At 54.1% G+C, this 69,898-nt stretch overlaps 3 protein-coding genes across 4 annotated transcripts; 1 reads left to right on the top strand and 2 right to left on the bottom strand.

The window, feature by feature from the left end:
- Positions 1–38,229: 38,229 nt before the first annotated feature.
- On the bottom strand, positions 38,230–40,735 carry TMEM270 (transmembrane protein 270; the record flags this gene model as incomplete). The annotated part of the gene is given in 4 exon segments (XM_082644118.1): positions 38,230–38,573; positions 38,698–38,714; positions 38,716–39,086; positions 40,664–40,735. Coding segments are annotated over 4 exon segments (804 nt in total).
- Positions 40,736–59,106: 18,371 nt separating this feature from the next.
- On the top strand, positions 59,107–64,110 carry METTL27 (methyltransferase like 27). Of its 2 annotated transcripts, XM_082600656.1 has the most exons (6): positions 59,107–59,176; positions 59,489–59,615; positions 60,168–60,296; positions 60,510–60,645; positions 61,018–61,110; positions 62,884–64,110. In XM_082600656.1, the coding sequence occupies exons 2-6, from the start codon at positions 59,493–59,495 to the stop codon at positions 63,144–63,146; spliced, it is 744 nt and encodes a 247-aa protein (XP_082456782.1). In that variant the 5' UTR covers positions 59,107–59,176; positions 59,489–59,492; the 3' UTR covers positions 63,147–64,110. The 2 variants fall into 2 exon arrangements, with proteins under 2 accessions (XP_082456782.1, XP_082456781.1); XM_082600655.1 differs by lacking the exon at positions 59,107–59,176 and having other exon boundaries at positions 59,183–59,615.
- A 77-nt stretch (positions 64,111–64,187) lies between these two features.
- On the bottom strand, positions 64,188–66,002 carry CLDN4 (claudin 4). Its single transcript, XM_082600657.1, has one exon. It carries the CDS (start codon positions 65,649–65,651, stop codon positions 65,022–65,024), a length of 630 nt encoding a protein of 209 aa, XP_082456783.1. The 5' UTR covers positions 65,652–66,002; the 3' UTR covers positions 64,188–65,021.
- Between the last annotated feature and the right edge of the window lie 3,896 nt (positions 66,003–69,898).

Here is a 69,898-nt window from a genome sequence, read left to right as displayed (position 1 = left end):
GAACTGAAGATATTGGGAAAACAATGGATTAACAAGATAAGAACATAACAAAGAGATAGAAATTACTTTTAAAAAGGAACTAAATAGGAATTCTAGAGCTGACATGTATGATATACATATATTTAAAGTGCTAAAAGAAAAAAACTGCCAACCAAGAATTTTATACCCAGCAAAACTATCCTTCAAAAATTAAGGTAAAATTAAGACATTCCCAGATAAAAACTGAAGAATTTCATTGCTAGCAGCCCTGCTCTATGAGAAATGTTAAAAGGAGTCCTTCTGGTTGAAATGAAAGGACATTAGACAGTAATTTGTGGCCATATGAAGAAATAAAAAACTCCAGTAAAGGTAACTACATGGGTAATTATAAAAGTCAAGACATTTATAATTCAACATTTTTAGACTCAAGGACACAAGTAAAAGGAAGGAAAAGAAATGAAAAAGATTTTCCAGGCAAACTTTAACTAAAAGACCAGGGATGGTTATACTAATATGAAATAAAATAAATTTTAAGTCAAAAACTATTACAACAGAGAAATAAGGACATTATATATAAATGAAAGGGTCAATTCATCAAGAAGATATAACTATTATAAACATTTATTCACAAAACAGAAGAGCCTCAAAATATATAAATCAAATATTGATAGAATTGAAAGGAAAAATAGACAATTCTACAATAAAGTCGGAGGCTTTAATACTCCACTTTCAATAATGGATCTAGACAGAGGATCAATAAGGAAAAAAGAAGACATGAACATTATAACACAATCGGGCCTAACAGACCTACATAGAACACCCCAGTAAACAACAGCAGAATAGACATTCTTCTCTAGGGCACAGGGAACATTCTCCAAGATAGACCATATGTTGGGCCACAAAATGAGTTTCAGTAAATTTTAGAAGACTGAAATCCTGTCTTCTCTCACCACCATAGAATGAAGCTAGAAATCAACAACAGAAGAAAAACTGAAAAATTCAAATATGTGGAAATTAACACAATCTTAAATAACTTTTAGGTCAAAGAAGAAATCAAAAGGCCAATTAGAAAATACTTACAATCCATGTGGTGATGTCCCGCTCTCCCGGGCCAGGCCTAGGCCACTGGCGAATGGGGTCGCTCTTCTCATTCTGCCCGTGGGCCCTCGCCTCTCCTCCCCGACCGTTGGTGGTGTGTGGAGGGCAGGGGAGCGGCACTCCGCTCCACGCTCAGCCCCTGCCTCACGGCTTCGGCTGGCCAGAGTCCTCTGACGCCTCAGGCACTCTCACTTAGTCTTCTCAGCGAGTGTCTGGAGAGAGGCGCTCCCTGCGGAGGCTGAGGACACGTCCGGCTGTAGCGCTTTGGCTCCCATCAGCATGTGCGCGTGTCCTGCCTGGGCCTCGGTGGTGCCCCTGGAGTGGTCCAGGTCGTAGTGCCAGTGGCCCAGAGTTGGCGATGTTTCCCTTTCCCAACGAGCCCCTGGCGTCCCCACTGCGGTGGTGCATCCTGTGAGCAGCTCTCTTGCAGGGTGGAGACAGTAAGGGAGACACTCCTGTCTCGCTTATTGGAGCCAGGTGCCGCCTCCTCACACGGCCGTGTGTTCTCCCTTCGCCCAGATTGCACATGGGTGTGGGAGTGATCGTGGTGGTCTGGGTGATGAGAAGGGGGGCAGTCACACTTTTCAGATGAGACCTCTCCCTCGTGAGGCAAAGGGAAGAGCCTGAAGGCAGCACAGGCATTGCCACACCACAGACCCTCCCTCCTGCCAGGGTGAGAACCGGCGGCTCTGGGAGCACCTCTCGGTGCTACCACCCCGCAAAGTGCCCAGTAGCCACCATGGTGACTGCTGCAGCGTGTGGGCAGAACCCACCCTCCAACAAAAAAACAAAATGAAAAAGAAAGAAAGAAAATAGTTAGAGACAAACAAAATGGGAACATAGCATACCAAAACATAGGGGATGGGCTTCCCTGGTGGCGCGGTGGTTGAGAGTCCGCCTGCCGATGCAGGGGACATGGGTTCGTGCCCCGGTCCGGGAGGATCCCACATGCCGTGGAGCGGCTGGGCCCGTGAGCCATGGCCGCTGAGCCTGCGTGTCCGGAGTCTGTGCTCCGCAACAGGAGAGGCCACAACAGTGAGAGGCCCGCGTACCGCAAAAAAAAAAAAAAAAACATAGGGGATGTAGCAAAAGCAGTGTTCAGAGGGGAAGTTAGAGCAGTAAATGCCTGTGCTAAACAAGAAGAAAAATCTGAAGGACAATCTAGTTCCTTAAGGAACTAGAAAAAGAAGAGATAACTAAACCCAAAACTAGCAGAAAGAAGGAAATATAGGAATTAGAGATAAATGAAATAGAGATAGAAAAATAATAGAATCAACACACCCAAAAGTTGGTTCTTTGAAAACATCAATGAAATTAACAAATCTTTAGCTAGCTTGACTAAGAACAAAAGTAGGGGGCTTCTCTGGTGGCAATGGTTAGGAATCCGCCTGTCAGTGCAGGGGACACAGGTTCGAGCCCAGGTCCAGGAAGATCCCACATGCCACGGAGCAACTAAGCCCGAGCACCACAACTACTGAGCCTGCACTCTAGAAACCATAGACACTAGAAGAAAACTACAGACTAATATCCCTTATGGATATAGATGCAAAAAACCTCAATAAAATACTAGCAAACTGAATTCAGCAGCATATTAAAAAATTATACATCATGACCAAATGTGATTTCTCCCCAGAATGAAAGAATGGTTCAACATATGATAATCAAGCCAAGTAAAATACCACATTAATAGAATGAATTTCTAAAACATGATTATTTCAACTGATGCAGAAAGAGCATTTGACAAAATCCAACACCCTTTTATGATTTAAAAAAAAAACACTCAATAAACTAGAAATAGAAGTGAACTTCCTCAACAAGATAAAGGCCATGTATGTAAAACTCAGAACTCAAGGCTGAAAGGCTGAAAGTTTTTTCCCTAAGATTGGGAACAAGACAAGGATGCCCACTTTTGCCACTTCATAGCATAGTACTAGAAGTTCAAGCCAGAACAACTAGGCAGGAAAATGAAATAACAGGCATTCAAATTGGGAAGGAAGGGGAAAAACTATCTCTGGTCACAGATGATATGGTTTTATATGTTAAAAATCCTAAAGAATTCATACACACATGCACACACACAACTATAAAAGCTAATAAATTCGGCAAAGTTGCAGGATATAAAATCAACTCACGAAAATCAGTTGTCTTTATATACACTAGCAATGAACAATGCAAAAAGACATTTAAAGAACAATTCCATTTACAGTAACATAAAAAAAACCCCAAAGACCTATTAGGGATAAATTTAAACAAGGAGGTGCAATTCCTATACACAAAAAACTACAAAACATTGATGAAAGAAATCTTCAAAGACCAAAATAAGTGGAAAGATATTCCATGTTCATGAATTGGAAGACTTGATATTATTAAGATGACAATACTATCCAAAACAGACGACAATACTACCACAAACAAATTCAATGCAATCTCTTTCAAAGGCCCAATTACGTGGTTTGCAGAAATGGAAAAATGCATCCTAAAATTCATATGGAATTTCAAAGGACCACAAATAGCCAAAACAATTTTGAAAAAGGAAAACAAGGTTGGAGGCCACACACTTCCCAATTTCAATTTCAAAACATATTACAAAGCTACAATAATCCAAAAAAAAAAAAATGAATGATATACTTAAGATTGAATCACGTCACTGTAGGTAAATTATACCACATTTGGAGCTTTCATACATTGCAGATGAGTGTGTAAAATGGTACAGTTGCTTTGGAAAACAATTTGGCATTTTCTTATAAAGTCGAACATACCCTTACAATATGACCCAGTGATCCCAATTCTAAGTAGATTTCCAAGAGAAATGGAAACATATGTCCACACAAAGGATTTTACACCTATGTTCATGACAGCTTCATTCAGAACAGTCAAAAACTGGGAATTTCCCTAATGTCCATCAACAAGTGAGTGGATAAACAAATGATGTATCCAGTGAAATACTACTCGGCAAGGAAAAAGAATTAGTTACTGATATACTCAGCAACATGGATGAATCTCAAAGCATGCTGAGTGAAGAAAGCCATAGAGAAAGGAGTACATGCTATATGTAAAACTCTTACAAAGGCAAAAGCGGCCAATAGTGACAAAAAGTAGGTCAGTGTTTGTCTGGGGTCAGATCATAAAGGGGCAGGAGGGAACTTTCTAGGGTGGTAGAAGTGCTCTACAATCTTGATTGTAGTGGTGGTCACATGAGTCTATACAGTTTGTCGAAACTTATACAACTTGAAATGGATGCAGTTTATTGTGTGTCAATTAAACCTCAGTAAAGGTGAGGGGTTTTTTTTAATTAAAAAAATTTAAATAAATTAGTTTAAAAAGAGAGACAGAGAGAAAGTTGGCTGACAGGCTGGGGTACAGGTTGGAGTCCAGGCCACATGTGAAGTCTATGTGTGAAATCTACATGTGGAGTTTGGGCCACATGTGAAGACTTTCCTGACACACATCTCCTCAGATCCTCCTCTAAGGCTCCTACAGATGCCTGGGACCCTGGACCCCATCTCCCACCCCCAAATGCCCACTGGGTGTGAGGGCCTTGGCAGTAAAAAGTGACATTTCCCGTACATTCATTCATGTGTTCGTTCAACACACATTTGTTGTCTACTGGGTGCTAAGTGCCTCCTGACACTTAGGTTCTCTATTAAGTAAACAAAAACAGATCCTTCTTCCTGAAAAAGGATATTAATAAAATAATTTTAAAACGTGATTTGAAGGTGTTGAAACAGAATACTGTGAAAAAGGGGTGGGACAATTGGTTTTCAGAAGGTCCAAGGGCTCCTCTGAAGAGGTGACAATTTACACCAAAGCCCACAGAGGAGAAGTGCCAGCGGGGGGCCTCCCCACTGCTGGTTCTGCAGGGCCCATCGCTGGTTCTGGCCCAGAGCAGGTGCTTGATAAATGGTTAGGAATACAAAGATGCCTTGCTTAATAAATTAACTTTTAGGCAATGTACCAGTCAGATTTCTCCAGAGGCACAAAACCAGAGAGAGACAGAGAGAGGCAGAAACAGAGAGAGATCGATTTTAAGGAATTGGCTCACAGGACACATGGCTCCTGGGTCATCCTGAGAAGAATACAGCCATGGCAGGAGCAAAAAGCCACCTTACTAGACTCAGCCACAGCCTTGGGCCCTGGCAGCCCTGCTGAGGTCCCCTCAGATGGAGCAGATCCCAGAGGAAAAGGAACTACCCGCTCCCTCTGCCCGACAGACTACCCAGCCTGAGAGGAAGGGGGCAGGTCAGAGGCTGCAACAATTGCCCTCGCATCATGGGTTGTCAGCAATCAGCCAATGAGACGTGTCCGTGGATGCCCTACCTAGACCCCTCTGCCCACCTGAGTCCGTCTGCTGCTGGCGAGTTCCTGGCATGAGGATGTCTTCAAGCTCTTGCCTCTTTCTTCTTCTCTGCCTGCTGGCTCTCTGACACCAGAAAACTTGCTGGGTGCCACCCAGAAATGCAGGGGGCTTGATGCCCCCAAAGAGCAGATAAGTGCTCCAGCCTCCCTAGAAATGCTCTACAGTTAATTAAAAGTAAATAAAAGTAGAAATACATTTCTTCAGTCACACTAGCCACAGTTCTAGTACCCAGTAGCCTGCATGCGGTCACTGGCTATCGTACTGCTCAGGGTAGACTTAGAACATCCCCAACATGACAGAACGTTCTATTGGGCAGCAGTGTCTCAGAGGGTCCGCAGGGGGATGGAGCCCCAGCTGCCTGCTCATGTTGGCTTTTCTCTCTTCCCTGTCTCCCCTCCTGCAACCTTACCTGTGCTTCCTGGAAGCTTCTCCCAAATAAAAGACCTGCACCCAACACGTTGTCTCAAGGTCTGCTTTCTGGAGAACCTACATCAACGCACCTGTGACATCGGTATGAGGGTAGTGGGGGTGACTCAGCTGCCACCACCTGAGAGCCCTAGAAGGATCTGAGGGGCCGTGTTCCTAACCCCTGTCCTTCCCCCACCCCCATGTCTCCGAAGGCGACACGTGGAGGCACACACAGAAACCAACGTGCAGGGAGATCAGTAGCCCTGAGATGTGGGGGTGAGCATCCCAGCCCCTTGTGCTCTAAGTGGTGGCAGTGGAGGTCGGAGCCCCTGGTAGTCCCTTCACCCCAGTCCCACCCAAAGGTCCCCTGCGCTGCCTGCAGCTGGGAACTTAGGCACCGGCACTGCAAACCAGTGGCTCAGGGGTGAGCTTTCCCCTCTAGGGGAACCTGTACATTCCTAATGAGGACCCAGAGGCTCAGAGGGGGGAGGGATTCTGAGAAGGCCACACAGCTGCTGAAGAGCTGAGCTGGCTCCCAAAACCAGGTCTCCTGAGACCCTGGCCCTCACTGTACCCCAACGCCACCCCCGGGGCTCTGGGGCAGACACGGGGATCATAGTTTTGGTGATGCAGGCTCAAGGCAGAAGAGGCTGGCACTTCCCAGCTGGGGGTCTTTTTCAGAGCCCCAGGCCCTCCTCTGGAAGACACATGCAGTGAGCAGCGGGACTCCCCTTCCCTGGTGAGCCGCCTTCATTAGGCTTGAAGGCGCACAGCTCTCAAAGCCCTAAGCAGGCTGCTCCATGGAGGGCTGCACAGTGACCTGGAGCAGGGGGACATCCGGGGACAGGGAGACCCAAATACCTCACCCTTCACCCCCCACATTCCCTCCCTGGAGTCTCCGGAGCAAGGCTGGACAGGGTGGCAGTCGGAGAGCTCTGAGCCATGGATGTTGTCCCCAGGACACTGTCAAAATTAAAAACATTTTTTTCCATTTCCCCATTACTGCGAACATATTGAATGCTGTTGCACAAACTCCATTTCTCCACTGGCTCCTCCACCCACTGGCCTTCCAGCCTGGGCTTCCAGGGCAGGCCTGGAACAGGGTGGGGGACAGGTCTCATGCCCCCTCCCCAGCCAAATCCTCAAAGGCCCTGGTCCTCCAGAGTCAGAGCCAAGTGCCAGCCCAGGCATGAGCCCGTGATCCCCTGACCACCTACTCCTGCCTTCCGCTGCTGCCAGCCCTCCTGGTTCCCAGGCACTCACCCGGCTCTGCCCCTCTCCCATGGGGTTAGAAATCCCAGAGGAGAATACGTTTCCACACACCAGCCATCAGCCCATGGCAAAAATGCTCAGAACTCAGACCTACCAGGACACAGAGCCGCAAGTGCAGCTGGAGCCTGAGATCCCAACATCTCAGCAGGGTCCCCAAGGAGAATGCCCTCCTGGGCTCATTCGTTCATTTATTCAGTAAGTTCGTGGTGAGCACACCCTCTGGTCCAGGCCGTGGAGAGACCAGAAGGATGGGTAGAGCCCTGCTCTCAGAGTTCACCCTTGAGTGGGGAACGCAGCCAGGCAGGGATGGCATACGCAGTGTGGTAAGTACAGATGCTGCAGGAGCACGGAAACCACCAGGAGGGGACTTTCAACTTGGACAGAGAGTTTGTCGAGAAAGGGAAGGAATGGGAGGTGAAGGATTAGAAGCAAGAATCAGTAGGGCCTGGTCGGGGGTGATGGGTGCTTGAAGGCGGACGGAATACAGAGCGGGGGTGTTGGGTCAGGCTGGAGGGATGGTCACGGACCTGGCCACAGAGGGTCCCACGGGGCCTGTGGGCAGTGGGGAGCCAGTGAAGGGCGGTGCACTGGGGAGTGGCAGGGTCAAGCTTGCTTGTGCAGAAGGTCCCTCTGGCTCCCTGTGGAGGGCCAGCTGGAGGGGCGGGGACCAGTGATGCAGGTCTTGCAATAGTCGGGGCCAGATCAGATGAGCTCAGAATGAAGACGATGGCAGCGGGGAGAGAACAAAGTCATGGGACTGTGTGGACTGACCTTGGTCGATAAATGGGACCAGGGGTGGGGGTTAGGGAGAGGGATGAGTCTCGGGGGATGCCCGCATCTCTGCCTGAGAATCAGGTAGGTGGTGGTAGGGGTAGCTTCACTGAAAGGGGGAGCCCAGCCAGCTGAGTGCGAGGGGCCTGTGGGTCATCCTGGTGGGTGCATCAGCTTGGTTCTGGACATCCTGGTCTGGAGCCCTGGGGAGAGCCGAGCTGGCCATCCGATCCGGTCATCAGCCCTTTCTCTTTGATAATCAGGCTGCTGGCCCCAGGGAAGAGGACGGTGAGGTGAGAAGGGGGTCTGCGCTGACCGCCGGCGCGAGAAGGAGCTCAGAGGGAGGGTCTGGGGAGGCAAGAAGGGACCGGGGTTGGCGGGGGTTCATGACAGGCGGGGCTGGGGTGCAGCGGGGTTGGGGAGCAGTGGCACTTAATCACAAGAGCCCCAGCATCCATCCCTCCATCCGTGCAGGACTGGGGACAGAAACCAGACTGGAGAGGGTTCTGGAGAGGGTGGACAGTGAGGAAGTGGGGGATGGGACGTGTAGACAACCCTTTGAAGAAACTTGACTGTGGATGGATTGATGGAGAAAGCTCGGGGGCGAAGGTGAGGGAGGGTGGTACCCAGAGGGACTTTTTTCATTTGAAGATGAGAGTGAACTGAGAGTGGTGATGTGTAGGGCTAGGAAGCATTTGCAGACACGGGAGAGCAGGGAGATTTCTGGGGTGGGGAGGGCTCTGTGGCCGGTGGACACCCGGCACTCAGTGGGCAGTTTGGGGACAAGTGCGTGAGCAGGTACAGAAGGCAGGAGCAGGCTTGGGCATCAGGCAGGCTCCCTTCGTGTTGGGAACAAAAGGGAAGGGAAGGCTGGGCAGGGGGATTTTGCAGACAGGGAAGCAGGAGTCACCATGCGGTGGTTTCTGTGCTTGGAGTAAGGCCAGAGCAGGAGGAGAAGGAGGTCCTCCAGCACCCGTGCCCCCAACGCTCCCCCCTCTCCGTTGGCCGGGAGCACACAGACATGTTGGGAGGGGGGCTGGAACGGACACTGCCTGCCGTCGCCACGTGGGACTGGAAGGGGCTCAGACCGGAGGCAGGGGGCCAGGGTTCAGCCCAGACCAGCTCTGACTCCACACGTGACCTGGAGCAGGGCCCTCTGCCCCCTTGGAGCCTCCACTTCCCCACCTGCAGAATGGGGCCTTGGCATCAACATGCTGTCGGAGGAGGGCAATGTGACATTCCTTGAATCTCGCATTTCAGACGTGTGGAATTCCAAGAAGTCAATACTGCATAATTCCAGGCTTCTAAAATTCTATAACATAATTTCTGTGTTGCCACCAGGGATGGGTCCAGCAGACATTTCTCCCCTCAAAATTTCTCTGTCTGCCCATCCCAGCTGCCAGCTCTCCTTCCCTCCCTTTTCCCCATCAACTCTGGGCACGGCCAGCCTCGAACACGTCCCATGTGAGCACTTGGCAGGCGGGGGCCGTGATTCATGCCCCTCCAGCAGGCTTCGTGGCTAGCCCGCCCGCCAGAGTATGCAAGACATTCTTGGCCCCGCTGTTTGCTCGGGATTAGCAGGGCGGGGGCAGCCGGGGGAGGCAGACTGTGTTCTCTGTCCTCGGCGAGGCGGGGTAGGGGGGGCATCCAGGCACAAGCGTGTCTGAAGTGGCCGCCAAACTGGCCAGGGAGGGAACATGGCCCCATCAACCGAGGCCACGTCTGGGACCCAGACGGCGGGGCTGGGGTGGGGACATTCAAGGAAGGCTGCCTGCCACCTGCTCCGTGTCCAGGGAATGAAAAAGGGCCAGGAGTCGGGGGCAGGCGAGGCTGCTCACCCCAACCCCCAGCCCCTTTATCTGTCCATGAGCCCCTTCCAACCCCCAGAGCCCTCCCTCCCTGCAGCGGCCTGGCCCACCCCACCCTGCTGCCCGGACCCCACGCTTGGCCAAGCCCGAAGCTTGCTCCTGGATGGTCAAGGAGCAGACACTCAGCTGCCTCCCGTCTCTCTCCCCGCGTCAACTTCAGGTCTCCCTCCCCACTGCCTCCTTCTAGGACTGTGCCTCCATCCTCAGACCATCTTTTCAGAGCAAGACTATGTCTCCCTAAAAGTAAGCCTCCCGAGTCAGGGCTATGTACACACACACACACACACACACACACACACACACACACACACACACACACACACATTGAGACAATGTCCTAGGACAGGGCCTTGCCCCCATCAGACCATCATCCCAGACCAGGGTTGTACCTCCCTCATCAGACCGGCATCCCCAACTCTCATCCCTCCCTCAGTGGTGACAGTAGAGGGTGGGATAGGGGACCACGGGCTGCCCAGAGAAGAGAGATGAAGGAGGTTGCTAGGTCCCCGACCACCCTCGGGCTCACCTGGTCCTCTGAGGAATCCCTGTGCCAAGGACAGGTATAAATAGTTCCCAACTCGGGGCAGGAGGCCTGGGCTGGACCGGTTAGGGAGGGGAGGCGTCCTGGGGAGGTGACTGGAGAAGGGTCTGTGGGCAGGGAAGGCTGAGCGGGGGCATCTGGCAACTGTTTTGCATCTGATGAGGGGAAGCCCCCCTCCTTGCAAGCTGGGGTGAAAACGCCTCCTCGTCCTTCTCCAGGGCTCAGCAGGGCTGTCCCTGAACAGTCTTCATCCCTGACCTGGGGCTCTGAGACGCCCTGGGGGCAGAGGAGAGGGCTCAAGTTTTGGGTCAGACCCTGAATCTAACCCCTGGACCCACTCTTACATGATTCGACCTTTCTGAGGCCAGCTTCGCTCACCTGGAAAACAGAGAGAGTAACCCCTACCCTGGGGGTCCTTGAGGTCAGCAGGCAACATTTGTGAAACTCCTGGCAAACACACAGCTGGCCTGAAATCCACTGTGGTTTTTTTCCCTCGGTTGGCCACAGGTAACTCCAGGTGACAATGGGGCCAAGACACAGCAAACAACGGATGCGAGTCCGGCCTGTCCCTCATCCCACGTCTAGCCGCAGGTTCTCCAGGAAGTGGCTGAGACAAAGCAGAGTGGCAGGGCGGGGAGAGAGCTGGCTGGCCTTGGGAGGGACGGCCTCGGTGGCCGAGGGGGAGGACGGGCTCCCTCCAGCAGGAATTGGAATCCCTGGCACCTCGGGGCTTTCTCATGAGTCCGTTCTCTCCCCAGACTCTGGCCAAGCGCCTGGTCAAGGCCTCCCTACACGGGTCAGCGCCAGCGCTGACCCAGACATGGTCATCCCTCCTGGAGCCCTGAGACCCAAGGAGAAGTCAAAGCCCACAGTGCAGTGGGGCAGAACTGGGCAGTGGAGTGTCTGAAAGTCACGCTTGGGAATGAGGGACCTAATACCAGCCCAGGATGGATGAGGGCAGGGCAGGCCATTCCCAGCCTCTGGGGAGAGGCTGGGCCTGTCGGGGATGGGAGGCCCAAAGCTTGGGTGCAAGGCTCCGAGTAGCATATCATGTTGGCCAAAGCCTCTGGGCCTAGGGTACACAGCATGGGGCTCAGGAGTCGTGTGCACAGACGGGCAAGGAGCTACCTGACAATTGGAGGGTGGCTGGAATGACCCAAAACTGCAGTGACAAAGGAAAGATCAGAGGGGACACAGAAAGGGAGGTGTTACTCTTGCTCCGCCTCATCTTCTGTCCCCCGAGACTGGGAGACAAAGGGCTGGGTCTCAATCCTGACTGTGCCAGAGACCAGCCGTAAGGCATTGGACAGGTAATGTGTCTGAGCCTCAGTTTTCTCATCTAAAAATGGGAGTGATGATAAAACTAAGGGCCATTGGCTGAGTCAGGAAAGGACCCGGCACTGGGAAATGGTAGCTGTGGTCCCCGGCACTGTAACATTCATCATTTCCAGGCCCCTCTGAGAAGAACCCAGAGGCCCCAGCTCAGGGTGGGCGGTCCAAACCAGAGGCCATAAGTTCCAGGCCCGGAGCCCCTGCTAGACAGGGGCAGGGGTCCTCAGCCCTCAGTATCACCCGAGTGGGGACAAAGAAGGGACAGGGGCCCAGCTAGAGCCGGCATGATTTCCTGCCCTGGTCCATTCCTAATCTAAGCGCTGATACCTCTCCCCACCGGGGCACCCGGCCAAGCCCCTCCAAGATGGGATCAGACCCGAGGACAGCTCAGCCAGGCCAGGGACAGAGCTCGCTCCCTGTTTAGTCCTTAAAAGTCCACCGGACTAAGCTCCTCTCCCGCAGTGGAGGGGGCCAGCATGGGCAGGGGCTGCATTCCCTGCATGCCATGGAGGGGGAGGCAGCCGGAGGTCTCCCCAGAAAGCGCCTAGCTCCAGGCCAGATCCTGGGAAGAGGCCACAGCACCAGGACCTGGAGCAGCCGGGCTGCTTGCTGCCCGGCAGCTTGGGGCTCCACTGAACGTGCCTGGCAAAGCCAGCCCCAGCGTGGGCGGAGGGGGGGAAATGGGGGGAGAGGGTGCAGTTAGGATAGGACTTAATAAGAGGGAGGGGGACAGGGAGGGGAAGGGGGTCAGACAGAGGAGAAGGGACTTAGTGATGGGGGAGGAGGTTCACGTGGGGTGTGCTCAGCAAGAGACCGAGGCCCTCCCTCCCTCCCTCCCTCCCTCCCTCTGCATCACCCTAGTCTTGTCTGGCTCTGCCACACAGCTGCCACTGGGCCACCCACTCTAGGCCATACCTCTGTCCTCCTGCCTGCCTGGCCCTGACCACCCTGCCATGTCCCTCTCCGTCTGGGGCTTCAGTGAAGTCCAGGACAGAACAGCCCAAGGTCTGGGCCCTCTCTGGACATCTCTGCAAAGGCCTGGGCAGTCCAGGCAGGGAAGAATTCAGGCTCCAGGCCCTGCTCAAGCTCTGAGGCCATAGTGCAGAGGCACAGGGACCCCTCCCTGGCATTGCTCTGTGGTTGGAGGGGACATGGGCTGAGAACCAGGTCACCACACACACGGAGACCCGAGCTACTGTGGGTCAGCTCCAGGTGTGAGCTAGCCCATGGAGCAGTGGTCGGCTCTCTCTGGCAGCCCAAGGAAGCCTGCCTGGAGGAGGAGGCATGACCCTCAAGCTGGGCTTGAAGGAGGAGGAAGCCAGGTAAAGAGGACCGGCCGTGGGGAGTGGAGGGGCCGTGCAGGGGCAGGTATGTGGCAGGCATGGCAGGGAGAAAGGCAAGTTGGGGCTGTAGAAGTGGACGGGCGCTGCCACGCACAGCCTGGCAAGTGTTGCCATGTGGGTAGGATTTCAACTTAGAAGTCGGGGGGCCATACAGAGGTGTGTAGTCAGGGACTTCCTGGGAGAGGGTCCTCTGAGGAGCAGAAGAAGGAAGAGGGGGCCCCTGGGAGCTATTCACCATAGGGTTACCCCTCTGCCTCCTTAGGCTGAGGGAACTGGACCCTGCCCCCCTTCCCACAGTTCATCCATGGAGGATGCCCTATAAAAGGGAGGATGGGTGGTTCAAGCAGTCATCCTCAGGCTCTGTCCAAGATCAAGGGTGAGATGGGCTCCCAGGGCCCAAGTCCTATAAACCCAGAGGGGCTGTGGGTCACGGGGGGTGAGGGTGTCATAGCTGATCCCATTCTTCCCCTCCCTTTCTCACCACAACACACACACACACACACACACACACACACCTGCCAGGAAGGCAAATTGCCCTGGAAATACTCTTTAGATACAAACACTTCTTCAGGAGCTACCCTGGGGGGGAAAGGGGGAAGGAAGGAGCAGGCCAGCTGGGAAGAGGCCAGGGGGTGAGGGGAATGGAGAGACCCCTCCTGGTCACCAAGTAGCCCTGGTCCCTGGGGCAGGTGGGGCTAGGGCTGAAGCTGCCTTTCCCACAGCCCAGAGGGAAAGCTGGAGGTGGCAGGAAGAGTGACAGCAGAAGTAGGAGAGCCCTGGACCAGGATCCCAAGGCCTGCATTCTACACCCAGCTCTGCTGCTGGCTCTGGACCTCAGTTTTTCTGATCTGTAAAATGGAAGGGTTGTCCTGATGGCTCCTTTGACCCTGGTTTTCCAGCTCCCATATTCTCTGCTGCTGTCAGGGCCTTCCCCAGGGGGAGAGGGGTCCAGAGGCCCTTCCTGTCCAGCCCCTTGCAGAAGCCCCCCTCTGCCACCCGCTGCCCTACCGGGTGTGGCGTGAGGAAGAGCAGCTTGTTGGGTACATGGGGGTGCCAGCAGGGGGCCAGCGCTGGAGAAACAGCCTGGAAGGACAGGGTGGGGAGGAATTTGGAAATTTTTAGAACCTTGACAGCTGGAGCCCCATGAGTCAGTGGGGCAGATGGAAGTGATTAGGCGCTGGCGGGAGGGGTAGTGGGGCGGAGACGGGAACCAAGCGTGAGGGCTCGGAGCTCAGACCCCAGCGGGCAGCTTCCTCCCAGCTACACAGTCACCACGGGCCTGGGGCTGCTGTGAGTGTCTGGAGTCAAGGCTGTGTAGCAGGTTCATGTGCTGGGGACCAGGAGGCCAGAGGCAGGACCCCCAAGGAAGAGAGAGGACCCCAGGACAGGAGAGAGGCATGGGACACAGGGTTGGGGGGCCTTCTGCTATTAGCTCCATAATATTTGCTGTCCAGAGGAGGGAAGTTTCTTGGTACCTGCCCCTTATAGCCTCTCCCCGCTCCCAGAAGGTCCTAGGACCTCCCCCACTGGTAAAGCAAACCCCCCCCAAATCCAATCATATATTCCCCCCTCGGAAGCCTACTCTTGTGTCCCTCAAATCATATCTCATCTCTGGGCAAGGGGAAAGCAGAGAATAAGACATTTTCCAAATAATTCCATTTTAAACCATTGATCGAGCCCCTCCTGCGCCAGACCTGTGCTGGGTTCTGGGGATTCTGAGAAAACTCACAGAGTCCCTGCCCTTAAGAAATGTCTGGTCAAGCAGGGGAGACCCATGGCCATGGAGAAGCAGCAGAGTGCCTGAGAACAGTCCAGCAGAGCTTGCGTGGCAGCACGCAGGACAGGGAGGCTGTGAGGTGGGGGCCGCAGAGAGCCAGGCCTGGTCCTGGAGAGATGCTGAGGATGAGGGAAGCCAGGAGGAGCCGGGGGCAGGGGGGCTCCATCCCACTGGTTCAGGCCCTGAGATTAATGAGCAAAGAGGCCCCTGGTCTCCAGGGAGCAGCAGGGTGGGGGCCAAATTGGAGCAGGTAGACGGGTGAGGACAAGGAGAGGAAGTGGAGGTGACCAGAGCCCAGCTGCGGGGGTGGGAGAGGGACATGACTGGCAGAGGGGAGTCCTGATCGGGAGGTGCTGGGAAGCTGGGGAACACCCAGGAAGAGGCCCTCTCAGGATGCAGGGCTTAGAGCCCTGCGTGGCAGCTAGAGCCACGTTGGGACTGTCCCTTCCCCCTCTCCAGGCCTCAGTGGTCTCGTGAATCCAAAGGGGGCAAAGAATGCTGGCTCCTGCAGGCCGCTGCCTCCTGGAGACCCACCAGCGACTCCTCAAATCATCACAGCACTCAGACCTGAGCACGAGGGCTTCCCTGGTGGTGCAGTGGTTAGGAACCCGCCTGCCAGTGCAGGGGACACGGGTTCGAGCCCTGGTCCGGGAAGATCCCACATGCCGCAGAGCAACTAAGCCCGTGCGCCACAACTACTCAGCCTGTGCTCTAGCGCCCGCTAGTCACAACTACTGAGCCCGCATGCCACAACTACTGAAGCCCGCGTGCCTAGAGCCCGTGCTCCACAACAAGAGACGCCACCACAGTGTGAAGCCCGCGCACCTCAACGAAGAGTAGCCCCCGCTCGTTGCAACTAGAGAAAGTCCACACTCAGCAAAGAAGACCCAACAGAGCCAAAAATAAATAAATAAATAATTTTATTTATTTAAAAAAAAAAAAAAAAGAATGAACTGAGCATGACTGTGGCTCAGTGAACTCAGCCTTTTCCAAAGCGTCTCGTGGCTTCATTGTTCAGCAAATATTGGCCGATGGCCGCTCTCTTCCAGGCCCATGCCAGGCTCTGTGGTATGGAAGAAAACCAAGCTTGGTCCTGGCTGAGGGAGAGGGACAGACGGAGTGTCCCGGTTGCCATGGTTGCCATCTGGGAGGAGGGATTCCCTCCACCTGGGAGGTGGGGATGCTGTGTTAAAGAGGCAAGTCTGGCATAAGGGGCAGGAGTTTGCCAGGCAGGCCTGAGTAAAGAGCTGTCAAGGGCATGGAGCTGGGGAGGTGGGGGCAGTCGGGGGGTCCACAGGGGGCCCCACAGAGGTCGTGAGGCAGGCCTGAGGAGAGGGCAGAGGTGGGCAAGGTCAGAACGTCAGCACCCAGGCTTTGTCCCTGGAGGTCATGGGGGGTTATCAAAGGTTTGAAGGAGAGACGATCAGTGTTGTAGAAAGATCATTCTGATGGTCTGCGAGCAGGCCAGGATAAAAGCCGAATTTGGTGGCCATGAATAAGAGGGACACAAGGGGAGCTTAGTAGGTGATATCTATAGGATTTGGTAACAGCATGTAGGGAATCGAGGCGGGGGAGGAAGATGTGTCTAGGAAGTCAGGAGGATGGACCTGCCTCAGGTGGAGATGGGTACAGCAGAGGAACAGCTGATCTGGTAGCATCGCTGAGCCTCCCTCGAATCTGACAGCTTTGCAGCATCTGGGACGACTCAGTCGAGAAGACCCACAAGGGCTATCAGCACAGAGCTGGCAATGAAGGATGGAGGGTCTTAAATAGAAGGCCAAAGAGCTCAAAACTCTCTCATGGATCAGATGGGGAGCCACCAGAGGGTTTAAGCAGGGAAGCGACAGCGTCAGATTTAGAAGAATCATTTGGGCAGCGGGGAGGAGGCTGGCGTGGGCAAAGAGAGGCCAGAGGCAGGGAGATCTAGGACGAGGATGAAATGTCCCCCCAGAGGCCAGGGCCCCAGCAGTGGGCCCTAGAGCAGGCACTGGGAAGCCACTGACCTAGGCTTAAGGGTCGCATGCTGATCTCACTTTTTACATAAGTTCTTCTTTTTTTTAATATTTTTTTATTTATTTGTCTGTGCTGTGTCTTAGTTGCAGCATATGGGATCTTCATGGCCACGTGCAGGATCTTCGTTGTGGCATGAGGGATCTTTAGTTGTGGCATGCGAACTCTTAGTTGTGGCATGTGGGATCTAGTTTCCTGATCAGAGATCGAACCCGGGCCCCCTGCATTGGGAGCGCAGAGTCTTAGCCACTGGACCACCAGGGAAGTCCCCATAAGTTCTTGACAAGTTGGGTGGTAAATGATGCTTAGGCTGATGCTTTATGTCAAATCCTAATTTAAATGACTCAATTCAAAAATGAAATTAGAAAAACAATTTCATTTACAATAGCACAAAAGAGAATAAAATGCTTAAATATGTTTAACAAAAGAAGCAGAAGTCTTGTACACCCAAAACTACACAACATCATGGAAAGAAATTAAATATCTAAATAAATGAGCAGATATCCATGTCTATGGATTGGAAGACTTAATATTGTTAAGATGACAATGTTTCCAAAAACAGATTCAGTGAAATCCCTATCAAAATCCCTATGGTGTTTTTTGCAGAAATGGAAAAACTCATCTTAAATTCAAATGGAAATACAGTGAATCTCAAATAGTCAAAACAACCTTGAAAAAGAAGAACAAAGTCAGAGGACTCGCAATTCCTGATTTTAAAACTCACTACAAAGCTATAGTAATCGAGACCTTGTAGTCCTGCCATAAAGACAGACAGAGAGACCAGTGGAATAGAACTGAGAAATACACCATTATGTTTGCAGTTAATTGACTTTTTAAATTTTTATTTATTTATTTATTTATTTATTTGGCTGTGCCAGGTCTTAGTTGCAGCACATGGGATCTTCGCTGCCTTGTGCAAGATCACTGTTGCGGCATGCAGGATATTTAGTTGTGGCATGCATGTGGGATCTAGTTGCCTGCCCAGGGATCAAACCCGACCCCCTGCACTGGGAGTGTGGAGTCTTAGCCACTGGACCACCAGGGAAGTCCCTACAGTTAATTGATTTTTGACATGGGTGCCAAGACCATTCAATGAGGAAAGAATAGTCTTTTCAACAAATGGTGCTGGAACAACTGGATAGCCACAGCAAAAGAATAAAGTTGGACCCCCTACCTCACACCACATACAAAAATTAACTCAAAATAGATTGAAGACCTAAATGTAAAAGCTAAAACCATCAAACTCTTAGAAGAAAACATAGAGATAAATCTTCATGACCTTGAATTTGGCAATGGTTTCTTGGATATGAAACGAAAAGCACAAGGAAAAAATAGATAAATTGGACTTCATCATAACTAATAACTTTTGTGCTTCAAATAATACTATCAAGAAAGTGAAAAGACAACTCATAGAATGGGAGAAAATACTTGCAAACCATTTTTCAAGTGACAAGAGAATAGGTTGTATACAAGACTCCTCCCTGGCGGGGGTGTGGAGGGGGAAAACCCTTCTCCAAAGGTAAGAAGTGCAGGCAACTTGCCCCGCCCTTCAGGGAGTGAGTTTGCCCAGTGGGGATCTATCCACATAGACAATTAGAGAAATGAGAATTAGTGGAGGGTGGGAAGAAGCAGGGACCCTTGCCCTCAGGGCAGCCACAGTTCTCTGGGGACTTGCTCACAAATTCCCCGAATTCCCCCATATTAATTTTAGAACAGTCCTCGAAACCCGAGGAGGCCGGGGGACGGCCCGGCGCCAGTGCAGGCAGCTTTCAGAAAAGGGACAGCGTGAGGGAGAGGCTGTCTGGCGTGGCCTCCTCCCCCAGCCAGGCCTCGTCCATGGGAAGGTCACGAGAGGCACTAACTGAGGCCAAGCCCTGGGCAGGGCGGGGATCCAGGCAACAGGCCAGAAGGTCCCGGGGCCTGAGGCCTCGGTTCCCACTGACATCAGTGCAAGGTGTCAGGGGGCCTGAATCATTGGCGCCGGGGCCAGCGCCGCCCCTCCGCCCCCCGGGGAGGTAGAGCATAGCAGAGGTATGAGGCAGCCCGGCTAGGCAAGCGGCCCCTGGCTGGGCTGGACACGGTGACTGTTTTATAGAATTAGTGAGTGAGACCCGCCGCAGGAGGAGGTGGAGATGTCATCGTCCTGGATTCCAACAGGCTGCCTCTCCGCCCCCGCCCCTTCTGATTCACAAAATTCATTCCAACAGCGAAGAGAGAGAGGAGCCTATCGGCAGGGCCAGGGGCGTCATAAACGCGGGGAATATTAATAGCTCCAGCCAGGCTGCCAGGGGGGCTAGGGGGCCTGCCAGAGGCGCTGACTTATTTAGTCTCCTCATTAACGATGTGGAAAGAAGAGCGTTTACCCGAGCCTGGGGCGGGTGCTGACCTACATCAGGGCAGGGATTGCCCAAGCTGAGGACAGACAACAGGGTCCCTCCAGGGATCTGTGCCCCCAGAGAGGATTCCCTTTTGTACTGCCAGGATGCCCAGGCCCCACGACCCAGCCAGGTGTGAGCTGCATACACCAGGAGTGTCCCGTAGCTAGGCAAGGATGAATCAATCTCCTTCCTGACCTGGGGGCTCAGGAATGACTCGTGTGTGTGCGTGTGCGTGTGTGTGCACAGGCACACACACACATTTGCACATTTCTGACAACAGGATTAGCCGCGCCATACCTCTCTCCAGCCAGGTGGGCCCAAGTCGGGGTACGGAGCGTCCAGCCACCCAGAGGCAAGTGCTGTCCAGGAGAGGATGGACTCTTTCCTGAACTAAAACCCCTGACCTCCCTGGCCCTTCCCCCCAGCCTCTTCCTGCAATGAATCAAGTCTAGGGATACTAAAAACTAGGAACTCAAAAAAAGACTCCATGCACGTGCAAACACACACGCATGCACACACACACACATACACGTGTCTTTTCACTCTGTGCACAGACTGTCCCTCTAAGGAGACCAGAAATCCGAGCAGTTAGCCCGCTCTGCCCCTCCCAAGTCTCTTAGGTCCTGAGAACATCGTTTCAAACAGACCCCCAGTATCAGGGGGTCACGGGCAAAGGGGTTTGTGAATAAGAGCAGCTAGAAAGGGTTTGTAGAGAGGCTATTCAAGGCATGCCCAGGGCCCACGGCAGACGGCCTGGGAGAACTGCCCCCCACACCTTCCAGGAAGCCCCCCAGCTCCCAGCTGCATGGCTGCTGGCTGCCAGTGCTGAGACAGACACAGACGGAGTGGGACTGGCAGCAGCTGGGGCTGGGAGCCTGCCGAGTCCCAAGCTGCAATGAGGGAGAAACCTGTCCAGCAATGAGATCAAGGAGATGGCACCAGTGTCCCCCCAGGGAGCCTGGCTCCGCGTCCCAGGACATTCCAAACTCTGCGAACAAAACATGGGGTGGGAGGCCAGCCAGGCTGGGCCAGTGCCAGGTGGCCCCCCCATTCCCTCCCATCAGTGGGGGGGCTACCCAGCAGTGGGATCAGCTGGGAACAGAGCATGCACTGCCGGGAATGCTGCCCGCACAAGTCGCCTGGGGACGCAGCGTCCAGTCACCTGCCACGTTCCCTCGGCAGGGTGCCACGTGGGGATCATCCGCCCAGTCTCTCTGAGCCGGGCCCTGGGAGGAGCGCTGTGGGCCGCGGAGACGGCACATCCACCTGCACGGTGCTGTTCAACTCAGCAAACACCTTCAAAGCCACGGTCGCGCTTAATTACCCTTGAAGGAAGCCAAGCCTGGCAGGTTTCCCCGTTTCTTCGGAAATGAAGGCCCAGAGTGGAATTTGCGCGAGACCACACAGTTATTGAGAGGTTGATGCAGATTCTCACCCAGGACCGCTGCCTCCCACTCCAAGTTCTTCCAGTTACACTTTGTCCTGACGACAGGAAGCCACCAAGACCCTGGGCTCTGCGTGCCTGACCAACCCCTGGTTCCAAAGCAGAGCCTCAGAAATCAGCAGGTTCAATGCCTTCATTCTATAAAAAAGGTAAATTGGGGTTTAAAAAAAAAAAGACAATGGCTTGCCCATGGTCAGAGGGCAACAGAGGTGAAGGTGAGATTCTGATGAGGATGCTCACGGGTACCACGCCAGGCAGCTGTTGCCAAGGCAGCTGGTCCGCAGCCTATGTCCATGGCTTGGAAGATTGGGGAGTTGGGGGAAGGCCTCCTGGAAGAGGTGTTTTCCCCAGCAGTCCAGTCTTCTGTGAAGCCCATTCAGGGGAGCCCAGAGACAACAATAGATCGACAAAAGGAAAATTGCAAAGATGAATCAGAGGGTGAGCTATAACACCCATGTGACCTTGGGATGGTCACTTCCCCTCTCCAGGCCTCAGTGGTCTCATGAATACAAGGGGGCAAAGGCTGCTGGCCTGCCAGATCACACAGTGACTCAGCAGCACAGACACTCATGGCACAGTGCTCTGAGGACAAGCCCAGGGCTCCCAGACACCGACCACACTTAGGGGCCCTCAAGTTCTAGTGGGGCACCTGGGGAGGCAAAGGTGCAGGTAATCCCTGCCTTAGCTGAGACGTGAGGCCTGAGGAGGGACCAGGTAAAGCCTCAGAGATATGAACAGTCCTGGCAGGAGCCAGAGAAGTGATGAATGGACAGGGAATAGAAAGTATGGGTGTGGGTGGCTGACGTCAGCAGTTTGGACCATATTCCATAAATGACTGGAAAGCAAGGGGATTAAGTAACGCAAGGTCATGGTCAGGTTGACCATGGTGTGGGGGACCCTGGCCCACAGGAGTCGTCGTACAGCCTGGCAGTGGCCATGAGGCTGCAGCAGAAATCGAGAAGGCTTGGAGCAAGAATCAGAGATTGAGGATTTTTCCTCTCCACATGCATCCTGGACTGTGGGCCCCTTGATGTCAAGGGAGGGGCTCTAGTGCCCAGGGCAGGCATCAGGAAGCAGGACTGGCCTAATGACCGTGTGCTGACCCTGAAAGAGCCTGGCCATCACAGCCCACTGCCTGGAGGGGCCACCCCTGGGCTGGACCAGGTCATGCTGACCGAGGGCACAATGGCCATCTGGCTCCCTGGGCTCCTCCCAGCAGCCCCTGCTCGCGGCACAGAATGGTTCCCAGAAATCGGTGGTTCAAATGTCCACATTGAAGTGGGGCAAAGCATGAGCAAATGCAGATTCGAGGAGGAATTTATCCATCCTGAGCCAGCAAAGGCTCACTGAGCACCTTCTGTGTCCAGGCTCAGGGCTAGTGTGGCGGGGGTCTCAGCGGGGAGGGGCACACAGAGATCCATGAACAAGGTAGCCCCCAGGGGGACTGGGCAATGGGCCTCAGCATGGGAAGGGCCCAGAAGGTCAGGGCCTTAGCCGTGGAGAGGACCTGGGAGGAAGAAGGGGCAGGAGGGTCGGGGACAGGAGCTGCTAGGGACAGCGGGAGAGCGTGGGATGCTGGGGTCTGCCAGTGAGCTGAAACAGGGGAGAGGGGTCGGGGGGACCTCTGAGAGGGGAAGGGGCTCACCAGTCCAGCCCAACTCTGGTCTAGGACCAGGACCCTGGAGCCCATCTTCCCCCAAGCTACGCATCTTGCCAGGTTTTGGTGGAGACACAGAAGCAGGGTTGTGGGCCATTTTCACCTTTTAAAAACCACAGACATCCACGATGGGCACCGGAATCAAATCTCTGGGAGAGACAGAGGCCCTGTGGATGCTTTGCCTGATGTCAGTTTGGGCTTCTCTTTGTGTCTGCGGCTTTGACAGGAGGAGGCCAGATTAGGGGGCCGAGCTAAGAGAACAAGAGAAGGATCAGAGGCCAAGGGCAGCCTCGGTCTTCTGACCTGCCCTCCTGCGTGCAGAGGGCTTGTTGAGGTGTTCTGGGGCCCTGCTGATGAGCAGGGCAGGTGTCACTTTCTGGGCAGGTGTCAGGGCATCTGGAGTCCAGTGCCAGGATTGGGACCTCTTACTGACCTAACATTGAAGCCACGTTTGTCATGTGGGAGGCTCCACGCCACAGAAGGAGGCCCTTTGCTTACGGAGGTGGCGCCATCGGCCACTAAGGGACAACAGATGCTTCCTCGGCTACAGACCTGTCCCCAGTGGGCTCCCAGGGAGGTCTGGCCTGCCTGCCCCTCCTCCCTCCCCTGCCCAGGGCAGCCCCTCCCTCCAGGCCAGAGCTCTAGAAGTGGCCCCCACCCGCCGTCACCCCTCCAATCCTCTTGCAGACCCATGTTTCTGCAGGTCAGCCCAGCTCGCCAGCACTGAGCTTCTGAGACAGGGAAACTGAGGCCCAGAGAGGGCCGAGGGACTATGTGGTACCCGCTGAATCCCTGGGCCCAGCCCAGGCATCAGGACACATTTTGCTGAAGAAAGAGCTGAAGTGGACACCCTCTCCTGCCGCCAAGCCCAGCCCCAGGCCTCATTCTGCCTCTGGCCGTGTTATGAGGCTTCAGGAATCAGGAAACAGCTTGAGGGGTTGGGGGGGGGTCACTGGGGGCAGGGAGACAGTGGGGAGGGGACAGGGATCACCTTTAACACATACGTGCCTCAGTCAGCTCCACACAGGGTCCAGTCCACACACTGAGGACCTAGTCTGAGGCCAGTCCAAGCCTTGACCCCAAACCCGGAGTGCCCAACCCCCACCCTAGGCGAAGCCCCACCATGACCCCAGACTGAGCCTGACACTGAACCCCAACTCCACTCTCAGACTGAACTCTAACCTGAAATATAGGCTGACACCTGAGCCCAGCCCAGGCTGAACTCTGACGTTAATCCCAATCCCAAATTAAACCTTGATCCTGACCCCAACCCCAAATTGAACCTTGAACCTGACCCCAAGGCAGAGACCTGGCCCGGCATAAACAGCTCAGGAAAGACTCCAGGGAGACCAGGACATGAGGCCCCAGCCTCTCTGCTGCCAGGCTGGACAGCAGGTCCCTCTGAACGTAGGGGCCATGCAGGTATGGGGAAGAGAGAGGCAGCACAGGACTTTCAGGAATGGTGGCCTGACCCAGGGGGAGGCCCTGTTCCAGAAGGGACCATTCCTCTATGGCATTGAGCCTTCATCCAAGGGGGACAGATCATGCCCAGCGCCAACTGGACCAGGGCCACACTCTACAGAGGGGGCTGTGCATGGGGCCCACAGTGTCTGGTCCTCACCTAACAGCAGGAAACACAAGGTTGGGGAGGAAGCGGTCCAAGTTCCCAGGGCTGGCTGGGCACTAGGGAACCCCTTCCCCATCCCGGGAGCCCTCTGGTCTCTGAATGAGGGTCCAGGGCCCCAGGGGGTCCTGCCTGAGCCCCCGTCCGCATCGCTGCAGTCCCTGGCCTCTCTTCTAGCCTCACTGTGAGAATGTGTGCTTGCAGCCGCTGGGAAAAGATCAGCATGAAGGAATGTGCTGTCCAGGGTCCAGCGGACAGGATGGGCCTGCCAGAGAGAGAGTGAGCGAGGAGAGGTCGGGGAGATGGGAGCCGGGAAGGAAAACAGAGATGTGCCAGGCAGCAGGCCAGGCAACACTGGCCTAGCCATTGTTCCCAGACCTACGGGTCAGGTGCATTGGGCCTGAGGCCGAATCCTAGCCTCCGCTCTGCGTGGCCCCAGACTTCCTAGGCCTGCCTGCCTCCCTCCTGCCCCAGACCTTGACCTCCAGGGCTGGTCCAGCCAAGGAAACAGACAGCCTTGTCCTCTGCGTCCCCAACCAGCCTTCTGGGTCTCTGTCTGTCTTTCGGTTTGTCTCCCCTCTCCCTGCTCAGGTCCAGGTCCTTCCACAGCCTCACTCCATCCAGACCTCTCTTGTGGAAGCTTCTGGTTTCAATGGCCTGGTAAGATAGTCCATAGGTGGGCTTTTATTACTGATAATAGCTTTGACCTCTCCCCTCTTTGTGGTCCCCAGACTCGTAACATCAACATCACCTGGAAATTTGTTAGAAATGAAAATGATCGGCCCCACCACAGACCTACTAAATCAATGGTCTGTGTTTTAATAAGCTCTGCAGGGCCCTATGCTGCCCATTCAAGTTTGAGCACCACTGACTTAGAGTGTGATCTTGCTTGAGTCCACAAACGCTGATAGAAATAATAAGTAGGGCTTCCCTGGTGGCGCAGTGGTTGAGAGTCCGCCTGCCAATGCAGGGGACGCGGGTTCGTGCCCCGGTCCGGGAAGATCCCACATGCCGCGGAGCGGCTGGGCCCGTGAGCCATGGCCGCTGAGCCTGCGCATCCGGAGTCTGTGCTCCGCAACGGGAGAGGTCACAACAGTGAGAGGCCCGCGTACCGCAAAAAAAAAAAAAAAGAAGAAATAATAAGTAATTGAATGAATGAACAAGTGAGTGAATGAGTTTCAAGAGGCCTGGTCTTATCCCCAGGCTTGGGGTGAATGGTTCCTTCTTGCCTGGCTGGCGTCCAAGAAAGCTGCAGACCGGAAGAGTTCTGGGCTGAGCAGCTGGACTCCCTCTGAGGTGGAGTGGACTCTCAGACAACATCACCTGCAAAAAGCCCATCCAGCGGGCCTGGGGCCCAGGCAGATGCAAAGAGGAGCCAGAGTTGATGGGAGGAAGGGGGTCGAGCAGGTCAGTGGGATTTAGTGTCAGGAATCTGGGACCTGGGAACCAAGCAGGAGGGCACAGTTGGGGACATCCAGTAGCAGGCAAGAAGGTCCCCAGCACACAGCTGGGGTTCAGGACTCTTCTGCTGGGGAAGAATTGATGAGAGAGGCCCTGGGAGCGAAGTTGAGCCTCCATTATTAGAACCAGGACATAAGATTGGACATTGAACTCGGCTCCTTCAGAAATGTCCTAGCTGAGGTCAGGCCCGGCCCCAGAGTTTGGGGCAGAACTGAGCCTGCCAGTGGGGTCCAGGGACTCCAGCTGTCAGGAGGGGACAAGGAGCTACATGGTAAGAACCCAGCATGTCCTGAGTCCTGGTAACTCACTCCCAAATCTGGTCTTGGAATCAGATCTCTCCCGAAGCTGGGATCACCCATTCCAGAACTTCACACCAACTTGATGAGTGAAATCCAACTTCCCCACTGCCTGGGTCTTGCCCAATCTTGGTCACAGATGACCGAATCATGACTCATACTTTCAAAATAAATTAGAGAGACGAACAAGGTCTGTCCTTACCTCCTTGTTCTGGCCACCTGCCAGCTCTTCTCCATTCAGTGCCAAGGAAAAGAAGGCAAATCCTGTGGCCAGATCTCCACACTTGCTTGACACCAGGGAACCTCCATCGGCCAACTTCCTCCGATGTCAAAAGAATAATTTCCCACTCGACATGATAAAAGAAGCATCTTTACCCACAGCCACCATCTCTGTTGGGTGACTTGACATTTCAAGTCCAAGAATTCCTGAGGTGTCCCCAAAACCTGCATGGCCCAAAGTATGTCCCACTTTTCCTAGGAAAGATTTCAGGAAGAAAAATGGCACCTGTATCAAATAAGTATGGGAAACACTGCACACCGGGGCTCCTTAGTAGAGCAAAGTAGACACTTAAAGGCTCTGAGAAGTCCCGCAAGAGAGAAGCCTGTCTGACTTTGTCAGATCCAGTGTTTCCCCAGCTTATTGGGTCCAGAATCTTTTTTTCTCTCCCAAAACAACATTCCATGAAGCATCACTTGGGAAACACACTCAAAATGCAAAGTGGCATTGCCCACTGCCATCTTGACACAGAGGAGCATCTTTCTGGAATTCCAGAGGAGGAAAAGCAGAAGTCAGGGGAGCATCTTGTTAAAAGGCCCCAAGACAGAGAGAGCAGGGACCTTGGAGATCCACAGGGGTGGGTGGTCTAGGCTTTGGGACCTTACCGCAGCAGAGGGCTCTGGGCTCTCCCGTCCCAGCTACTTGCTGAGCCACAGCTTCCCCATCCATAACTCAGGCATTTTTTGAGACCTAAATAACATACTGCATGGACATCCCTCTCTTAACCTCCTGGAGGCCCCATCTTCATAGCCACCTACCCTGGAAAAGGTGTCAAAGAGCAGAAGCCTCAGAGGAGAGGCAAGCTTAGCCGAGAGGGGAGGTCGGCTATCTGCTGCATCAGAAGAGAAAACCATGGCTGGTCTGGAAAACCCAGCCTGCAAGGAAATGACAGCATCTCCAGGCATCCCCTGGGGCAGGTACATCCTCATCCTTTGGCTGGACTTGAATCAAAGATCAATCCACCTGCCTCCCCAGCCCTGCCCAGCTGAGCCCCCTATTCTATCTCCTCCTCATTCCTCTGTATCCCCCTGGGCCTGACATGACCTCCCAAGCCCCACATGTGTGCTTTGAGGCTCCTGTCTTCTTAGGGATGGAGGGAGAAAAATCCTGTTGCCGTTCCCTCCCTCCTGCCTAGACTTTTGGCTGCCTTCTGAAGCCGGACAATACAGGGAAATGTTTGCACCCAAACAACTCCGCTGCTTCGGGAACTGCCTGACCCTGCCCAGGAAAGCAAAATCCTGCAGCTCCACCCTGCTGCCCCCCTCCCTCTGGGGACCAGAAACCAAAGCTAATGGGGTGGCCCAGCAGAAAGGTCACGAGAGCAAAGGGGGTCACAGGCATCCCCAATGTGGTGAGAGGAGAGTTCAGGGGTCATCTGTCTCTAGGGACTGGAGCTTTCCTTCTTGCCCAAATCAGAAAGGGAGCTTTGTCCCTGACTGCAGAATATACAAAAGCCAGATTGTCAATATTTATCTGGAGAGCCGCCGCTCTGGATAAATCTGGCCTGTAGATAATGCAAATAGCACTCTGAGGTCACTTGAGAAATGTATTAATTCATTCAACAAGCATTTGCCGCACTTGGGTTCTAGGCCAAAGCCCGTGCCAGGCATTGAGGATCTAGGGTGGGTCACCCCCCACCCTGCCTCTCTCGGTCTAGGGGGAGAGAGAGGCACCCAAAGTGGGATAAGATGGCAGTCGGGGGCCTGCTCTGTCCCAGTTGAAGCTCCTCCTGAGAAAAGCCATTCTGGTGTCAGCTAAAATAAGGGCTTGAGGGATCAGTGCACATGCGGGTGGGGCGGGCTGGGGGAGCCCATCACCAAATGCGCCCTCGGCCATGGCCACCCGGCTCAGTAAGCCACAGGGGGGTCAGTGCAGTTTGTAAAAGCAGAGGTCTCCGTCCCCACACCTGATAAAGACTGAATGCCCTGGCAGAAACGCTTCCCATCCAGTCTGATTCTCCCGTCACCAACCCCAGCACAGCCCCGCGGTGCAGAACACCAGGTACAAACGACAAACGTGAAAAGCAACAAGGAGATAAAGCAGATGGAAATCGCCTGTGTTGTTGGCGCGGACACATCCGCATGTGACACTGCCACGTGGTGACCTCCAGGCATTCCTGCGCACAGACTTTGGGGCGCATCAGGTTCCTGTTTCCAGCGCTGGCTGGGGGTGTGGGGCGGACGTCAGTGACCCCAGGCTCCCAACCTGACCTCAGTGGGGCTTGCACAGCAGCCTGCCTTTGAGGAAGCCGGGGCTGGATGGAAGGAGGCGGGAAGATGGAGGGGCCAGCCGCCTGCCGGGGGCAGCTCAGGTCAAGACAGTCAGCCTGCCTGTCACAGCCCCTTACGCCCACCTCCCCCGTGCCAGAGACTGTGTGTTTTTGTCTTTCTTGGGAGGGGGGAGGGGAGAGGGGTGCGGCTCAGAGCCTTGAGTGATGAGTTAAGTGACAATGAATTTGCACCACATGGAGCCCGGGCTTAAGGGGTAAGTGCTTTGGTGAAACACAGCTGGGATTTCATCGGCCCCCATCCCCCAGACAGTACAAAAATAGTCTGGGCCAGGCCGGCTCTGACCCACAGGCCTGGCCCAATTTCACTGCCCCCTGTCCTGGAGAGAGGCTTGGAGTGGCCTCTTTCCCTGAATCTGGATTTCATAATCTTTCTCTGTTGTTTTGGTCGTCTGTTTGTTGACTGGCCTGGTTTGTCTGGGAGGATTCACTCCCTGACAAGCTCCCTGCTGCTTGGCCCTGAAGAGGGGGAGAGGGGGAGGCAGGAAGACCTCCACCCCCCACCCCCACCCTCTCACTGTTGGTGACAAGGCCCACCAGGCTGGAGACTGGAAAGACTGCCATGGTCACAGCTTGGGGACGGGTCAGGGAGCCCTGTGGCCTTAGAAGTGTGTGTGTGTGTGTGTGTGTGTGTGTGTGTGTCGGGGGGCCTGGACACAAGGGCGAGAGGTGAGCTTCACCCCAGCAAGAGCTGGAAGGCCACGTCAACATCTCAAGTCCAACCCCATTCCTCAGAGGGGAAAACTGAGGCCAGAAGCAGGAAGTAAGTGATCCAAGGCACCAGAACCTGTTAACAGTACAACCAGGGTTCACCCCAAGCACCTGGCACCAAGGAGGCCTCCACAGTGTTGGTGGATTGAGAGCATGGTCAAAGCCCTTCATCCCAATCCTCAGCTCAGACGGAGGAAACAAAGGGGAAGCTGGGCCCCTGGGCAGATGGAGAAGGAGGGCAGCCCCCCACCACCCTGGGCGCCTGTTCACCATAATCTCCCTCCCCCGCCGATATGAATGGTGAGAGCTGCACCTGAGGGCCCCTCCCAGGGCTGGGAAGGAGCAGGGCCCAGAGGACAGTGGCTTCTAGAGGGAGAGAGATGCACCTGAGGTGAGGCCAGGGGCTGTTGGGATGGGAGCAAGACAGGGACACCTCCAGGTGAGGGTCTGGAGACAGAGCCCTCAGCCATGGCGTCCCTCAGGCCAACTGACGAGAGCTGCTGACCTGCCAATCCAGAGTCTCAGATGGAAACCTGGGCTCAACCTGGATGCCTAGACCAGGGCTGGACCCTGCCATCCTGGGGGTCAAGGTGATGGCCCTGAGTGAGCAAGGCTGCAGGGTCACAGCATTCAAAGGCCACTCTGAGGACCAGTCTCCTATCCTGAGCACTCAGGTCACTGACCAGAGCACCGAGGCTAAGAGAGACCTGGTCCTGGGGACCAGGATGGACACAGAGCAGGTGGTCCAGGCACTGGGACCTTGGCAAGCAGCAGCAGAAGGGCCCTGGGTTCAGAGTGACCTGGGCTCTCCCCCAAGTTAATAACATAATGGATGTCAAAGGACAGCACCCCAGGGTTTGGGGAAGGGACGAGGGGCCAGGAGGGGCCGCTGGAAGCTCACCTGGTGAGCCTGTGGGGAAAGCTGGGCCAGCTGGGAGGTCAAGCGAGGGCCTTCTGTGCAGCCCGAGTCAAGGGCCCTGAGCCCACCTCCCCTTCTCCCAACATTCTCAGCCTGCCCGGGGGCAGAGGAGATGCTATCAAGGCTGAACCAGCAGCTTCCTCCTCTTGCCAAACTCAGCAGTGTAGAGGCAAGTTAATCTGCGTCTTTCCAGGGGTCTCCTCCACTTCCTCAGCCTAGGGGTCCCCCAGAGAAAGCCAAGACCCCTAAGACCACAGGATGGGACCTGTGTCTCCTTGTTACCTTGGTCTCCCCATTCAGGGTTGGGCCAGAGCACCTCAAACGCACACAGGAAGCATGGTCTGGGCACCCTAAGCCCCGCCACTGCCCCCTGCCCCATGGACTCAGGGACCCAGCCTGTCCAGAACCCCCTGGCAGCCTGGCTTCCCTCCCCGCTCACTTCCAGAGGGTTTCCGCTCCCTTTCTCTCCCATTGTTTTCCTCCTCGGCCCCTGGCCAGCCCCTAAAGGCCAGGCTGAGCCTGGTTGAAGCCAGCCCAGCTAGGGAACAGGGGGCATCGGGCTTGGGCTCTGGAAAGCCTGGCACAGGCCCAGGAGTCTGGGGAATGGGGGTAGGTTTCTTCCCAGCCCTCTTGGTAGGGGTGGGAATTAGGGGCTCAGTGAGGGGTGGAGGTGTCAGACAGCCCTGGATTTGAATCACTTAGCTGTGTGGAGAAGTGATTTACCTTCTCTGAGCCTCAGTTTCTTCATCTGTAAAATGGGAGTGATAATAACACCTTCCTGCCACAGTTGTGGGGATTAAGTGAGATATTCCATTATGGCCAAGTCCTCACGGTGGTGACTGGAACAAAGGAAGTACCCAGTGAGGATGGCTGCTCTGTTCGTGCCCAAGACGGGCAGGAGCTCTGGGTGAGAGACGTTATTAGAAGGTACCAGTGGGGACTTCCCTGGAGGTCCAGTGATTAGGACTCTGAGCTTTCACTGTCGGGCCCGGGTTCAATCCCTGGTCGGGGAACCAAGACCCGGCAAGCTGCGCAGCACAGCCAAAAGAAAAAAAGAAGAAGGTACCAGTGGAACAACGGAGGTCCGTCTGAGTTGTCCACAGATGAGGCCCATGGCCCCAGAATGCCCTCTCTTCCTTCTGTCTGTTTAGTTCCTCTGGCAGGTCAGATGGCAGCAGAGGTGGACAGAGGGAAACCCCCTACACACGTTCACATCCATGGAGACCACCAGCCCCAGCCCTGGAAGCTCTGAGTGACCCTCCAGAAACTGCCCCCACCTCAGGAGCAGGTGTCCCCCCAGGACACTGGCCACAGAGCAGGTAGGCTTAGGGCTGACCCTCACAGCGCTAGCAGCCCCAGGTTCTTGCCTTCCAGGAGAGCCTGGGGAACCGGCTCCAACACTGACAAAGACTGCCTCTGACTTTGGAAGGCTTGACAAGGCAGGGGACCACCCTTGGATGCCTGACACCTCATCTGAAGGCCTGGGGGACAGGACAGGACAGGATGACCCCTGTAGCTGAGCTGGTCTGCTTCCCCTCCTGGGCTGGGCATGGCAGCATCCCTTCTCAGGGCCTCAGAGCCCTCAGCGCCCCATGCCCCAACCCCATCCATCTCTACATCTGCTCTCTGTCTTCCCTACCCACCCCACTTGCAGAGTGGCAGGGAGGAGCAGTGGTTAAGGACACAGACTTTGGAGGCAGGCCACCCGGTTTGAATCCCAGCTCTGACACCCAATGGCTGAGTGGACCTTAAGCCTCAGGTTCCCGTCTGTAAAATGGATTAATGATAACAATGGTACCCCATTCCAGGGAGGCTGGAATGAGTTAATACAAGTAAAGGCCTCAGAACTGTATCCGGCCCCTGGTGAATACTCAATAAATGTTTGCCCTCGTTCTTTTTTATTTGTGTCTCCGTCTTGCATGTTTGTTGACTCAGATTTTCCATGAGTAAGGAGGTGCATGCACGAGGAGGCATGAAGCTCTGTGGCCTAAACTGCGTGTTGCTCCCAGGGCCTCCAGGCTGGAGGCGACAGCAATAAAGGATTCCTTTCAATTGGGGCCAGTGATGCTCCAATAAAGCTTGACCACAGGATGCAGAACCGGCCGGCTATGTGCTCACATCCCAGGCCCTGGAGGCTGGGCCAGCACCAGAGCGGAGGCCATTCTGGGCGGGGAGGCAGCAAAGCCCTCAGCCCCAGGCCACAGGCTGGCAACACTTCTCTGCATTCCCAGTGCCTCTCTCCTCTGCTTCCCCACCACACCCTCCATGCCAAATATCTGGCCTCCACCCAGGAGGGTGGGGCAGTTTGTGCCTCCTGTCGTAGAAGGCAAGGAGTCTCAGAATTCTAGATGCTTGGAATGATAGGGTTGGATCACAGTGATAGAAAGCTATCTAACACAGCTTTGGGCTCTTTGTGAGAATAGCCTCTGCCATCTTCCTGACGGTAAGCAGCCCTGCCAGCTTGGATCCCCCTGTGACAGGGAGCTCACTACCACAATCACTTGAGAATCCCACATTCTTTCACTCCTTAGGGTCCCGTGTCCCCAGTGGGGTCAGAAGGGTCATGTCCCCCATTAAGGAAGAACCAGTCCAGGCCACCGCTGGGCAGTGCCCATGGCGTGAAAGTTTCCTCCAACCCAGACCTGCCTTCTTCCCCCAGGAGACCCCATGCTGTGTCTCTGCCCCAGGAACCCTTTGCCCCGAGGTGGTCTGTCCTACATACCAGCCCCAGTTCCCTCAGGCCACCTGCTTTTCCAGGCTCTCTTCTCTGAGTCTGGGGCCTCTGGAAACATCTAACCCCATCCTGCAAAGCACTTGTCTTGGCAGAGAAGGGGATAGAAAGGAAGTGATAGGTGGGCACATCATGTGAGGTGTACTCCGTGACAGGGACCCAGTGAAGTCCCACTGTCAGCCCATGGGTGGTTCACTCTGCAGCACCCTAGGCACACCAGGAGGGGGTGGGCAGGCAGGCAATCCTGGAGGCCCTACAGGCTCTTTCAAACAATGCCACGTGGCTGCCAGTTGAGTTGGTGCAGAGTGGCAGCTGTCACCACTCCCATCAGGGAACATGTGTCTACCTTATGTCAAAACTCAGCTATTCCCAAGGCAGCCCCCAGGAGAAGCCCTGTGAGCTGTGACATCAGAAGGGAAGAGGGAGCCCTCTACACGCCGGAACCCCACCTCAGGGCAGGGCACTCCAGGCAGCACCAACTCCACTCCCTCTGGGCGTGGGGTGAGGCGGGATGGCCACAGGGCTCCGGCCTCCAGATGTGTAGCCAGCATTCCACTGTGGAGACAGAACAGAGCAGCAGCCAGGGGCCAGATGCGCTGCGTTAACATGGGAGCAGGCTCTTCGGGGCCCAAACGCTCCATGTTTAGCCGCTAGGTGGCTTTGGGCTCCAGATGTGGGCCTGGGGCGGGGACGGGACGCAGCTCCAGATGTGTGCGGTCAGAGCAGGGGGGCTCTGGGGCTCGGCGGCAGCATCCAGGCCCAGGGCCCTGGGGCTTTGAGGCCTGGGCCAAAGGGCATCCCCCCTCACACCCTCTCCAGCACCCCAAACCCTAGCCCACAGGCCTCGGGGCCGAGAGGGATTCAGGATTCACAAAAACTTTGACCCAGGAGCCACCGCGCCCAGAGGCCCCTGCCTCATTTCATGAGCAGGGACGGAGCCCAGGGACCTGCCCAGGGTCATGCAAGTCAGGGACAGGCAGGACCCCAATGGGAACAAAGGGTCTGAAGTCCCTCAGACTACAGGCAGCTTGTTGGGGGCTGCAGCTTCCAGGGCTGGATGCCTGCCTCTCCCCACCCCTACCCAGACACTCTCAGCCACAGACTCAGGTGACCTAGGACTTAGCTGGGGCAGCAGTGGGAGGGGATGCTGCCCTGCCCGTTGAGGCAGCGTCCCTGGGGTGCGGGGACACAGTGCAGCCCCAGGAGAATCTCAGAGGATGCAGCCTTGTTCTGGAGGCCCCGCCCCTCGGCCTCCTCCTCCAAACAGTGCTGCCCCCCGGGGGAGTGGAGGGACAGGAGCCCAGCTAGGCAAAAGACCCCAGACCACTGTCCCCCACGGCCCCCGACCCCAGGCACTCAGCCACCAAGCTGGAAAGAGGTGCTTCTGGGGACTTCCCTAGCAGTCCAGTGGATAAGCCTCCCTGCTTCCCCTGCAGGGGGCACGGGTTCGATCCCTGGTCTGGGAACTAAGGATCCTGCATGCCACGTGGCAGCGGCCAAAAACAAAAAAAAGAGGTGCTTCTGCTCACTGAGCACCACTGTATGCAAGCCGTGTGCAAACTCCTTACCTGCCACGTAGGTTCCCCACAGCTCCTGTGTGAGTGCGGTGTCCCCATCTCAGAGATGGGAGCTCCCAGAGGAGCCCGGGCTGGGCCAGGCAGGGCTGGAGGAGCACCAGGGACCAGCCCCTGGCCCGGGCTTGGGGCTCTGCGGGCTGGAGGATCAACACAGTGTCTGAGGAAAGCCTTCCTAAGGGAGCCCCGAGGAGGTACCGTCCCTGGGCCTGGCCCTCCTCTCCCCACCTAGTGCATCTGTCCTTATGATGGGACAGCCTAGAGGAGCCCAGAGGCCCCTGCGGCAGCCCCTCCTCAATGTCCGGAGCCGCCCTCCACCACGCCTTCCAGCAGACCCTAGCAATGCAGCTGAGAGGGCAGGGCTGGAGGCCAAGGGCAGGCCCTCAGAAAGCCCCTCATCCTCTTCAAGCTTCAGTCCCCACGTCTGCACAGTGGCCCCAGCTCTGGACTCTTGAACCAGGTGGTGGTTCAAGAGTGGGCATGGTGGTCACAGTGGGCAGAGGTTGGAGGTCAGGCCCACCTGACCACAGCAACTGCTGGGAATCCCAGCCTAGAGGAGGCCTCTGGGCCCGACCGAGGAGAGGGGTGGGCAGGCCCAGCTGCCCCGAGGCGAGATGCACTAATAGGTTATGTCAGGCGAGTGCTCTGGAGAGGGGGCCGCGCCTCTCAGCTCTGGCAGCCCCACCTGGGGCCCGCGCCCAAGAGCTGGGGCCTGGAGAGAGATGTTGGCTTGATTCTGCGTGCAGCGTGAGAGCCGAGGAGGGGGCTGCCGGGCCCTGAGTGGAGAAGCCTCATTTAGCCATGGTAGCCCAGAAGGCAAGACACGGATGAGCCCCACCCCCTGTCGGACCCCTGTTGGGTGGTAAACACAGACACACTCTCCGTGGGCTGCAGGGTCTGTCCAAGCCTACTTGTGTAGCTCTGCTTGGTGGGGAACAGAGCCCTGGGATGCCCCCAAGCCTCAGGAGGGTCCTCTCACATCCCCTCACTTCCTCCTCTGCCCAGAGCCCCACCCCGGGACTCCAGGATCCCATCCCCTGACTTCTCATCCCATACTCTGGCTGTTCTGCCTGGGGTCTGCCCTGTACTCCCCCATCCTCCGAGATTCACCTTGACACCACTGGCCCTCCTGGGGTTCGGATGCGGTCAGGAGCTGGAGGACAGGGACAGACCTGAAATGAGCCCCGCTCCGAGGGCTGTGGGCTCGGGGGTGACGAGGATCCCAAGGAAGTAGATGGGTGCTCAATGCAAAGGATGGGGGGTGGGGGTTCAATGAAAGGCCAGGGACTTAGGACTGGGGCTGAGGAGGAGGGCCCTCACAATCGTGGCTGGGCGTCCAGGGCCCTGTGTGTCTTGGCCGAGCGGGACCCCTGGGCCGCCAGGTATGTAACAATTCCAGCCATTTCCTGCCCTATTAATGAGAAAGGGGCTGATATAAATACACGCTCAGCATAAATAAATACAGGCCAGGCCTGGGACTGCATAGCAGACAGATTGCGTGGAGCTGCTGGCCAGCCCTGCAGCCAGTCCCCCCACCCTGCCTGCACCTCCCGCCCACCGTCCCCCACTTGTTTTCCTCTATCAGGCCAGGGCCCCTCCACACTCTCAGGCCTGAGACAGATGGACTGATCACCCGCCCTCTCGACCTCAGAACAAGGTCCCCGTGGCCCCTGGGAAGGCCGCATGCCCAGGAGAGGGAGCTGCGGTTCCCAGCGTCTCCCACACCAGGCCTGGCACAGTTCATGCACAGGCCCAGCACAGCCCAGTGAGGCCCAAGGCTATGGTTGTACCTGCTCCCAGGTGGGGAAACTGAGGCTCTCGTGGTTAAGGACTTGCCCAAGGTCACACAGACAGGAGGTGGTGGGTCCAGGATTCAAACCTGAGGCTGCCTGACCCCAAGAGGCCTCTGATCTTCCCACTGCCTGTGAGGAAAAGCCAAGGGCAAATTCACACCTTCCTCCCTTCTTCCCAAGCCCTGACCCCGTGATGCCAGGGCCCCTGGAAGGCCTGGGAGGACTTATGTTCAGGGCCTGGAAGTGTAAGCTTCATGCAGCCAGATCTCAACTCATGTAAGAGCCCAACAGAGCTGCACAGCCCGGCCCCTCCTGTCCAGCTGGCGACCAACTAACTCCCGGCGGGGGCGTCCAGGATATTGAGGTCCCCTGAACGCTGGCTGTCTCATCGGGGATCACCAGGTCACCGACATTGCACAGACATGGAAACTGAGGCCCAGAGGGGAGGCCTAACGATATGTATAGTGTGACTGGATCCCTATCAGTACGATCTATAGGTACATCGTGTGCACGCACGCAGGTTTGCACCTATATTGTGACTGGAAAGATACTCCACACACAGTTGGCTCTGTTTCTCAGAAGTTTAGAACCAGAGAAAAGGAAACAGTTTTACCTTAACACCTCTGTACTTCAGGTAATTAAAACAACAACAACAACCTTTTTTAGTAGAAGAAAAACATACCCCCCTCCCCTCACCCCCCATGACCCTCCACCCCCGTCCACTGCCAAGGGCTACACGAGCCTCGTCACTGGTCCCCAGCTCCATGCTGGATCTTGTCCTCTCTCCCCCGCTGGCACAGGTACTTGCCACCTCCCTCCATTCTTGGCCTTTGAGGCCCCTCTCCACCTGCTCCCTGCCTCCCAGCTCCCCCGCCCCCCACCCCACCCCCAAGCCACAGCCCTGTCAAACACCATCTTGGTCCCTGGCAGCTCAAAGGCCATTCAGCTCCACAGGCCTGCTCTGGGGCCTCCTTCCCATCCCCCCAGTCCCCACCTGCAGCAGTGGGCCAATGTCACACACTTCTGCCCTCAGCTTTCCCCGCATGCTGTGTGTGGGTTCTGGAGTCCCAGTTGTGTTGATCCCTTCACCAGGACCTTGCAGGACCTTCCCCAGCAGGTGTTCTGCCTGGTCGGCCAGCTGGGAGCCCTTCAGAGTCTCCCCACAGGGGCAGGCCGGGCCTGCCCCCTTAGACTCAGAAGAAGGGCCTGGAAGTTCACCCCACACCCACCCTGGGCCATCTGCAGGTTTACTTGAGAGGCAGGGCAGGAATCCAGCCCTAGCTTCCCTGGGAACCAGAATGGAGAAGGAGAAAGCAGGGCAGAGCTCTCTAGAATGTTTTCCCACACTCACACCGCCGTCAGGCTTGGGAATGAGTAAGCGGTGATCACTAACTCCCAAGAAACCGTCCCTCCCCTCCCCTCACAGAATCACTCACCTAAGAGTGCCGTCAGGAGGATCTGACCCACTGCAGCCTGAGCTTGCATTGGCTACATCAGCACCCCTTCAGTGGCACCTGAGCAGCTAGGGCTGAGTGCTGAGATATCGGGTGTTTCCCCCTCCCTGGAGGAGATGGATCTGCGGATGGATTTGTGGGTGAGTGGGTGGATGGATAGGTAGGTGTGTGGGTGGGTGTATGGATGGATAGATGGATGGATGGATGGATGGATGGATGGATGGATGGATGGATGGATGGATGGGTGGATGGATGGATGGATGGATGGATGGGTGGGTGGATGGATGGATGGATGGATAGGTGGGAAAATGAGTGGCCAAGTGTGTGAGTGGATGCATGGGCTAGTTGCAGACTGGCCCAGGAGTAACTTCTCCTCAAAGGAATTTTCTAAATCTCTGAAATGTGAGGCCCTGGCACCCCCCAGAGGCCAGAGTCTCTAACTACCCATCATCCCTAAAGCCTTGGGCACCAAGTCTTGAGAAGCAGGGACATGGACCTCGATAAAGTTAGGGGTTCTAGGAAATAAAAAAACCTGGGGTCCAGTGCTGGCTCTTCCCCTGACTTACTCTGGGACCTTGGGAAGGTTCAACCTTCTGAGGCTCAATTTTCTCATCTGGATGCCTGTGCTGGTAAGTGGTTTAAACAAAATTATGTGTGGAAAGTGTCTGCAAGGGTTACCTGGCACATATCAGGTGCTCACAGGAGGTAATTTCCTTCCCAGAGGCGGCCCTAGGACACGCATGCACCCACACACACGCCCGAGTGCACACGCACACACATACACACACACACCCAGCCCAGTACGGAAGAGGGACAGAGAGTGAGACCCTAGGCCAGATCAGACAGGAGAGGCAGATGGGGACACATTTATTCTACAGGAGCTCCAGGCTCTGGCAGAACTGGCCCAGCCTCGGGGGCTGGGGGCTCAGGGAGCGGGGACTCACACAAGAGCCCCGAGGCCTTCTGGGGCTCAGCCTCCTGGGCCTGGTCCAGCTGGGCTGTGTGCTCAAAGGCAGCCTGCAGCAGGTGGGAGGCGAGGTAGGTGGTCCAGGTGACAAGGTAGGCCAGGTGCCGGGAGGTGACTGCTGCCATGCTCTCCACACTGCAGTGCAGACGCTTCAGCGGCGCCGGTGTCCCCAGCACCACGCGGTTCTCCAGCAGAGCCTGGAGGGGACAGGTGGATGGGCAGGTGATAGCCAGGAGCTCACACGCTGTACTACCTGCTGCCAGCCTCCACACCCCACCAACCCAGGCCCAGTGCCCCAGGCCTGCCCTCCCCAGCCTGTCCCACACCCACCCCACCCACCTTCCTGGGCAGCCGGCCCAGGCTGCAACAGTGGGCTTTCTGGCAGTCTCCAGGTCAGCAGTAGTAGCAGCCCGGCAGCCAGCATCAGGCTGTGCAGATATGACGAGAGCAGGTCTGTCCAGGTGGCCGCAGAGAGGCCCAGCTGCTCCCAGGCACCCAGCCGCTTTGGGGCCAGGCCCGAGGCCCGGGCACAGCCCAGCACGCCTGTCCACACCAGCCTGGGCTCCTGACACACCAGCCACACAGGGACTTCTATCAGTGTCAGCCCAGCCTGTAGAACCCGGCCCACGGGGCAGGCTGAGATCTTGGGGTGTGGGTGGGACTCCTGGGCCTCCTGGGTCAGCCCTGACAGCCAGTGGTTAAAGAGGGTGGTCTTGAGGGGCAGGAAATTGCAGAGGTGGGCCCGGTTCTGGGCCAGCTGCAGGAGGAGGAGACGACCACCACCCGTTGCCACTCACCTGGGGCAGGAGCCCTCCCTGTCCCAAGTTTTACTGTGGGGGTGGGGATGCCAGGCCACCCTGGGCCAGGCCCTCCCCCCTCAATTCCCCCCGCAAAGAATGATCTTTATCCGTCACTTGGAAGGGCTCCATTCTCAGGAGGGGGCTTTAGAGGTGTTTCATATCATATTTGATTTTCTTTCCTTTGGGTTGTTTTTGTTTGTTTGTTTGTTTTGTGTTTTGCATTTTGTTTTTGTAGCACTAGATGGCTTGCAGGATCTTAGTTCCCTGACCAGGGATGGAACCCAGGCTGATGGCAGTGAAAGCGCTGAGTCCTAACAACTGGACCACCGAGGGATTCCCTTTCCTTTGGGTTTAAATGGTTATTTACAAACCTCCAGACTGAAGGAGGTTGACTTATTACTGTCATCATCATCATCATCATCATTATATAAGGAATGACGATCGCCCTCAGCCCTCTAATCCTGCAGGATTTGAACCCAGAGCATTTCCTTCTCCCAAGCACCTGGGATTCCTTCTTATCAGTTGCCTCTTGGTGTCATGACAGAGGCAGTGCCATTAGGGGTAGACAGGTGTGAGGCACAGGGACAGTGACAGAATGAATGACTGACCTACTGTGAGGGGTGAGTGGGGGGGAACCCAAGAAGATGTCCAGATTCCTGTCCTGGGTGACAAAGTAGATGTGATGCCTCCCATCCACTGGGAGAAAGAGTGGGCCTGGATGGGGAAAGAGGCTGGAAATGAGACTCACTTGAGTCCTGGAGCTGAACAGCCCCTCATCAGAGCCCTAAAGCCTCTAGCCCCGAAGCATCGCCAACCCACCAATCCGGACCCCACATTCTCCGGTCCAGAGGACCACCTGGAGCCCTAGGGGACAGTGTGGAAGGCAGTCCCCCGGGGTTGGCTGTGTGCCCCACGGTGGGCGGGATCAGCAGAGCCAAGGGGGTGGAGCAATGCTGAAAAAGGAAGGAGGTCCAGGGGTCCAGCTAGGAGAGGAATTAAGATGGAAACAGGAAACAGGAGCTGCACCTCCACCCCTCAGCTCGCGAGGTAGAAACCAGGAAGGAGAGAAACCTGTTATATCCCACATGATCCTATAAGATAGGCTACAGGAGACGAAAGAGAGGCTCAGAGAGGTGGAGCAATTTGCCCTAAGTCACACAGCTAAAGAGTAGAGTAGCTGAGATTCCAATCCAACCATGTGTGTCTTTCTACTGCCCTGTGTAATCGCCCCTTTCTCTGCCACAGGAGCAGACTCAGGGGACCTTTTTCTGATAACTCAACCCACTGAGGAGTTGTGATTTGGAGACATGACCCCAATGGTAAGCATTTGCAAGTTTGAAAAAGACAGATGGGAAGGGCAAACTTAACCCACAGGAGTGACCCTCTGTAGAGAAAATTCCAGCACTGTGGCTTGCAGGTGGGGCTTCTGAGAACTGTCGGATTACTCCGGGAGGGAGGCAGCCACCTTGTTTCACCTGCGGAGTCCAGCAGCTCTGAGGTGGCCCTCGCCCCCTGCCCCCCAAACCCCACTCACCAGTGTGGAGAGCTTCACCACCACCAGCAGAGTCCCCAAGAGGCTGGATCTGACCGGAGGGACAGCCTCCATGTCTGTCCCTCCTACCCCTCCTCCAGGTGGGAGAGGCAGGGTGACCTCTCAGATACTGCAGGGTGGGGGTCAAGTTACCATGGGGACCCAGCTGCTGCAAAAGGCTGTCCTTTACCTGCCTCCCGTCCCATTGCTGAACGGAAACTGGGATATTTGTCTTCCACATCCTGTCGACTTCCTAACTGGAGACTGCTCCCGTGGACATCAACTCCACGAACCTCCCGTCCACCCAGCACGGGCGGCCAAGGCAGCGTGAGAGCGCTGTGCCTTCCCACGCCCTTCCAAATCCCGAAGGAGCAAAGGCCTGGGATATAGAAATCTTCACCCCCAGGGCCTCAGGTGACAAAATGTTTGGAGGCAGATGGAAGCCTCAGCCACCCAAATCTGAAATCTCCTACCTAACCCTTCCCCCCATCCATCCTTCTTGCATTTTGCTAAAGGTTGGTCCCCAGTCACAGAAGCAGAGAAGTGCGGCTGTGACCTTTATTCTACGATGTTAGTGATTTGTCAGTGGGTTCTGAGATTCAGTTAGAGGAGGGCAGGAGAGAGAAAATGTGCCCACGAAAGGCCTCAGAGGATCCTGGAGAGAGGCATTCTCAGAGGGAAAGGGGGCACTTGGCTGAGTGAAACCCCTCAGGGCCACAGGCTGCCTGGAGCATCTCAGAGAGGTTTCTGGAGCCATGAATCAGAGTCAAAGGCTTAGAAATCTGGGAGAATCCAGAAACTTGATCACAGCGTTTCCCGCATTGTTTTCCTGTCTGGGTCCCAGCAGATGCCCCAAGATGCTGCAAGATGAGGCTCTCACACCTTTTAGAAAATTTTTAAAGACGCCCTCTGGTGGCAGGGTCCTGTGAGTGCAGGGCACCGTGAGCGAAGGGCCCCTCTGCCCTGGCACACAGCGCGATTTCAGTCTCACTACCCTCCTCGGCCAGGACCCTTGTGCAGGATACGACCCGCCCAGTTGTACATGGCAACCTGCCATAATAAGTCCCTGGAAGGTCAAAGACAACCTTTGCCCAGGGCAAGTCCTGTTCACCCATTTGTTTCCTCCCCACGGGGCAACAGCAGGGGTCCAGAGGGTAGAGCGTGCAAAGTCCCTCCACTCTGCCCTCTGCCCTTGCCCCTCCCCTACCTACCCTCTATGTCTCCAACACTATGTCCCTGAGGGGTCGCTGAGGCTTCAGAAAGGCCACCTTGAAATAAGTTTTGAAGGATGAGTAGGAGTTTTCCAGAGAAGAAAGTATGAAGGATGGTCTGGGCAGAGGGAACAGCATGATTCCAACAATTCAGTATTACTAGAGCATAAAGTAGGAGGTGGGGAGGAACACGAGGTAGATGGTGAGGTCAGCAAGGACCACATGGGTCATAGAATATTCCATCAAATGATAGGAGCCATCGAAGAGCCAAGGCAGCAAGGCACTGGGCATCAGCGGGGACTTTACAACAGTCCCTCCAGCTGCATGAGGAGGCTAGACTAGGGCAGAGAAGGGCTCTTGGGGGGAAAGGGGGAGATCTGATAGGAACCCACAACAATAAGCCCTCCAGGCACGAGATGATGGCAGCCAGGACGGGGGCTGAAGTGGACAGATGCCAGAAACGTGTGGAAGGTGGAACTGACAGAGTTAGAAGCTGTCAAGAATGGTGAGAGGTCCAAGATGGTACCCTAGCTGCAAGCTACCAGTCGGCCTGCTGGGGTTTCTTGGATGCTGGTAGAAGGCACGAGACTCATGGGTCAGAGAGGATGGACAATGTATTACGGCACTAGCAGTAAACTGGAGTATAAGTATTTTGCTTTGGTTCTTTGAGTCCCAAATCCAAATGACATGAAAAGGGGCAGATGGTACCTGTACACTGAATGGGTGGATTACAGAAGAGAAACTCTGAGCTTAGGGAACCCCAATCTTTTCTGATGGGCAATAAGCAAGCCTGCCCTTTGCTCCTGAGAGAGACATTATCTTTATCATGTTGGACCACGCCTGTGCTTTGAGAAGAAGTTACATATTCCAAGGCATGCTGGAAAAGATCACCCAGAACAAAAAGCAACCATCTCCTCTGCAGAAACACAGGAGACCTGGGGGGAATTGTTTCCCAATAGAAGTTTGAGGAAAGAGAGGTAAAGCAAGGCAGGGGTCAGGGGTTCCTCCTCAGAAGGCTTGGGCAAAGGGTAGATGGAGGTACTGCCCACTAAGGTGGGGGTTGGAGGAGGAGCAGGTTTTGGGAAGAGCCCGATTGCTGGGAGTCAGATGATGGGGGCTGAAACTAGCATTTGCAATTTGTTTTCCATCCTGTCTCTCCTCCCCTCTTTGGCTTGCCCCCCACCATGACCCCTGTTAAAAAGAAACAACAGGCTCCAAATGGAGTCACTTGTGCTAAGTCCCTCCAGGACTTAATATTTAACCTAATTGCAATTTCAGCCCCCAGGAGTGGAATTTTAAGCCAATCCATCTGGAATTTCCTGGTCAGCACTAATGAGGTAATCTGCCTAAGACCCCCTGCCTTCCTCTATGGGAAGGTGACCTGGCTCGAAATAATCCACCTTCTTAATTTCCTTGTCCTGCCCTCCTTCTGCCTATAAAAGCCTTCCATTTTGTACAGCTCCTCAGAGCACTTTTCTACTTGCTAGATGGGATGCTGACTGTTCATGAATTATTGAATAAAGCCAATTAGATCTTCAGATGTACTCAGTTGAATTTTGGCTTTTAACAGATTTGGTGGCAGTAGTGGGATCCAAAGTGAACTTCTGATGGCTTTTGGGGACAATGAGAAAGACAAGTGTGGTACCCGCACACCCCTTTGTTAGTTCATTGTCTTTCTCACCATTTCTGAAGCCAGGGCAAGTTCCTCATGACTGCGAGCTCTGCTCTCTTTGCGTCAAGCTCCTGGTCTAATTGGCTTTCCAGGTAGTTCCCCATTTGTTTGGGAACCCCAGCCCTTGATTCTGTCCCCAGATTCCATGTTGGGAACTGCTGGTGGTTTAGTCTGCAGTTTCCCATTTGTTTGGAATCTTTCCCCACATTCCACATTGGGAACTGCCATGACTACAGTAGTTCCCCATTTGTTTGGATTCAGGCTGCCCTCTTCATTTGCTGTGGTCTGCTGGTTCAATGCTTTCCCCCGGTCCAAAGTTCCCCAGGAATTGGTGGTTACCAGCTGGAGTTGGATTGGGTCCAACTTGAGCTGGACTGGGTCCAGTAAAGACTATTGCTAACAGGAATCTCAGAAGCCAAAAAGTTGCAAAAATTGGTGGGTGCTGTGCAAACACTGGAGACATCGAAATCAAATTGGCTAGGAAGAAAAGTAGCTAACATCAAAGTAGACTGTTTCCACTCAGGACACTGGATCAAGATTTTATACTTTAACTAAACATGAAACTCTCTCTTCTTCCTCTCCTTTACCCTGGCATTGGCCTGGAAAGATAATGTCATCACCCATATCTCCCATGCCATTGCTAGGGGGTGTAAGCTCTGGAATTTAGAACAATTTTTTATTTCAGGCTAGAAGATTCTAACCCCATATGCACTAAAAACCTGAATGACCCCTGGCTTAGGAGTAAATCCAATGGGAGTATGATCAGAAACCCTCTCCTTAACTCTTAAAACATTGCCGATTCCGTTGCTAAGACACTAGCTACCCAGCAAAGATCCTTAGACTCTCTGGCCAAAGTTGTTCTTTATAACAGGATTATCTTTTAGCTGAGCTGTTCTGTGGCCAACACCACCTGCTGTACCTAGAATGAATGCTTCTGGGGAAGCTGAAACTCAATTACATAAGATCACTGAGCAAACGATTTGGCTTAAAAAGGTGACTCCTTCAATGGGGTCTTTCTTTGATTAATTTGATTTTGACTGGTTTGGGTCTTGGAGACCCATGGCTCCCAAGTGCACTCTTAACATTGGGAATTATCCCGCTTATAGTTATAATAATATCTCTGGTGCATTTCATTCTCTCTAAAGCTTTAAAGGCATATTTACAGCTGCTAATCACCAAACAAATCTCCCTAAGACTGGACCTCAAAAAAGGAACAAAGAGAATGATTGACTAAAAAATTGTGAGTCTGAAGTCTGTGCAACCTGTGAATACTACACAGATTCAGCAACAAAGCAGCATCACCAAAAACTGAGAACTATAGAGCAGTAGGTGAGTGGTACTAACACTTAAAATTTTGATCACATCTCTCAGTTATGTTGAGAGTTTGATCAAAGGGGGAGAGTTGTTAGAAAGAAACAACAGGCCCAAAATGGAGTCACTTGTGCTAAGCCCCACCAAGACTTAATACCTAACCTAACTGCAATTTCAGCCTCTCCCAGGAGTGGTGTTTTAAACCAATTAGTCTGGAATTACCTGGTCAACACCAGTGAGGTAATCTGCCTAAGACCCCCTGCCTATCCCTAAGGGAAGATGACCCTGCCTAAATTAATCCACTGTCTTTACTTTCTTGCCCCGCCCTCCTTCTGCCTGTAAAAGCCTTCCATTTTGAACAGCTCCTCAGAGCACCTTTCTACTTGCTAGGTGGGATGCTGCCCTACTCATGAATTTTTGAATAAAGCCAATTAGATATTCAATTTACTTAGTTGACTTTTGGTTTTTTAACACTTGGCATCACCATACCCAGAATTCCACTGTCACTAAGGCTGAGCTGATCATCCTTTACATCATCTTGACCAAACTCCCTGGACCATGTGGTCCAGGCAGGAGCTGGAGACCTCATTCTGCCCCACTGCCCCCAGGGCTGCCCCTCAAGGTACCTACCTCTCAAGCTCCTTTAGGATGCCAGGCCCGGGCCTCAGTCTCAGCTCCAATCAACTGTCCCCCACCCTCACCAGGGCCCTCATCTTGGTCCCCAAGCTAGATTATAGCAAGGCTTCTCTGCGGCTCTCAGACCACAGGAGGGAGGAACACAGAGGGCTGGAAATCTAGTAACAGAGGTCAGAGATTGCTCCTGGAGTGTAAAACCAACACAGGACCTCCTCGTAACCTAGCTCAGGGAAGGGCAGTCCCAGCCATGCCGTCCCACAGGCCAGAAACCCCAGAGTCAGAGTCACCCCATCACCTTCCCTCCTGACCTTCATGTCAAGCCACCTCTGAAGGCCGGGACCATGAATCTTGTTCACTACTGTGCCCTGTGCCTAGAACAGCGCCGGGTGCATAGCAGGAACTCCATAAATATTTGTTGAATTAATAAATGAATGAAGGAGTAATGGCCTCGGAGATCCCCACCTGCCAGGCTGGAATGAAAGCAGCAGGAGCTGCTGCAGAAGGAGCCCCCCCACCCCACCCCCGGCTTGGATCCTTCAGTAGGGAGCCCTCCACTCCTTTCTCTTTCCTACTCAACACTTAGGTTCCAGGCCATCCATGAACTATTGTGCTATGTGGTATCGGGCAATACCTCCACTCCCTAATGGCATGGACCTGGTGGCATAACCGAATTATCAGTGGCCGCTGCCTTGCCTAACGCCAGGGGGCGCCATTCCCCAGTCCCTGCCCGTCTCCGCGGAGATTTTCCTCCCCGGCCCAGGACACAGGCCGAGACAGGCGGGAAGCCCGCCTTCGACTTCCTCGCAGTCCCAGGGGCTCTCAGATGCGCTCCCTGAAGGTGCAGGACGGCGGCGCGACCGCACGGGGGCAGCAAACACCAGGGGCGCGGGGGCCCGCCGAACCCGAGCGCGCTGCGCAAATTGATGCAAAGTTTTCCGTCGCTGATTTTGTCCCTTCTCAGCCTGCGACAACAACGTTGAGTCATTCCGAGGAGCTCGCCCGGTGCAGGTCCCGTCCTGCCTGGGTTGCTGGAGGCGAAACGACCGAGAAATGTTCAGGACATTCTCCTTTCTTTCTCGTTCCAATATTAAAACTTCACTTTATTTCAAATCTTCATTTTTTCCCCCCAGAAGTACGCAAAAATGATAAAATATGCCTTCAAACTTATTGGAATTTGTATTTTTTTTTCTTTCTAAAGATGGCTTGATTGAAACCACTTAAATGCAAAAAAAAAAAAAAAAAATGATTATTAGGGCTTCCCTGGTGGCGCAGTGGTTGAGAGTCCGCCTGCCGATGCTGGGGACACGGGTTCGTGCCCCGGTCGGGGAAGATCCCACATGCCGCGGAGCGGCTGGGCCCGTGAGCCATGGCCGCTGAGCCTGCGCGTCCGGAGCCTGTGCTCCGCAACGGGAGAGGTCACAACAGTGAGAAGCCCGCGTACCGCAAAAAAAAGAATTTTTTTACACAAAAATGAATGAAAATGCTTTAAAAAGTGTTCTTTAAAAGGATACAAAGTTGCCAAACCATCCCATTGTTCAAAAACATTCACACCCCCCCCAAAAAAAAAAAGTTTGGATAAATGGGAAAAAACACGTCAACACCTGCGCAAAGTCACACCTGCGTGGTACAAAAATCAACATGTGAAAAACAACCATGGCAAATAATTTTCACCAATTCATTTACTGATCAGTTTGTTCAGAACCAATGTGTTTCATGTGTTTGTTTTCTGCCAGCTCACTTAGACCTCCCTCTGGGATCTTCCACACACCCACACCCACGCCCATCCTCAACTACTCTCCCTGCTTGTTCCTTGTGTCCTAAAGAAAATGGTCCTCCACCCATCAAAGGACATTTAGGGTGTTTCCATATCTTGTCTACTGTGAATAATGCTGCAGTGAACATGGGAGTGCCAATATCTCTTCAAATACTGATTTCAATTCCTTTGAATATATACCCAGAAGTGGGCTTGCTGGATCCTAAGGTAGTTCTATTTGTAATTTTTTGAGGAACTTCCACCCTGTTTTCCATAATAGCTGTACTAATCTACATTCCCACACGTGAGATGTAACAACATGGATGGAGCTGGAGGACATTAGGCTCAGTGGAATAAGCAAAACACAGAAAGAGAAATACCGCATGACCTCAGTTATATGTGGAATCTAAAAAACAGATGAACTCTTAGAAACAGAAAGTAGTATGGTGGTGGTCAGAGGCTCAGGAAGTTGGGTGATATTGATCAAAGGGTACAAAGTTTCAGTTATACAGGATGAATAAGGTATAAAGATCTAATGTACAGCATGGTGATGACAGCTGACAGTGCTGCACTGTATACTTGAAATATGCTAAGAGGATAGTTTTTATTAAATCTTCTCAACACACACACACGGTAACTATGTAGAGGTGACAGAAATGTTGTTTAACTGGTTTGTGGTGATCATTTCACAATGTATATGTGTATCAAAACATCAAGTTGTACACATTAAATGTATACAACTTGGGGAGTTCCCTGGTGGTCTAGTGGTTAGGATTTGGCGCTTTCATTGCCGTGGCTGGGGTTCAATCCCTGCTCGGGGAACTGAGATCCCCCAAGCCGCAAGTTACAGCCCAAAAAAATGTATACAATTTTTATTAAAAGAAAAAAAAATGTTCCTCAGTGCCCCTTCACTTGACCATTTAAATGATATTGTTGAAAGAAGTCATGCAGTCACCAGCCACTGGCCATACAGCTTCAGCCCCTGCCTCCCCACTTCCATGGCCACTGCCCTGGCCCAAGTCACTGGTAAACTCCTTGTTGCTGAATCTGGCGTAGAGACAGTAGGAGCAAAGCCAAAAGGTAGTGACAGCCTGGAAGAAATGTATGCAACCCATGAAACAGTCCAAGGACCAGTAGCCAGAATACACGGAATATCTAAGGAACACCTACATATCAATAAGATAAAATCAAATGACTCAGTAGAACACATAGGTAAAGGCACTTCACAGAAGAGAAAAACCAAAGAGCCAATGAACGTAGGAAAAGATGTTCAACTTCATTAGTAAGCGAAGGAAATGCAAATTAAAACCACAATTAGATACTATCTCATACTCATTTGAAAAAAAAAAAAGTCTGACGTTTCACCGTGCGTGGATGTGTTCATGGGCGACCAGAGCATCAGACACTGCTCATCCCCTGACCCAGCACTTCTTACCGTGGCTGGCTCTCAGACTTGGTTTTCAGACTTTGAGAGCCACCCACAGTAAGGAGTGTGCTGTACAAAGCTGCCCACTACTCAGACATGTGAAACTGAAACACGAAGTTAACAAAACAGTAATTTCCCTTATTACGTGCAATGTGCGCATTTATTTTCTATCTATTTTATTTCACAACTGATTGAATTGTTTTCACTACCTCCTAATGGGTTGCAAACCCCAGTCTGAAAAGCACTCCTTCCAGAAGCATCCACATGTGAATGAAAAAACATGTGCAAGACTACGTGTGGTAGCATTTTTCCATCAATTGGGAAATAAATAAACTGGGTGTATCTGTCTCAGGGATGACTAAGCAGTGGTTAAAATGAATGCAATCTGTGTGCATCAATGTGGACAGATCTCAAAAACACGGTGTTACATGAAAAGGGAAAGTTACAGAGTAATAGCTGTGAAATGATAGCAATTGTATAATTTTTTCAAGCCCATTAAGCAACATTATATGTTGTTCTGAACACATATACAGTGAAAATCTTTTTTAAGATACAAGACCTAGAAGGTCCCTGCCCATTTGTGATGGTAGCTCGTTCCCTGGAGCAGCAGATGGAGGAGGGAGAAAGTCAGAGAGAACGTCAGCTTCATCTGTCATGCTTTTTCCTTTTTTCTACTTTTGAAGATTCAGAAGCCATAATGGCAAAATGTTAACATTTGTTCATTCTAAATGGTGGATACCTCAAGGTTGAGAACAAGCCAGTCAAGCAAAGATCTGAAAGAAGTGATCCAGGCCATTAAAAAACAGCAGTGCAAAGGCCCTGAGGTCACCGTGGCATGTTCCAGGATCAGCAGAGGCCAGGATGCCAGAGTGAGGAGGAGAGAGGTTAAGGATGAGGTTGGTAAGGAACTGGATTTTAGGTTTTAAGCAGGAGGGTAAACTCACCAAACTTATACTGTAAAGACATCATTCTGGTTGGGCATGTTTTCTTAACAACTAAAATTGAGTGATAAACAAACACTAAGGTTATTGTACTAATCTCTTTTTTTGTGTGTGTTTGAAATTTCCCATAAGAAGTTTAAAAAATAATAATATGATCCCTGGCTGCTGTGAGGGAAACGGACTGGGTGTGGGGACAATGGGGGAGGCAGGGAGGCCAGTTTGGGGGCCACCACAGGGGTCTGGGCGAAAGGGGAAGGTGAGTGGAATCAGAATGGCAGGGGTGGAGTGGAGCAGCCACGGGATTTGCCCATGGACAGAACGAGGGATAGGAGAAAATTAGTTTGGGCTGAGCCTCTGGACGCCTAGTGGTTCAGAGGACTGCGGAGAGGGCAAGGGGTTTGGGAGTGGGCTCCGAGGGGAGATGTCAGGCGAACAAGTCCAGAGTTCAGAGAAGAATCAGGGCTATTCACCCATTTGGGAATCGTTGGCATATAAATAGCATTTAAAACCATGGGACTGGATGAGATCACCTAGGAAGTAGGTGTTGATGGAGAAGAAAGAGGACCCAGGACTGAGCCCGGGGGCCCGCCTTTGGGTACAGGTGGAGGAGAGGAAAGGAGAAGGCGGGGTCAAAGGAGATCAGAATAAGCAGCTCCTGGGGCAGGAGGAAGCTCAACGGGCAGGAGGAAGCTCAACAGAAGGGGAGTTGCTCTCTCCTCATCCCCCAAAACGCCACAGCATTAACCCCAGGGCAGCCCCTGACACTGCTCAGGACTCCAGCTCTTGCCTAAATAATTGCAACAGGCTCTGCCCTTGCAATCCACAGGGTCCACTCTCACCATCTTTGTAAAATGCAGATCTGACGCTGTAACTCCCCGTAGCTCATTCAGGGTAAAAAACCAAGTCCACAGCCTGGTGACCGCACTCCCTGTGGCCCGGGTCCTGCCCAAGGCAGCAGCTACACCTGCAGACGCTCCCACCCCTCTGCACAAGTCTGCACACACCCGAGGAGCAGGCACTGCAGCTTGTACCAACAGCCATTCGCCTCTCCCTCCTTCCTGGAGACCATGCTCACCTCCTACACCTGAGCCTGGAAGTACCAGACCTCGCTTTCCCAGCCTCTGGGGCTTCCGGTGAAAATATCCTCCATCCCCAAAGGAAAAGAGAGAGACCAGGAGACAAGGCCAACCCTAGCGTGCCTTGGGGCTTTGTCTGTGAGGACACATGGTTGCCTGAGCTGTTGTCACCATCTTCTGACCAGAAGGGGCCAACAGAGCAAACGTACAGCATGGCAAACCAGAGAATAGAGTTTGGGTCCTTAGTGAAATCAGTAGGCTCAGCCTTGGCTCTGGTGACTGCCGGACTTCCTGTAAGAGGAAATAGCAAACCCCTACTGTTAACACTGCCTCGGGTGGGTTTGGGTTTCTGCCACTTGCATTCAGAAACATCCCAACTGACCCCCATATACTCACACATGCACACACCCCACCCTCGCACACCTGATGCCCTGAAAGTCGTGCCTCCCGCCAGAACTCATGCCCGTTGGCGTTGCCAGGTCTTGCCCCGTCATGCCCTTGCCGTTGTCCACTCCTTCTGGCCACAGGATGACTCTGGCCTCTCCTCCACCACCGGCAACCCTTGGCCTTTGTACATCTGAGATCCGACAATAGCTTTGAAACATGAACAGCTGCTATGACTGAAGCAGGAGATAGACGGGCCCCAGGCTGAGCAGCTAGAGTTTGTCTGCTGTGGGCAGATCCTCCAAAACAGCAGGAGCAGAGGAGAGCTGGGACCCGCCCAGATGAAAGACAGAGACCACAGACTTCTCATTCTCGAGGTCAAGGAGACCTTCCGGACTACACGTGCACAGAAAGGCTCCTCAGAGGTCAAAAAGGAGGGGGCGTCACCTCATAATAAGTGATGTCAACCTACCCATAAGCCTCTCCGCTGGAATCCATCTTGGCTAAAAGATGTGTGTGCACACAGGGGAGGACCCTGAGATATACCAAATATGGACTCAGAACCAGGCAAAGCAAGATGATTGGCCAAAAGAAAGCCAGAAAAAATGCCGCGTAAGAGTGATTCAAACTGCCGTGAGTGTCACTCGCTCTCTGAGCCCACCCATGTGTCTATCCACATGTACCCTATTTCCTCCTAATAAACACTTTACTTGTTTCACTACTTTCCATCTCTATGTGGAAATGCATCTCTACGCAGCTGACGGGCCAGGGCCTTGTCACTGGCCCCTGGTCCCTGGTGGCCTAGTGGCTTGGATTCAGCTTTCTCACTGCCGTGGCCAGATCTCAATCTCTGGCCAGGAACCGAAACTCTGCTTCAAGCCGCTGCAGGCCGAGGCCACCCGAGATCATAGTGACCCCTTCCTCACTCCAAAACTATTTTCTGTTACCTGATCCTTTCCCCCATTTTGACAGCTGCGGGACCCAGTGTTATCCACTGCCCGGGGGGAAGATGGTGTTTGGCAAAAGTTACAGAAACTTGAGAAGACTGACTTAGAGGAGACAGAAATGTGATAGGTCAGAGAAAGGCCTCTCACCCCGAGGCTGGGACAGATTCCTGGGCTCCGGAGGGGAAGGAATGTAGTGGGTTGTGGAGAGAGAAGTCTGTGGGGCCTGGGGTCCACGGCTGGGGGGAGCAAAGCGGTGTCCAGAGGCCACCAGCACCCTTACCAGTGTCTTACATGGCAAGTCTCATCCTCCAGCAGGAGCCTTAGCTACAGGTGCCCACACACCTTGCACGCCCTGGTTGGTGAGCAGGACACCACTGAGGGCCTACGAGGACAGATCGGATAGGCAGGGCCCCCGGGACCCTCTCCCCAACCAGGGCCTCTCCTAGGACAACCCAAGCCACCCTCAGATGGTCCAACAGGACTGCCTTTACTGGGGCATCCACCTTACTTGAAGGGTCACTCCCCACAGTGACATTCCTCAACATCATAGCACCCATCCACCCCCACCCCAGACAAAGCAGTGGTCCTGGATGTGGAGGGTGTGGGTGACCAGAGCCTGGACAGGAGAAGACACCCCAGCCTTACCTCCTCCACTAGAACAGGGTGGAGTGGGGGCTACTTCTGATTCATCTCTATGACTGCCTCCAGTGCCCTGTGCAGGACCTGGCAAACAGAAGGTGCACAATAAATATTTATTGACCTAAATGGAACATGAGGCTGCAGAGATAGGGCCCAGACATCAGCTGGTTGAGCTAGCTCCCATCTCCAGCCCCACTTCCCACTCACCTTCCAGCGATGATTCAGGGGTGGCCATGTGACCCAGTCTGGCCAATAAGATGATGCAGAAGTCATGGGGAGGGGCTTCCAATAAAGCTTTTGTTTATTGGAATAAACAGAGTAAGCTCAGCCGGTCTAGCTTTTTGCCCTTTCTCCTTTGTCCTACTGGGAGGTGTAGCAGCTGTGACAAGGTGACAGACATGAGGACAAAGGTCTCCATGCAAAAGGTGGCAGAAGAGGAAAGAGGATAAGAGCCTGGGTCCCTGATGGCATAACTGAGCCCCAGACCATGCTGCCCAGTCTCAGCTTCCTGTCTGAGACCCGTAAATCCCTCTCTGTTTAAGCCACAGCTATACAGGTGTTCTGTTATTTGCAGCTGAACACAACGGGTTCACAGCATGTTCTTGGTACAGCTTTAGACTAAGACAGACTGGGGTTTGGATCTTGGCTGGTGTCAGGGTTTTATCGAACCAAACTTGGGTTTGCTCGCCCACGTGAAGCAAAACCAATTTACTGACAAGGAGTGGTGGTCAAGGAAAGTACAGCGTGTATTGCAGAGCCCAGCAAGGAGAACGTGTGGCTTGTGCTCAAAACACCTGAACCTCCCGACGGTCCTCAGGGAAGGGTTTTTAAAGGCAACGCTTGGGGTGAGGGCTGCAGAGTGCATGATTTTCTTCTGGTTGGTTGGTAGTGAGGTAACGGGATGGTGTTCCAGGAACATCATCAACCTTCCGGTTCTGACCAACTGGTTTGGGATCTACTGATTATACTCAGCATGTAGTCACCATCCTCCACCTTGGTGAGGGCCTTACTTCCTGCAGAACAACACCAAGGTATGTGTCAGATGGTTATGTCAATATATTCCTTGAAGAGGAACTAGGAGTCTGTTTTATTACTGAATTACTGTCATTTCCTCACTTAACTGCTTTTTCTTTGTTTCCGCATTCCCTCACTTCCCTAATAAGTAATGCTTGTGCCTGCTCTTTGGAACTCAGAGAAGGCCTAAGAGACAAAAGCCGTTTTCTATAAACAGGAACTGGGCAACACAGAGAGGCTTTTGTACTCAGGAGGGTTTCATTCCCCCCTTTACTTTGATACTCCTCAATCCTGAGGGGAACAGGTGCAGGACAAGAAAGAGAATAACGTTTTGGATAGAGGTTAATCATAAACTTGGCAGGAGAGCTCAGTTTCAGGGGGATTCGGTTTCAGGGGAGGAAGAAATTTTCCTCTACCCTTCTAGGTTCTCCTGGCTGACCTAAGAATTAAATTGACATGAGACAGATTAAGAGGAGAAAACCAAACAAAATGTAATAACATGCATTCATGGAAGAGACCCAGGAAAACTGATTAACTTGCCAAAATGGCAGAAACACTCACCTTAAATATCATCTTCAGCTAAAGACAAAGGAGGATGTTAGGGTGGGGGGTTGGAATTTCAGAAAGGAGGAAGGCAGTTGACACAGATAGAAAAGTAAATGTTTGGTAAACAGATGTTCCTGAACCAAGCAGAGACAATGGGATACAGAGTGGACTCTGATCTCTAGACCCCTCCTAGAATTTCCTCCCACCACACCTCGCCCACATTCTTTGCAGATACCTCTGGTGATAGCTCTATTCCAGGAACAGCCGCTCTATCTAAATGATTTAGGCAGTAAGGGGGAAGGTCAAAGTTTCTTTCTGAGTCAATGAAACTGTGCACCTCGGATTGGGACTTGAACCCAGGTGCCGGGACTCAAACCCAGCCTAAACTCAGATTGGAACTTGAACCCATGGGCTGGGACTCTAACCCAGCCAGAACCCACTGTCTTTTTTTTTTTTTTTTTTTTGCAGTACGCAGGCTTCTCACTGCTGTGGCCTCTCCCGTTGCGGAGCACAGGCTCCGGACGCGCAGGCTCAGCGGCCATGGCTCACGGGCCCAGCCACTCTGCAGCATGCGGGATCTTCCTGGACGGGGGCACGAACCCGCATCCCCTGCATCGGCAGGCAGACTCTCAACCACTGCGCCACCAGGGAAGCCCCCCACTGTCTTTTAATTGAGATCACACACCTGGTTTCAGGACTTAATAAAGCTCAAGTTCTTGATGTCTCATCGCAGAAAGAATTCAGTGAGAGACAAAGTGATAGGTAAGAAGTGGATTTATTTAGAGAGAAACACACTCCACAGACAGAGTGTGGGCCATCTCAGAAGGCAAGAGCCCCGAAATATGGGGTGCTTAGTTTTTATGGGATGGGTAATTTCACAGGCTAATGAGTGGGAGGATTATTCCAACTATTTTGGAGAAGGGGAGGAGATTTCCAGGAATTGGGCCCCACTCACTTTTCTTTTATGGTTGGCCTCAGAACTGTCATGGTGCCTGTGGATGTGTCATTTAGTATATGCTAATGAATTACAATGAGTATATAGTGAGGCTCAAGTTCTACTGGTAGTCGAATCTTCTGCCATCTTTTTTTTTTTTTTTTTTTGCTGTACGTGGGCCTCTCACTGCTGTGGCCTCTCCCATTGCGGAGCACAGGCTCCGGACGCGCAGGCTCAGTGGCCATGGCCCACGGGCCCAGCCACTCTGCAGCATGTGGGATCCTCCCGGACCGGGGCAAAAACCCAAGTGCCCTGCATCGGCAGGCGGACTCTCAACAACTGCACCACCAGGGAAGCCCCTTCTGCCATCTTGAACCTAGTTGGTTCTAACCAGTTTGTGTCATATCCTCAATGGCTATGTCATTCTTTTAAAGGTTGTGCCCTGCCCCCTTCCCTACTGTTTCATTAAGGGAAAGACAAATACCATATGATATCGCTTATATGTGGAATCTAAAATATGACACAAATGAACTTATCTACAAAACAGAAACAGACTCACAGACATAGAGAACAGACTTGTGGTTGCCAAGGGGGACAGGGGGAGGGGAGGAATGGGTTGGGAGTTTGGGATTTGCAGATGTAAACTATTATATATAGAATGGATAAACAACAAGATCCTTGGAGCTCACTCCATAGAGGATTTATAGGAGGTGTTTATGGTCCAGGTCTGTAAATGGAGCACTTCACCACCACCCACAATCTATAGCACAGGCAACTATATTCAATATCCTGTGATAAACCATAATGGAAAAGAATCTGGAAAAGAATATATGTGTGTGTGTGTGTGTGTGTGTGTGTGTGTGTATACATATAACTGAATCACTTTGATGTACAGAAATTAACACAACATTGTAAATCAACTATACTTCAACAAAATAGATTTATTTTTTTAAGTTTCTTTCTGAGTCTTTTTGGCCGTCATCATTTCCAGCTCAACATAATCTACATGCCAAAGAGACATTTTGGGGTGGCAAGTTTTGCTCCCCTACACAGATAACAGCTGAAATCTGGGTCTCTCCCACTCCCTCTGCTCCCCCAAAACTGCTCTTGCCAAGGTCATTAAGGGAAATGACAATAGCTATTGTAATAGACAAATCCTAAAATCTCAGTAGCCTAACACTATGAAAGTTATTTTTGTCCATGTTACAGTGCAGTGCAGGTTGGTGGAGAGGGCATGGCTCCACACAATCATTTAGGGCTCCAGACTCCTCCATCTACAGACCCACTCTCCTCTGGGTGCTTGGAGCCCTCTCCATAGAGGATCTTATAGGAGGCGTTTATGGTCCAGGTCTGTAAATGGAGCACTTCACCACCACCCACAGTCTATTGGCCTGAATTTGGCCACTCGGCCACACCTACTGGTAAGGGAAGCTGGGATGTGTAGTCTAACTCAGGGACAAGAGGCAAACTTGGTAACTAGTGTGCACTATCAGGGTCTACCTCAGCCACCAAAGGTCTCCATGTCCCTACATCCAGTGCTCAATTCTTCAGCCTCATTTTACACCACCTACCAGCACATTGGGCAATGTTGGCCGTCCCCCATCTTTTTGTTTCGCAGATTTTTTTTTTTTTTTTTTTTTTTTTGACAACACTATGTGGCATGTAGGATCTTAGTTCGTTGACCAGGGGTCAAACCTGTGCTGCCTGCATTGGGAGCACCGAGTCTTAACCACTGGACCACCAGGAAAGTCCTTTTTTTTTTTTTTTCCCCATCTTTTTGAAACACTCTGTTCTTGGCATCCTTACTTTCTCGGGGTTTTCTTCAACACTGCTAGACGCTCCTCTTGTTACCTGAAAACTGGGTTCACCTCTTGGTGGGTGTTGAGACAAAAGACACAACCAAGCCAAAGATAGGAAGAAGGAAGGATTCATTACCTGCAGCAAGTAAGGAGAATACCTGGGATCTTTCCCAAAGCAGCACCTCCCTGAACGGCAAAATTGGGGAAGTTTTAAGCTAACGGTATATGCATATTCATGAAGGGCCTGAGCAGAGGAGAATTCAGCATAGAATTGGAGCAAAGGCCCACAGAGTCCAAGCTTTAGTTGATTGAAGTCAGGAGGATCAACATCATCATCGTCCTCCACTTGGGTGGGGGCCTTAGTTCCCACAGAGCTCAAAGATATATTATTATGTATATCTTTTGAGGATGAACTAGGACTCTGCTTGATCACTGCACTATTGTCGCACTGCCTTTTCCCTGTTCCTGCATTCCTTTGTTCCTTTAAGATCACTGGTTACTGAGACCTGTTCAAGGGCAAGCATTGTGGCCAGGCTTAGATCACAAAATGGCTTAGGCCCAAATGGCTTCTCTTCTGTCCAGAAAACCATTCCTGGTTCTCTTTCTCTGGGGACCTCCTAACCGATCTCCTTACACTCTGCCACACTGAAGTGTTGGAGGTCCTCAAGCTGGATCCTGAGGCCTCTCCCCTCCCCTTTCTCTTCTCTGAGCAATCTCACCTGTGCCAGATGCTTCAGTCACCACAGGTTGTACTCATGACCTTGAATCTGTCTCCAGCCTGGCTTCTCTCCTGAGCTCAAGACTCTGGCATCAAGTAGGCATCTTCAAGTACACATCTCAAAGTCAACATTCCCAAACTGTTAGTATCCTCTTCACCCCAAACCTACTCCTCTTCCTGGGTTCCCCCACTATGAATGGCACCATCAACCCTGCACATGAATCTCCTGCCTGGCTAACCGCAACAGTCTCCCAAACTGCCTGCCCACACTTCGATCCCCTACGAGGGTTCTCTAGGCTAGTGCTTCTGAAAATTCAGCTGCATAGAAATCACCCGGAGAGTTTGTTAAAAAGCAGATCCCTGGGCCCTATGACCACTCCATCCCCCCACAATCAGATTCAGATTCGATAGGCCTGGGATAAGACTCAAGAATTTGCATTTGTAACAAATTTGCATTTCTAACAAATTGCATTTCCCCTAAGGTCCTCCCCTGGAGCAACCCAAGCTAATGATGCTGACGCAGGTGCTGCAAGTCTGTGGACCATACTTTGAGTAGCAAGTCTCCCTGCTCTGTCCAACTCGGAGGCCACTAGCCACAGATGGCTGTTTCAATTATTTAAATAAATTTTAAAATTCATTCCTCAGTGCTGAGACAGGAAGGAAGGGGGCAGGGCACAACCATTAAATCCCCACCCCTTCTCCAAGATAGTTAGACTATTCCCCCTACTCATTAGCGTGTGAAATTATCCAGCCCAAAAAAACTAACCTCCCCATATTTCAGGGCAACCTGTCACTTTCTGAGATGGCCCACACTCTGTCTGTGGAGTATGTATCACTCTCAGTAAGTCTACTTTTTACCTATCACTTTGCCTCTTGCTGAATTCCTTCCGCAACAACACATAAAGAACCTGAGCTTCATTAAGTCCTGAGACCAGGTATGTGATTTCACCAGGGAGATTATGGGTTCAAGTCCCCTCCTAAGCCAGAGATGGTGGGTTCAAGTCCCATCTGAAGTGCGACTCGCTTCAAGTCCCAACCTATAATGTTTGTTTTCAGCAGCACTAGGCACATTTCAAGCGCTCAGCAGCCACTGGAACAGCGTGTATTTATAAAACATTTCCATCACCAAAGAAAGTTCTACTGGACAGCCTTGCATGGATCTTGGTGACTGTTCTAAAAATGAAGGCTGATGCCTAAAAGCTCATGCTTTGGAGAAGCATAAAGGACGTCAGGAGTCCGGAGGGCACAAAGAACATTACTCAACCCAGATACCCTCCAAACTTCTCAACAAGATCCTGGGATCTTCCCTGACTGAAGGCGGGCCAAGAACTTTGAACTCATTGGCTGGTGGTGGAGGTGGGGGCGAGTGGCCAGCGCTTTCCTCTGATTGGGCATTTTCTCTTAGCAGAAAACCAATCATCGAGGGAGGTGGGGGCGTGGCCAGGCTCGCGTACCGGCCCTTCCGCGAGTTCCAGCGCCCACCCACCCCGCTGGCGGATCAGATTGGTGGTGAGTTCTGAACCCCTACCGCCTAAGGGGCCCTTCCGCCCTGGAATCCCGCTCGCGGTGGCCGACAAGGAGGTGGGGCAGGTCCTCCCTCCCGCCGCGAGGAACACCCCTTCCAGCAGCCCTGAGGCCCCAGGTGTCCAGCCTCGTCCTCCCTGCGCTCAGTGTTCCCACCCCCACCCCCAGTGAAATGGGATTGCATTGTGCTGGTGGCCGGGAGAGGCCCCCTCCTGACAGCCTCCTCTGCTGGGCATGATGGGTGGGAGGGAGGTGAGACTGAGGTGGGCTTCAGGACATGGAAGCCGTGTCCCACAGGAGGATGGCTCTGGAAGAGGGCCGGAGCCTGCCCGAGGTGCGGGCGCGAGTGGGGGCTTCGCATGGCATCACCGACCTGGCCCACAAGCTTCACTTCTATGACCAATGGGCTCCGGACTATGACCAGGTAAACCGGCCGGGTCCTCACCTCTGCTTCCATCCGCTCGCCCGGCCTCAGTTTTCGTGTCTGTAAAGCCGGAATAGTGAGCCTTGCATCATCCCAGGGCAACGAATGTGAGAGGGAAGTAAGACCTGGGTGCAGCCCTGCAGTCCTGTCTCTTCTGGGACTGGCTCCTCTTCAGTGCATCCACAGTGGCCCTGCCCTCTCACCAGCCCCATCTTCCAGACTGGCAGACCCTAGAGATCAGGGGCCAAGACGTCCCCACCCTGGGACTGCAGTCCAGGCGGAGGTGCCACTGAGGAGTCACTATGAACTAAGCAGAGAGCCATGCCAAGGCCCACAGAAAAGACCCCAACAGTGGGCTGACGGCTACTCTCCAGTCCCTGCCCCTTGACAGAGGAAAGCACCTCATACCTGGTTCTCCCCTCACTGTAGTCCCAGCAGGCCCTGGGCCCCCAACACACACAGCTTGGCCAGGCTGACTCCTAGACCACCCAAAAGGAGGTCCCCCAAACACTGGGGCACGGGGTGGCAGTTGGTGCAGCACTCTGTCCCCAGGACGTGGCCGCCCTGCAGTACCGCGCTCCCCAGCTCGCAGTGGAATGCCTCACCCAAGCCCTTCCAGGTCCACCCCATGCTGCCCTGATCCTGGACGTGGCCTGTGGTACTGGCCTAGTGGCTGCAGAGGTGAGACCACCCTAGATCCCCTGCCCTCCCTTCAGCCCCCACTTGCTCAAAATTCCTACTACCCCAGGCCCCAGATCCCCGCCTCCCTGCTCAGACTCACTGGTTCCAAACACTTGGGCTACATCCACTGCAGGGACCACTGTCCTCCCCGAGGTGCAGGGACCTAACTGAGAGGTGGCAGGTATGAATTGTGACTGGGTCCCCCCACCCCAGCTGCAGGCTCGGGGCTTCCTCCAGCTGCATGGGGTGGATGGGAGCCCAGGGATGCTGGAACAGGCCCGGGCCCGTGGCCTCTACCAGCGCCTCAGCCTCTGCACCCTGGGTCAGGAGCCTCTACCCAGCTCTGAAGGTACTCCCCCTCCCCCTTCAGCACCCCAAGGCACACCCTCTGACCAAGCCCACCTGATGGAGCCCCTTTCTTTTGCCAAGACTCCATCCCCCTTGCCAAGCCCTCCACAAGCCCCCTCCCACACTGAGTCCTATTCTCTTTTCGAGCCCCCCAGTCCCTCACTGAGACGCTTTTTCTGAAACTTCCGTCCCATGATCTGACCTCAGTCCAGGACTGGGCCACATCTGCCATATCCCCCACGGGATCTGGGTCCCACAGACACCAGTGGCAGGCCTGGTCCCTCCCCAGGCGCCATCATGCGCACCATCCTCCAGTGTGGTCTGACGCCACACTGAAGACAAACCACCACACCACATCCGCACCTCCATACAGGGACCTTTGACGCGGTGCTGACGGTGGGCGCCCTCAGTGACGGCCAGGTGCCCTGCAGTGCCGTACCTGAGCTCCTGCGGGTTACCAAGCCAGGTGAGAAGCAGCCCATCCAGCCACACGCAGGCACCTTCCCTTTTCCACACCCACAGACACAAGCCTCAGAAAGCCTCAGGCCAAGCGAGAGTAGGGTTATGCCCAGGGTCACACAGCCTAGCATCCCAGCCACAGCTGCCGGCCCAGGCTCGGCCTCAGCTGCCACCATCAACACCCAGGCAAACAGGCAGGGCAGGCAGGTTGCCAGCTTGCCTCTTATCCACTGGGAAACCGGAAACAATTCCACTCTCCTCTCCAGCCTCTATTTCCTCATCAGTAAGCAGAGTGGCACAGTCCTTTCCCTGTAGGATTGCAGTGAGAATTGGGTCAAGTAGTGTCTGTAAGGCCTGTGTTTCAGTCCTGGCACATAGTAGGGGCTTCGTTTAGTTCCCTCATCTTCCAGCTTCCCCACTAACTTAGGGGGAGTCTCCTTCTCTTGCTTGACCTCAGTTTCCTCATCTGTGAAATGGGGCTGCTCAGGTGAGATGATAGATGTGAGTGCTTTTCTATAAACTCCACAAGTGGGGCTGATGTGCAGGTGAGGGTTGTGTTTACTGTGCTGCTACTGTGTGCCTTGCCCCGTGCTTGCTTCTGCCCTGGGGAGAAGGTACACACCCAACCCACGTGCCCCGGAAAGGGGCCAGGGGAAAAAGCCCAAGCCCGAGGTGGGCCCACAAGGCTGTGGGTGCTCCATGCCCTGAGAATTCAGAGAAGAGAGGCATTTGGGATAGCTGGAATGGGGCAGTCCATGCAGGAACACAGCCTAAGCGAAGTCCCACGTAGAAAGGAGAGTGGTGGAGTGTGAGGATCACGAGGCTCAGACCTGGCTGCAGGACAGGATCTAGAAGCCCCGAAGGTGCCCCATCACAGCAAGATTGCATCTGCTCCCTGCCCCTTCACCCCTGCTGGGCTCAGCAGGGGCTTTGGCTAAGTCAAGGCAGGTCTAGGCAGGCCTCATCCTCAGGGAACCACAGAGGCTGACAGATGCAGGGACATTGGTGGCATCAGAGAGAGAGGTAGTGATCAGGCTCAGGAGGACAGGAAACTCCCATCACCTGAACCAGTAAGGACCAGACCTCCTCGCCCAGCCTGTGTTTGCCAGTCCCCTCAGCCACCAGACTGCCTGCCCACATGTCACAGGCTCCCCTGCTTCAGAGCCTTTCCTCTCACAAAGCCCCTCTCCGCCAGTAGCACCCTGCTTCTCCTTACCTCCTCCTCCAGGAGGCCTTCCAGACTCCTGTCTCTCCTGGGTATATCTGAGCCCGCACTGGGCATACGCTAGGTGCCTGGAGAAGACCTGGAGTGACAAGGTCATTCATTCATTCAGCCAGTGCTTACTGACTGTGCTGGCCTTCCTGTGAGACAGGGTAACCATCCCTGCAAGCTGGGAAACTGAAGCTCCAAGAGGTGAAGGGAGTTGCCCAAGGTCCAAAGCCCATGAGCATTCAGACACAGCCGTATCCTCCAGCAGAGGGGCTGGGTGAACAGTGAGAAGGGAGCCCCCTCTGTCAAGGGGATTCAGCCAAAAATTCCCAGCATAAAGGACACTCGGGCCTTGAAAGGTGTGTAGGAGGCCAGTAAGCTGAGGAAGCAGAGGGTATTCCTAGAGGAGGGATCAGTGAGCACCAGGGGCTTGGAGATGGGAAAGGCTGGCCCGGGGACAAAGCTGGGAGAACTTCCTCCCTTGAGGATGTGAGCAGGAAGGGGACAACCTTCCTGTCCCTGGCTCCTGCCCCTCCCCCACTCACCTGCTCCTTCCCCACCCCTCCCCAGGTGGGCTGCTGTGTCTGACCACCAGGACCAACCCATCCAACCTGCGTTACAAAGAGGCGCTGGAGGCCACCCTGGCCAGGCTGGAGCAGGCCGGGGCTTGGGAACGCCTGGTGGCCTGGCCTGTGGACCAGTGGGAACTGGCCACCTCCGAGCTCGAGGTGGGGCCTGGTGCCTCTGACAGCGACGGCTTCATCTCCGGCATCGTCTATCTGTACCGAAAGCAGGAGGCAGCCCAGGCTGAGGGAGTGAGGCCCAGGGCCTAGCCCCCAGCTGGCCTCCGGCCCTCCATGAGGCCTCGTCAGGCCCTTCGTCGGGCCTCCTCTGCTTTGCCTGTAAAACGAGGCCGCTGCACCAACCCTGCCCCTCAGGAGAGCTATGCCTATTAAATGAATCCCAGAAGCGGCAGCAGAACTCTGGCTCAGCAGTTTTCTCACCCCTGCAAAGAGTGACATCTGTCCCTATGGAGGACAGAAGAGAAGAAACAGGACAGAGAGGGACCCCATCCCTGGCTGTCCCTGTGCCAGGCACGATAGGGCCACAGATGTGACTCTGACCCCTCCCAGGGTGGAGGGCCCTCTCCCTCTAACTCACAGACCAGGAACCCGTGCTCACGCATCTGGGCCTTGGCCAAACACTTTCACGTGTCCAGGATTCAGTTTCCTCATCTCTAAAGGGATCGGAATGCAGAGCTGAGGGGCTCAGGGCGTAGCTTGGAGGCTGCCCCAGAGCTGGGCAGGTGAAAGGGCCTCGGTGACTGTCCACACCAGCACCAGGTGGGGATGTGAACAGGGCTGATGATAACGCCTCCAGACAGGAGCCAGGGGAAGGCTTCATGGAGGAGGAGGCGCAGAGCTGAGCCTTCGGGACTAGCAGAATTCAGAAGGGTGGAGAAAGGAAAAGGGACATTCCAGGCTGAGGGCAGAGACAGCCTGAGCAAAGGCTGGGAGAAGGGACCTGGGGGGTGAGCAGACCAGCCTGGAGGCCCAGACAGAGCTGGAACAAAAGGAGGGGAGGGCAGGTGGCCCATCCCCCAGGGCTGGCTGTTCGCATCTTTCCGCCCTCCTACAGTTCCCAGCACTTTCCTAAGGTCCTGGGCTTTACGCTCTGACAAATGGAGGGCTTGAGCAAGGTGACTCCAAAGGTCGGGGCCAGTTTCGATGTCTCACAATTCCCCAAAACCAGTTTTGTAAGTCTTCTGGTCCTGGCCACCACGCGGTCGTCCTGCCCCTCACTAGCCCCCTGCCCAGGCTTCCAACCCTGCCCTCCCCTCCACCTCCACAGCTGAAATCAGAAACGATACAGTCTTCCTGTGCACAGGTCCCATTTATTGTAGAAAATAATAGCAATTACCGTGACAAATAGTTTAAATTACAAAACAGAAACCACGTAGCAGCAGGGGAAAGCCCCAGGACTTCCTGGGGTTAGGGCCAGAGAAAGAGCATTCCCCCTGCCTCTCCAGGCTCTCCAATGACCTTGGCAGGGGCGAGGATCCAGAGGTGGCCAGTCTCAAGGGGCTCGGGGTCCTTCTTCGGAGCCCGCAGGGCAGGGACAGGAAGGGGTGTGGGCAGCCTGGGCCACCTGTAGCCCCCTCCCCCGCCACTACCCAAACCAGTTTGTAGCACCTCCGCCCCTCCCCTCTAAACCTGTCTGTCCACTCTCTGCTCGGCAACTATGCTCCAAGGGCAGGTGGGTGAGCAAGGCAGCTGTTCTCGTGGCCACAGGTTTCCATGGGCAAGGCACAGCCCAAGTGCTTGCTGACCCACCCAGAGGATGCTGGCAGAGGGAGTGGGGAGGATCAAAGAAGGAGACAGTGATCAACACGGGCATAGTCCCATGGTCCGCTGAACACCCACTCAGGCAGAGCCCAAGCAAAGTCAGGGCTGAGCTGTCCGGGCCAGCAGGAGCCAGCCCCCTGTATCCACAGCCATTCCGAGGAGGGTGGTACAGGAGTCTCTTTCCATCCATCCTTGCTAGTGTTGGAGGTGACTTTGAGAAAATGTCCGAGAGGGCCAGAAGGGGCTGAGGGCTCCTGGCCAGCGGCCTGGCTCAGTCCCTGCTTGGCAGGGCCATCCTGGGGTCACAGTAAGCTCAGTCCAGGGAGAAACAAAGCCAAAAGGAAAAGAGTCAACGGTAGCGCCTTACACGTAGTTGCTGGCTTGGGCGGAGCGGGCCGCAGAGTACTTGGCGGAGTAGGGCTTGTCGGTACGGGGCGGGCAGTTGCAGCAAAGCAAGGCCCCACCGAGCATCAGCAGGCCAGAGGCGGCCCAGCCAATGTAGAGCGAGGCACCCATCTCCCGCTTCTGGCCCGAGGCCACCAGTGGGTTATAGAAGTCACGGATGACACTGTGGGCCGTCCAGGACACGGGCACCAACACCAGCAAGCCGGCCAGCAGGAACACCACGCCAGCCACAATCATGGTCTTGGCCTTGGTGCTCTCATCCTCCACGCAGTTGGTGCACTTGCCGCCCACCACCGAGATCAGCACGCCGAGCACGGCCAAGATGATGCCGATGACGATGAGGGCGCGGGCCGCCTGCAGGTCCTGCGGCAGCGCCAGCAGCGAGTCGTACACCTTGCACTGCATCTGGCCTGTGCTCTGCACCACGCAGTTCATCCACAGGCCCTCCCAGATGGTCTGGGACGTGACGATGTTGCTGCCGATGAAGGCCGTCACGCGCCACATGGGCAGCGCGCAGCTCAGTATGGCGCCCAGCCAGCCCAGCACGGCCAGAGCGATACCCATCACCTGCAGCCCCATGGAAGCCATAGCTTAGCGTCTGCTGGGGTCTAGGACCTGGAAGGCTGTGGGGATCCGGCCCTGGAGGCTATAGGTGTCCAAGTGCCGAGGATGAACACTCAGCGTTCGCAGGGAGGTCTTTCACAGCAAGTCCAGAGGCAAAGCCAGTTGGAGCAGCTCCGGATGCCTTTCAGAGGCACAAACCCAGCGAGCGTAAGAGTGTAACAAAACCAGTTTCTTCCTGCCAACAGCTGCCGCAAGCTCTCAGGCTAAAGACTGGAGCAGTTATATGGCTCCGCAGGAGGGGCGGGGGCCGAGGGAGGGGTTTCAGTCCCTGGAGCCGCCCCCTGACCAGTTTCTCTAGATTCCTGAGCCTGCCAACAAAGGAACTTTCAGGCCCCAGCCCTTGGCCCCTGAGTCACCACGCTGGAGACCCAGTGTCAGAGGAAACTGCCCTTTCCCCCTGCCCCCAGGCCTGTGCTGAGGTCATCCGGGAGATAGACACTGAGTCACAGCCTGCAAACACCTGGACATACCTGGGGGGCTAGAGGGGGGAGCTGGGCCCAGCCAGGTTTGGGGCCTGGAGACCAGGGTCCCCACACCCCAGGACTCCCTCATTCCAGGGTTGGGTGGTTGGATGGAAGGTGGCGACCTTCAGGGAGAGGGTCTGAGGATAGAGTCCTGGGAACGTCAAAGAGCAGCCCCACCATGATTACTGTTGTCAGAGTCCACATCAGCTGCATCACTGGCCTGATAATTACTATTAAGAGTCTCGCCATCCATGCATCCACCTTACCCGCCTCTGGACATTGGCCTGATGTGGTCCAGTTTTAAGGACCAAGGAGCTGGGGGGCCCGGACTCCTGGGTCCATCACGTGCCCTCCCCATCTCTCACCACCATCACCTGGCTTCCCAGCCCTGCCGGAGGAGGGGTCTCGGAGGTGATGCCCTTTTGGCCAAAGAGAGAAGGAAGCCTGCCCCCCACCTCAGAAGTTTCAGCCAGTTTCTGCTGGGGCTAAGCCGGCTTGGCCAGAATTAGGTCGGGGAGGTCACCAAGAGAAAGCCATGGGCCAGACCCTGGGGACATCAGTCCAGCAAACAGGTGTTTACTTAGTGAAGATACACAGAACGGTCCTCCGATAAAGCCAAAATGGGAGCAAAGTCCCATGAGACTTGGAAGGGGAGGAAAAACTCAGCCGGGGTGTAGGGGGTGGTGCCTGGGAGGGGGCCTGACGGAAGGGGAGTTGCCTGGCATAACTCCAGCGGGCACTGAATTCTTGGGTTGTGCTGCAGAGGGCACTGATGACAGAAATCGCCATGGACGGGGCCCTCTGGAGTTGGGCAAGGCAGCAGGACTAGGTGAAGGAGAACTTCAGGGAGAGGCAACAGCGAGGGCCAAGGTGCCCAAGATGGGGAAATGCAGCTAGTTCTGGGAACCAGAACAGATTCAGAGGAATCCAGTCTGACCAGAGATGGGGTAGTGGGGGAGGGGCCAGAGCAAAAGAGCCAGAAATCTCTGTCTCAGGCATCAGGGAGCCCTGGGCTGGGCACAGAGGCTGTGAGACCAGCAAGGGCACTGGATGCCAGGCTGAGAAAGGGGTCTCTGGAAACAGAATGGAGGTGAAAGCCGGGCAGAGGGCGAGGATTAGGAAGGGCCTGATTCAGGGCAGGGCTTTGGGAACCTAAAGGAAGGAGTCATTGTGGTGGGGAGAGAGAATGGCCAGGCTCATCCTGGCTGGATCAAGGGAACCCCACACCCTTTCTTCCCCACGTGCTGGGGAGCTCATCCCAGGGGCCAGGGCTCCAATGAGTCCCTGAGTCCCCAGCATTGTCCAGCCCCGTGCCTGGTGCCCTGGGGCAGCTGGGTGTCTAATCTGACCCTCACAGTGGTCCCTGAGCTTCCCGAGAAAGAGAGCTATTCTGCGTGCGTGATTTGGGTAGAAGCCTTCTGTGAGCTATTTAAAGCGTGCTGACAGCCTGTGGAACCATAGGGCTGGCAGGGATAATCTAGCGCGATGGGGAAACTGAGGTCCTTGTGCTGTGGTTGACTGTAAACACTTCGGTCTCCCCTATGAGGCTGGGGGCTCCTGAAGGATAGATATTCAGCCTCAGAGCTCAGCGCAGGGGTTGACACATACTAGGTGCTCAACAAGGCAGGAGGCATTATCCCGGTTCCCAGCTGCCCTCCCCCACTCCCCCTCAGCCCCAGGCACACACACCAACACAAACAGGAATAGTTTCTGCCAGGACCACGCCTCCCTGGCGTTCTCCTTACCACGCAAACAGGTCTGTGGACTGAGCAACGGAGATACTGCCCTTCCAGAGGGACGATAAGCGCTTCCCTGCAGTGACCTCATCACAGCCTGCCTATCAGTAAGCAGGGCAAGACTCTTACAGCCTTTGCACTGATGGGTGAACTGAGGCCCAAGGAGGGCTGTGTGGGGCTTGCCCAGAACGGGGTGGGCTGGTCATTCCAGCCCTTCAGTAAGGTTTCTGCCTACAGAAGTGAATTGGCCCTACGGCTAGACCCTCACTCACCCCCTACACCCCCCCCCAACTTCCAGCTCTTGTTCTGGGACACAGCTGACTGGCACTTGGAGAAGCAGGGGGGGAGGGGGAGCACACAAGCCCTAGAACTTTCCACCTGTGGCCCAACAGAAGTGACTAAGAAGCTGTCCTTCCCTGCCCAGCTCAGCCAAGCACTTCAGAGGCAGGGGAGGGGCTGAAAGCTAGGGGGAGGACAGGTGCAGGAGGGCCCAAGGCAAAGGGCAGGCCCAGGGCAGGGGAGGTCTTCGGGGAGCTCAGGCGGAGCCCGAGGTGCTCGGGTGTGAAAGAGAAACAGGAGCCAGTCCTGGGGGAGCCGTGAGCCCTCTGCACATGAGTGGAGCTGGAGAAATATTTGTTGAGGCTTCGTTTATGCCAGGAGACACTGGCTGGGTCCCACGCACCTGCTGCAGGAAAAACACCGGCAAAGCCGGAACAATTTTCCTACACCTACTCTGGCTCCCTGGGCCTGGTCCTCCCAACAGCTTAGACAAGCTTTCACTGTGACACTTTACTAATGTGTCTGCCATTCATTACTTTTGCTTTTGGGGCTGAGAGGGCAGGGTTAGCACTTATTTCTTTTTCTTTCTCCCAACATACACTGTCTAATTTTACGCCAGTAGAATTGTATCTTACACGCTGGTTTTTATCAAGGACAGCGCTCTCCCCAGCCAGATCAGGTCACCCATCTCTGCCCATAACCCTCTCACCAGCCCTGTGACCTTGGGGAAGCCAGCTCCATCTCTGGGCCTCAACTGCTCTCTGTAAATTGAAGACATTAGCACCTTTCCCGATCTAAGACAGATGTGAAATAAGACGAGGATGTGAACATGCTTTGCGAGCTGAAAAGCTTGGGACCGTGAGGAGGAAAGAGCCAAGTTCATGTCACAAAGCATCAGGCCCTCAGCTGTGGTTCTACTCTTGCACCGAAGGGGAGCTAGGACTTCTCAGACCATGGTCCCCAGGGGCTCAGCCAAGTCTTTTTTTTTTTTTTTTTTTCTTGCGGTACGCGGGCCTCTCACTGTTGTAGCCTCTCCTGTTGCGGAGCACAGGCTCTGGACACACAGGCTCAGCGGCCATGGCTCACGGGCCCAGCCGCTCCGCGGCATGTGGGATCTTCCCGGACCAGGGCACGAACCCGTGTCCCCTGCATCGGCAGGCGGACTCTCAGCCACTGCGCCACCAGGGAAGCCCTCAGCCAAGTCTTTGATCACAACACACACATACACACACACACAGCCTTGTGCCCAGCTCCCTGCATGTCCCTGGGAAAGTGGCAGATAAAGTCTCCCATCCAACCCTGAGGTGACCTGCTGCCATCTGAGCATTCTTTGTCCTTCTCTGGTCTGTGCGGGTCCACCAGACCCCTGCCGAGGCGGCCAGAGGAATCTCTGAGGGCTGAGCGGACCTGGGTCCTGGGACCCTTCACTTGTCTCCTCTGGGACCGGGAACTCTAAGGCCAGGTGTCAACTTAAAATTATTCTTCCCCACCAAACATATGTTTTGATCTGTATAAAACCAAATGGCTTTTCTGAAGAAAAAAAAAGAAGAAGCAGCCTCACTCTCAGCTCAGAAATCAATCTAGCTGGAAGTTGGTTCAAAACGATTTATTTTTGCAGGAGTTCACTAACTTCTCTGCCCACAGACACAAGTTAAGATCCTGTTCTTTTTTAACCAGAGACAATGTCATTAAGTTAAAAATTTGTTTAAATTTTAGTAAAAAAAAAAAATTT

The sequence above is a fragment of the Mesoplodon mirus genome (genome assembly GCF_964341445.2).
Source record: "Mesoplodon mirus genome assembly, chromosome: 15".
Classification (NCBI taxonomy): domain Eukaryota; kingdom Metazoa; phylum Chordata; class Mammalia; order Artiodactyla; family Ziphiidae; genus Mesoplodon; species Mesoplodon mirus.
Note: the sequence above shows the minus strand (reverse complement) of the source record. Positions and strands in the feature narration are given on the sequence as shown.

What these genes read in the sequence shown, in the direction of transcription:
- METTL27 (XM_082600655.1), top strand. Translation starts at nt 59,469, where the DNA reads ATGGAAGCCGTGTCCCACAGGAGGATGGCTCTGGAAGAGGGCCGGAGC. An exon ending in GGGCTCCGGACTATGACCAG is followed by an intron (nt 59,616 to 60,167) that starts GTAAACCGGCCG and finishes CTCTGTCCCCAG; the next exon opens with GACGTGGCCGCCCTGCAGTA. An exon ending in CTGGCCTAGTGGCTGCAGAG is followed by an intron (nt 60,297 to 60,509) that starts GTGAGACCACCC and finishes CCCCCACCCCAG; the next exon opens with CTGCAGGCTCGGGGCTTCCT.
- CLDN4 (XM_082600657.1), bottom strand. Translation starts at nt 65,651, where the DNA reads ATGGCTTCCATGGGGCTGCAGGTGATGGGTATCGCTCTGGCCGTGCTG.